The sequence below is a fragment of the Glycine max genome, chromosome 20, assembly GCF_000004515.6.
Source record: "Glycine max cultivar Williams 82 chromosome 20, Glycine_max_v4.0, whole genome shotgun sequence".
NCBI classification, from domain to species: Eukaryota; Viridiplantae; Streptophyta; class Magnoliopsida; order Fabales; family Fabaceae; genus Glycine; species Glycine max.
The window spans coordinates 9,214,302-9,276,671 of NC_038256.2; the positions used below are offsets into that span (position 1 = coordinate 9,214,302).

The 62,370-nt window shown below is 32.7% G+C and overlaps 1 pseudogene; it reads left to right on the forward strand.

Moving 5' to 3' along the window:
- The first annotated feature begins 21,659 nt into the window (after positions 1–21,659).
- LOC106797608 (CBL-interacting serine/threonine-protein kinase 3-like) lies at positions 21,660–41,196 on the forward strand (annotated as a pseudogene).
- The last annotated feature ends 21,174 nt before the right edge of the window (positions 41,197–62,370 follow it).

Genomic DNA, 62,370 nt, shown 5'->3' on the forward strand with positions numbered 1-62,370 from the left:
GTACATGTGCACACCAAGAGAGTCCGATGGAGGAACAATTGCAACAACATTTGGTGTTGTGGGCTTGAAATTTTGTTAAACTAACTAACTGATTTGGAGGTTTCCATTGAGGAGGTTGTGACTTGTTCAACAACTTTGGAAATTAAGTTTTCCAAGGCAAATTTCTTTGTATATTTTATTGTATATATTATATATAGTAATCTTTATACTAATTTCCTTTTGCTTACAAAAGATACATTCATCATAACTAACCCTTCCACGATTTTGCCTTTGTTAGAAGATACTGCAAAAACAGATTGATTAGGAGTGGACAAAATTCTTTTTTCAACATTTCATTTTTCAGTTTGAGACTTAAGTCAAAGTAGCTAACAACATATTAACCACAAAATCAACACTTGGAAGGGAATTACGGTGCAATGTCGATCCATGAAGCCCTACAAAGTCATCTCGAAAGAGCCATCAAGAATTGGACCAAACATTGTTCTTTTCTTCGATCAATATATGGTTTGGATGATTGTAGCTCAACAAATTCAGTAAGACTGGTTCCAAAGGTTAGATATAGCATAATAAAAAAATTTAATGCTCCTATTTTTTTGTTGAAGATCCCAAATATCAATCTCCAATGGATATTGTTTCCCAAAGTTGGATTGCACATACAACTTGTTCAAGTGATTCCAAACCTCCTTTTTTGTTTCATATCTTGCAAGTTGAACCCCTATTGAGTGTGAAACAAATTTGTTGATCCAAGTGATTGTCTTTGAATTGTTTTCTTCCCAGGATTCCAACTTAGTTTCATATTTCCCAACTTGTTTATCTATTGGTTTAACAGAGGTTCCAGATACATACTCTCACATCCTCTTGCATTTTAGAAAATTTTGCAACATATAACCTCAATAAGGATGATTTTGCCCATTCAACTGGACACTAATAGATTGAAGAGAATCATCCCTTTCACTAGTCATTGCTAACAATCAATAATAAAGAACAAAAAAGAACTTAATTTGTGCAGAACCCTAAGTGCAAAGCTTCAAATAGGGTTAATAAAAGACTGCAAATGGATCACCCAAACAACTGCTACTACAACTATTGCGAATGCTCACAAATTGCAACAAGAAGGTGAAAAATCTCCAAAAATGTGAGAAACCCCAAAGAAACAAACCTAATGTTGTGAACCACATTTCTTCCTCTACATACCTCATCTCGACTATCCAACCAAAAAGAATGAAGAATCACATATTCCAAATCTTGTGTCCCAAAATTAGATTGATCCAACAATTACGGAATCTACAATTACAAATAGAAAATTTGTTGTTTGATGATTGATTGTGAGCATTGTGAAAGCTATGGGTTGAAATGAACTTGCTCTAGATACCATGTAAAGAATGCAAATGAAAAAGAACATGCATTAGATTGCAAAGGGAGAAGAAAAGGAAAAAGTACAAAGGAAGATGAAGAGGTTCAACTCTATTGAACAAAGATACAAAGTCTAAGTTACAAAAGAGACAAAGGTAACAAGTAATAAGATTAAACTATCCTTACAGATAAGTGAAATAACAATCATACATATTATTTAACACAATTAACACGACAAAATGGGCACAAAGAAAATACAGTATTTTAGAACAGTCACCTTATAAAAGAAGGGTTCGATTTTGCAACCATAATTGTAACCACGCATCTTAGTCTTTTTTTTTTCTTTTTAATAATTTTCTGCAATGTATCTTATCACTGCAATCATGAATACTACCTTAAAAGATGAATAGATAAAACCTTACATTCAATATCGAAGCAATTATCTAAACACTGAAGAGTGTGAGAAAGAAGAAAAACATTGAGAGAGGAAGGAAGCATCAAAGAGCATGGCAATGCAATGTTGAACCATCAACCATGAAACGATGCTCTATGCCATGCATGTCTAAAGAAAAAATTATTCTTCACTTTAATTCTTCTACCCTCTCCAGATCTTCTCTTCCTTCTTGAGTAGAAATCTTGAACCATAAACAAATGCAGAAGCATGTTTTGATGAAAGTACAAATAGCTTTATTTAATGTGAAAGTTGTTACATAATGATAAACCTAGCTAGAAATAATAAGATAAAATATAGAACAAAGGTTTTTTTTTTACAGAAAAGATATAACAAAGATAAGAATAACAAATCATAACAACCAGATATAAATTTAAAATCAAATCAATTCAAAATAATTCCTAAGATTAATGTGTAGCTGTATTTAGATCTCAACTATAACTAAAGTTTGAATTTAAATGAAACGAGAGATAAAGATAGATGCAAATAAACAATAGATAAAGATAAAAGATGATTGAAAGCATGAAGAAACTTACACTCATGTCCTAGGAGACTATCATAAGGCTTCTATGATTTGGCAAATGTTGTATGATGATCTTCCAATGGATTTCTTCAACCTCAATATGAATGATTGGATTTTCCACATTATCTCTGCTCCTAATGCTCAAAATCTTCTCATTGCTTACTGGTTCATTTGGCTTTCCAAAAATGCAGAGATCTTTTGTGATGAAGTGTGGCCTGCTTGGTTAGTGTCACAACCTATCTCACGACGGGACGACGAAAGCAAAATAAATAAGTAAAAGTGTGTTCTTCTCCTTGGGAGAAAATGAGTGGAGTCGACACCAACGTTTATTCAAGGAAAATGTTAGAAAAAACCAAAAAGAGGTCTACGAATTTTGAAAACAAGGGTTCAGGAGTTGTTTGCGCATGGGGAAGGTATTAGCACCACACGCGCCCGTCACAAGGGACAGCAACCATTAATCGAGTGTGCACAACGTGACTTCAAAATTATTTATTTTCCCAAGAGCGGTGAATTGCTTTTATTACATTATTTTATTTTATTTTATTTTTTTAGTCGACAAGGGTGTTGCCTTTGCTCTTACGTATCCCTAGGTGTGATGAGGAAATCAGACATACGTAGTTCTTTAAGTCTAAATGTTTGTGTGTTAAATTGATTTTATATTTTTTAAAAGATTTATTTTAATTGCGAACAGAGAGTCGTTAAGACATTGGACCTTGAAACGACGTTAAATTTTGAAAAGCAGAGAGAATCGTTAAGATGTTCGACCTTCAAACGATCTCAAGTGATATTTGATAAAAAGAAGTTTGGTTGTGGATTGATTTCCTTTATTTGTTTTTTTTTTTTTTGTTTATTAGTCTCTAGTCTTATAAAAGAAAAGAAAATGATTCCACGACACTGGTGGTCGACTAGAATTAAACCTTACAAATGAAATGAAATTACCAATGATAAAAGGGAGAAGATGAATACATGTATAATATTAGAGAGGACCCATAAGGGTACATGGATTACATTCAACTCTTAACAAAAGAAAAGAAAAGAAAAGAAGAACTAACCGGTTGTTGCACAGGGTACAAGGCTAGCAAGAGAAGCGACGTAGGGAATGATCCTTGGTTGCAATTCGACAGCGCCTCGACTTCGCTTTTCTTCTTTTTCCTTCCTCTCCCTTTATTTTTCTTCCTCTCTAAACTTTCTAAACCCCCCAAAACCCTTCCCCTGCATGGCTATTTATAGAAAAAGCCATTTGGGGCAGGGGCAACTCGTCTAGGCGAGCTGGTTACTTCATCCTGAAGGTATTAACTCGCCCAGGCGAGCTAGTTGCTTAAGGCTGAAGGTATTTCATGGTCCAGGCAAGCCAGATGCTAGCCTGGGCGAGCTAGTTGCTTAAGGCTGAAGGTATTTCATGGTCCAGGCAAGCCAGATGCTAGCCTGGGCGAGCTAGGGTCCAGAAAATTCTAGAAAATGACCATTTTGCCCCCTCCTGATGGCTTTTGTTTCCAGAACTGACAAACAACCATCAAAACCATGCGTGACCCTTTGGCCTTGAGTTGTAACCGGTGCCAAACACCATAATTCGACTATCAATGATCAAAACATCATATCTGAATGATAAAACATTATACCCGAATGAAATTAGGGTCTGACAGTTAGTTATTAACAAGTACAAGTCACTGATGATGCTAGTTCAGGATACTCAAGTCTCAGACACATCTTCTTCCTCTCCTCGATTGGTGCCTCCAGATCAATGGTTTAAACTCAATATTGATGGTAGCAGTCTTGGTAATCTTGGTGCATCAGGCTTTGGTGGCATCATTCGTGATTCCTTGGGTTCTTTTATCATTGGTTTCTCTGGCTACTGCGGGCATACGACGAGTGTTCATGCTGAGTTGTTTGCAAGTGGCTTGAGATCATGGTATCCGGTACCTTAAGTGTGAATCATATTCAAAATTAGCAATGGAGATGATTTCTAGAGGAACCAACCCCCTTCATATCAATGCTCCTTTGGTGAATCGTATCAAGAGTGTGATTTCTTGGGATTGACAGTTCAGTCTCAAACATGTCTTCAAGAAGCAAATATGTGTGCGGACATTCTAGCTAGAAGAGGATCGTCTTCTACTAATAGATTTGTTCCTTTTTATTCTTGTCCCCCTCCTTTATCATGAGCTATTTTAGCTTATATGAGTGAGACGCCATTTGTTTGTGCTTAGTTTGTTAATTTTCTGACCGATAAAAAAAGATAAAAGATAACTTCAAGAGTATTTTCTTAATTAAAAGTTTGAAAATTCTAAATAAGTTTGATTCAACAATGTAAAATAAAAAGTTGAAAACTATTTGTTAATATTCATACTTTTTATTATACATCGTGTTAAAATTGTAATTTTATTTTATTTTTTAATACTATTCTTTCATAAGTTTCATTATCTAATCCTCATAAGAGAAAGATAACTCATAACATCTATTATTTATGAACTAAATTAATGAAAAATATTTTGGTAAAAAATAATAATTAATGTAATGAACAAGTAAAAGAGAGTTTTATTAAAAAAAAAAGACATTAATTAATGCAATGGCTTACAAAAAAGACGGATGCAATATTTATTAAATGCTATATCTTAAATGCTAGAATTATGTTATATGATAATATATTATTTAACAAGTTATCTATATTTATATTTATATGTTAAATTAACTTAAACATTAAATATATTAATTAAATATACTATACAATTGACATGATATCCCCATTAAATAATATATTATATTTATTAAATGACCTTACGTGTTATAAATATCATGACAAAAAATTTAAATTGGCCATTCAAAGTTATGTGTCACCAAATCAGTCTTTTAAAAATCAAGGTAGTGTAATTTAACTGATTGAATATAATTTAATTGATTGAATATAATATGTGAGTTGTTATAAATATTTTGATATTAATTTTTAATTTTTAAGGATAAAAAAATAGTCTTTAAAAATTGAGAAAAAATCTATCTTTTGAAAAAATAAGTCATCCAACTAACATCTTAAAAATTTAACTCATCATTAAATTAAGTTAACTTATTTTGATATTAATTTTTTTAGTTAAATTTTATTAAAATATAAGTAAAATTATAATTGGTAAAAATAATTATTTTAATATTTAACTTTAAAAGGAAACATTTTATTCAAAAAATCCAAAACGGAGGGAGTATTAAACAATATTTATTGATGGATAATTGTTAAAGACGACTACTACTACTTGACTTGAATTGACAACTAATTAAAAAAAAAAAAAAAGCACTATTGCAGAAACCAGACAGTACTAATGCCAACCAGACAAGCATTCCTTGTGAATCTCACTTCTCGCCGGTGGAAACGACCCACACCATAAACAATAATTTTCCTACATATTACTGCATAATTTAGGAAAATTGCAGAAAATTAGGTCCCGTGATTTCGTGCCAACTAAAATGGACCAATCCCAGATACAAAATCACGAAAAATAATAAGAAGATAAATAGTTAAATTTATTTCTAAAAATATGATATATAATAAATTGATTCTTAAATGATGAAAAATACAAATTTAATTTCTAAATATACAAAAATTATAACAAACTAATCCTACTGTTAATTTTGTGAAATTATTTTATCATTAATTTGTAATGTTCAAGTATTAATTTAACAATAAATTACATTTTTTATGATCAATTTGATATTAAGTTGTAAAATTTAGAGAAACACTTTATTATTAAATTAGTAGCAAGATTAATTTGTGGTATTTTTTTACACATTTAGAGGATCAATTTTTCAAAGCCTCACACCTCATGAACAAATTTAGTTATTTACCCATAATAATACCGTTTAGCATAATATTGGCCAACTGGTCCACATCATTGGGCGTTTTTTCTTTTCATTTTTTTCTTTCCTTAACCAAAAAATGAATTTGTTGAACTAAGAGATTGGACACATTAAAAATTGGCTTAAATATATTTTTTATTCTTATAATTTAATATTTTTTTTCATTTTTGTCCCTATAATTGTTATTTCATTTTAGTCCTTCTAAAATATATTTATTTTATTTTTCGTCTTTAAAGTATTTTATATAATACTTTAATTAGTAAAAAAATAATTTAAATAGTGAAGATAAGTGTTATTTAAAGTACTTTAAAGACAAAATAAAAAAAATATTTTATAAGAATTAAAATGATTTTTTTATAGGAACACAATTTAAAAAATACTAAATTTGACCATACATATATTTAAATCCTAAATATTAATTTTTTTCTTTAACAAACCATTTTCTGTTATTTAAGAGTAACACAAATATGTGTAAGACTCAAACTTAATACTATTCATTAAGAAATAATTTCCACTATTTGATTCATATATATATATATATATATATATATAAACGCTCCATAGTAAAAAATTGAATTATAAAATCTTTATTCAACCATTATTCTGATTATTTTATTTATAGGAATCGGATTGGTACTAAGAAATTTACATATTTCATTCTGAAAATTAATCTTACAACTTTGTCCAAAATAATTTTATAGTCAAAAAGGGAAAAAAAACATATTAGGTAAGTACACATGCATGTATTAGGAAAATTGTCATGTTGGATATATGGTAATAATTTAATAAGTGATTATGATACTTTCTATCCCGACATGCATATAAATAAAAAAAACATAAAAATACGGAATTTAATTAAACCAATTTTATTTAAATCATGTACACAAATTCACGTGGATAAAAGGATCACATTCACTTCACTATTACTAAATAAAATTTATTGAAAACATATCCGACTTAGAACAAGGTCGTCAAAGTTAACAAAAGAACTCAGGTTAAGCAATGAAATAAAATAAAGTAAAATAACATCATTAATTGAAATAAAAACTCATGCACTAATGTCACATCCTATCAGAGCATTGTATCTCAGTATCCTATCAGAACACATGATTTGAGATCATCACAGGTTACAAACACAAGCAACAAACAGAGAGTGAGTTATCACATTCCTAAACATGTAGATATAAATGAAAACACACACACATACACACACATATAAGTATAACATGTTAAACTTAACACAATTCACATTATTTTACCATTCATTGCATAACATCACTTGTCCTAAGGATTTAATCACAAAATCATATTCCACACCTTCACATTAATCATGTGTTTAAAACAACACATTTCAAGCACAACACAATATCTCATACTCACACAATTCATTACACATCATCACATAACAAATCACAAATATCATTACACATGTGTTATGCAACAAATATACTAAGACTCAATCCTATATGCAATGTGGTACCATGTCAGTGAAAAACTTTGTTAGACGCTTAGGAGTACATGACAAGACAGACCACACACTGGTAAGTCAGGTCACTCTCATTAGGTAAAATTACAAGGAGGTCATTCAGGGTCACGTTGTTTTGTGAGAATGCTCTAACCATGTGAGATCAACACAAACTTTTAGAAACACTCAAACCGGGTGTATTTACCCCCAAGGCTTAGACTTCAAAGAGCCTGTCAGGACCTCTCCCTCCTGATTCAAGTCCAACCCAGAAAACATTTTAGCACGCAGACTCTATCTATGAATTGTACAAAACACACGACTCCTCAATTGTTTTCAAAATAATTTAATCTCGTCGTGCCTGTGATTAAATTCGTTGGGTCCCCACAATGGTTCCCATCATAATACTTGTCGTGCATTAACTCATCACCTGATGTGAACCTGACTAGGAGCGGATCGTTTGATACAGGTTACAGAGATTTGGATGACGCCACTTCCAAAGAGGGAAGATAAGTCAGGGTAGACGCCACTTCCAGTGAAGGAAGATAAGTCTACCCAGACTTATCTTCCGGTAAGGTTCACATCATCTGGTATCAGAGCTTCGGCTCTTGATACAGGTTCTATCCTATCCTATTGTTTTCTTTGTAATTTGTCCAGGTTCGTGTTTTGTCCTTGTTCTGTTATTTGGGTTTTTGTTTATGTCTTGTTTCGTTCTTGTTTGCGTCTTGTGTTCTGTTATTTGCGTTCTTGTTTACATCTTGTTTCGTTCTTGTTCTTGTCACGTTCTTGTTCTTGTTTCTTGTGTCTTTCACACTTTGTGTCAAAAAAAAAAGTTGCAAAAATTTTGAAAAAAAAAAAGTGGGTGTTTGATCTTTGAACACGAAATTGAGGCATTTAGAGGTGTTTTTATGAAAGAAAATCGTGGAACAAATCCCCTTATATAGATTCTCCTCTGAATTCTGAGCGTTTTGATATATAGTGGGCCTCAAACAGACAACCGTAGCAAAAGTTATGAGCATTTGAAGTTTACTTGTCATATCTGTTATCTTATCTGTTATCCTATCTGTTATCTTATTTGTTATCATATCTGTTATCCAAATTAAATCTAATTTGTTATCCGAATCTGATCTATTATCCGAATCAAATCAAATCAAAAAATTTTATCCAAATCTAATCTGTTATCCAAATCAAATCCAATCTGCTATCCAAATCAAGTCCAAGTTGTTATCCCAAATCAAATCTGTTACTCTGATAATTAGATTGTCTTTCCTTTTATTTTATATTACCTTGTGTGTCTAATTCGGTCCATCCAGGAACTTAAGAGGGAGTGAGTGGTAAAAGGCAAGAGTGAAAACATCACACAAAAGCCTATATTGAGAGCATAAAACACGAGTGAACTACCATTAAAGAGAGAAACACGTGAGTAGTGTGGTGAGGTCCTGAATTTTTTTTTAATTTACTGCAAAATTCTTTGTTCCTTAATCATGGCAAGAGCTGGTGACAATGGTGGTGTATATCATCAACTGGACGAATCTCAACGCTTATTTCTGGACGCGTGAACTACACAAATGCAACGTTTGTTGAACCGTAACAAAGAAAAGCCCTACAGACGAATAGCCAAATCTTCCTCATTTACTCTTAAACCTCTATCCCCTAGAGAAGTGTGTGATGACCAAATCAGAATGGGAGAAAAGAGAGAAGAAGAGAAAGAAAATAGTGAGGCACCACAAAGGAATATGAAAAAGAAGAGTGATACACCCGAGGAAAAGAGTGATACACATGAGAGAAAATTTAATTATTTTGCAGAGGCGAGTGAAGTGAGGAAAGTGTTACCTGCTCATGAACCACTCAATCTACAGTATTTCAAAGATAGTAAAATTTCTACTGATAATTCTAATGAGTTTACTATTTCTATTTCTCCTAGTGTTCAACCCTTATTGCAGAAATTTAAAAATGTCTTTCCTATGGAGATTCCTCATGGACTGCCACCTTCAAGAGGCATAGAACATCAAGTTGATCTCCTTCCAGAAGCTTCATTGCCTAATAGGCCAACTTCCAACAGCAAGCCCCAAGAGACTCAGCATAAGGATGCACAGACCAAAGTTACGTATGTGAAAAGATTGTATGACCAAGTGAAGGTGCAAATTGCAAAGAAGAATGAAAGCTATGTCAAGCAAGCCCACAAGAAAAGGAAGGAAGTGGTACTTGAACACGGTGATGATCCTGAACATTTGAGGACAAATGTTTTCCAAGAAGGAGGGAATGATGAGAATCATGAAACTGGCCAAATACAGGCTAAAGGCCCAAGTGGAGAAGAACGAAGGCCCAAGTGGAGAAGGACAAAGCCCCCGAGTGGAGAAGGATGAAGGCCCAAGTGGAGAAGGATGAAGGCCCAGAGGCAGAGACACTATCAAGACTATTAATTGTTGCTGAAGGCCCAAGTTAAATATATTTTTTAGTTATAATTTTTATTTATTGTAATTTTGGCCCAAACTATTTAGAAGGCCCATGTCTATTTTTATCTTTTAGTTCAGATACACTATAAGTATTGGTTTTTGTTTTGAATAAAAAAAACTTTTGGCATTTGATAAATTTGGTGAGAGTTTCTCTCTGGGTTCCTTGTTGAACCAATTATCAGACTTATCAAGGTAATCCTTGTGGCGTCTACCCGGACTTATCTTCCTTCACTGGAAGTGGCGTCTACCCAGACTTATCTTCCTTCATTGGAAGTGGCGTCTACCCAGACTTATCTTCTTTAACCGGAAGTGGCGTCTACCCAGACTTATCTTCCTTCACTGGAAGTGGCGTCTACCCTGACTTATCTTCCTTCACCGGAAGTGGCGTCATCCAAATCTCCGTAGCCTGTATCAAACGATCCACTCCTACTCAGGTTCACATCATCACCCTTAAAGGTTCTTACAGTCATGTGATTGTATGGTTCATAGCTAACAACTTAATGTACACAACATCTCAATACACATGCATATTACAATTCAATATATACTCAATTCATCACATACACTCAATCTTAATCACAATGGTATAATTCCAAAGCAACATGTTATCACATATCATGAATCATATACACATCACACAATATTAATATATGCATGACACACATAGACTTTACCTATGAACTATGCAATACACACAATTATTCAATTATTTTCAAAATCATTTTAACTTGTCACGCCTCAAAGTGATTCAACTCGTTAGATTTCCACAGTGGATCCCATCACAATACTCGTTGCACAAAAACTCTTCGCCTTTAAAGAGTCTTACAATTGTGTGATTGTACAGTTCATAACCTACAACTCAATACATACAATATCTCAACACGTGTATCTCATAATTTATCACTTACTCACAATTTAAATTACAATTTCATGATCCCAATATAACAATTTATCATGATAATCCAGTAAATCTAGTCCAAAATACAAAAAAATTATACATAAATGTTTCTTACAACATGGAGAGTAAAACCCCTCAAACGATTTCACATAATCATATCAAAATCAGCTGAATCAAAATCATAGGTTCAAAAACACAACAAAACACCAAGAACACTCAATTTTACTAACCAATTTGCATTAGGACATCAATTGGCCAGTCAAACATATATAATTCACAATTATAATTGTAATGATAGAATCAAAATTATAAAAATATCCCAAAACCCATCCCAATTGATCTCTACTCCCAAATTGAGAATAACTCATCCCTTACCTCTAAGCGGGCTCACATGTGTAGTCCAATAGTGATAGTGGCGTCTATAGTGATTCCCTAAGATTCCTCAAACTTTTTGTTTTGGTTGCTCTGCCAGGGTTTCCAAGCATTAGAGAGAAGTAGAAGAGATTGAAGCCTTCATTTCACTGTCTCTGTGCGAGGGATGTTTCTCTTTCCATAGACATTATTTTGCAAATCCCAATGGTGGAGAAATGAGAAAATGAATTCCTAACTTGATGTTCAAATTTTGCGATGATCTAATAGTTAACAAGTCTAGGATCGTAGTTTTACTGGGATAAGTTTGAGTGTACGTGGGAAAAAGAGAGTTTTGGGAGACAGAAAGGAAAAACGAAATTAAGAGGATGAGAGAACATAGAGACGTATCGTAAATGTAAAACTGACCTAATATGTCTTTATTTATAGCTAGAGTACTCTTAGCCTATTATTTACTCTATTTTTTATTTTATTTTATTATTTTATAAAAAAGAACTATATTGTACTCCCTATCAAATGAATAAATATAATATCTTTTTTATTTTATGAGAACATATATTTATTTTATTTATCTTAAAATAATTATTTTAATTAATAAAATTATTTCTTCTTATTTATTTAATTACAAAAGCCTCATTATTTTCTTAAAATTCTATTTATTTTTAAATAAAATTCTTTTTAATTTGTTTTAAAAAAATGAATTCTACACTCACAAAATCCATATATATTTTTCACCTGTTCCCTTTGCATACACATGATATTACATATCAAATTCAAGTATATCTTCCCCTCTTCTTTGTCATTGCACTTTTTCATTTTTTTTCTTTCTTTTCCATAACCACTTATATCCATGTATGATATGAGTCTCAAGCTTTTTATTTTGTAATTTTGGAAAATTGCCTTTTGAAGAGCTTGTTTGTTAGTTGCTTGAAATTTGAAAACTTGATCTGGGTTTGTTTTGTTGTTTCATCATCAACATCCGTTTTTGGGTTCATAATAAAGTGGTCCGTTTCAGTTTCTTTTCTTCCATCCTTTTTTTAAGGTAACTTTTTTATGAATTTTTGTTTTTTTTCTTCCATTTTTCTATTCCACATTTGTGCATCCAAATCAAGGACTAGTTTGGTTTTATCTTCTTCGGTGTTGTGTGTTGTTTGTTGTTGATAGATTAACAAGTGTACCAATGCGCCCAGAGTAGTAAAGTTAAAACGGAAATCGGGGTATCGAATCCACATAAATTTTATTTGTACTTAAGTCAATGAATATTTTATTAATAAAAGAAGATAAAGAAAATTGACTTGAAAAGGTTATGAGAAAAACGTAATAATTTAAATTGACAGAAAATTTAATCAAAAAAGTGGAGAAATTAAACAAGAATTTAAATTAATTAATTAAAGACGAAAAAAATGAGAAAATTCAATATTATTGTAGAAGAAAATTTAGAAGATCAAAATATTGAGAACTTAACCTACCAAAACTACTATTTGATGTAATGTTAATAATTTTTCTCTATTTATAATTATTCTAATTTACACACCTGCATATACTAGTGTACCCTAACTTTGGTCTCCCACATGAAAGAGTCTAATTTATTCATTTTTCTCCCAAATTCCTTTGCAGAGCTAAAATAGTAAATTGCATTAAAAATAAAAATATATATCAGGCTAAACAAATATCAACTTATCCCTAGTGATGACTTTATTTAAATACTCTTTCCCAAATCTATTAGAAAATAGTGTTTTCCAACGCTATCCCTAAAATTTACCATGCAAATGAGTGATCAAACCACAAATAATAATATTAAGTACAAGAAAAGATAATGCAAATGTAATATTATTAAATAGATAGGAAGAGAAATTACCTCAAGAGTAGTTGGCTGACAAGTTCCCAACAAAAGGAGTTTTAGCCTCTCATTGTCATGGAAACTTTACACTTGCAAGAGGAGAATATTTAGTAAAGGGAGAAAAGATAAGAAAGGAAATTGAGGGAAATAATGACTCTCAATGCTTGTTTCTCTTTCTTCTAGTCTTTGTCTTCTATAAGGAATTATATTTTCTTGGAATTTGAATTTTTATGTGTCTTTTCTTCTTTTTTTATAGGTGCAGATTAACGGATTTCTTGTACTAAATTTATCTTTATTTTCATGAATTAACCTGTTTCCTTAATTAGTCTTGCTTTCCTTAACTATTATGTTTTCCTTAATTAACATGTTTTCCTTAATTAGTTTTGTTTTCCTTAATTAGTCTGTTTTTCTTAATTAACTCTGCTTTTTTTAAATTATTCCTAACTTCCTGAATTATCCTGTTTTTTGGGTTTTATTTTACTCACTAAGAATTATAAATTCATCACTTTTAATATTCTCTATACAAATGATGTTAATTTAATAATTATTTGTTCAAAAAGATAAATGATGTTAATTTAATAATTATTTGCTAAAAAAGGTAAAATTACTCATTCTTATATAATTTAACCACAAAAATATATATATAATTAGCTGTTATCGCTTGTATTTGCAATTTGATGTTGATGCTGTGTGAGGGAAAGGGGTAGGGTGTTTCTCTCTCTCTCTCTCACTTACATATGCCCTTTCCAAAGGTTGTTCTATTGTTGAATGATTTAAGTCATGCATCAGCATGAGGTGTTTCAACAATTATTTGATTCTGAATTGCTGGATATTTTATTTGTGTGCGTGGCACTTTTTTGTTTATTTTTAAGATTGATTAAATTATTACAAATGTAGTAACCTAAGTTGATAGTTTGTTACGTTGTTAGAGTGCTGTTTGCTGTTGTGTTGATTTGCCTTTTTATATTCTAACTGAATTCTTGTTTTGGAATTAGTTTTAATGGTTCGTTTCCGTAAGATCTTATGGCTTCTCTACATTTGGAAACATGGTTCTCTTTGATCTCTTTATGGTGTATTTATGCATTAATTACTTGTTTAAATTGGTATTCTGGGGTTTGGTTTTGCAATTGAGCCTGCACCATAGGGAAAGATAAAGTCTTGATAGTGTGTTTTGAAAATAAATTGAGGATTTAGTGGCTAAGTTGCATTGCATCTAAGACTTCAGTATTAGTGTTTTTCAAACCAGAGACTAATGACATTTTCTAACCTCTCGTAACAGTTAAAAACATGAAATTTTATTTTCCATTTGATAAAAACTGAATCTGTTGATCAAATTTTGGTTAGGAACTGATTGTGATGTGCATTTCATGTAAATACTTCCTAACTGGGCAGCAATTTGTAATAAAGTTCAACTGGCATAGAGGATGAATGGGCAAAAAATTAAGCACCGAGTGGGTAAATATGATGTAGGGAGGACGATTGGTGAGGGAACATTTGCAAAGGTGAAGTTTGCAAGGAACTCTCAGACTGGGGAGGCTGTGGCTCTCAAGATTCTTGACAAAGTGAAGGTTCTCAGGTAAATGATGGCCGAACAGGTAGTTCAAAAAATTATTCTTTGTTGGACAATGTATCTTGAGTTACTCTCTTACTCTGCTTTTCCATTTACTATTGTTAAGGCATAGAGTTTCATGCTGTAATTAATTGCTCATATTTTCCAAAAGGCTTTCAAGATATTGATGAAATATGGTTTTTCTTTAACTTAGTTTTAGGTAGTCACTTTCAGATTTCCAATACATCTTTTGTAATGAAGTTGCTACAGAACCACACATTGGGTTACATTTTTTTGTTCTCCCACTCTATTAGCTTATGATTCTATAGTAGTGTTCTACCATAATAAGGTGCCTGTTGATCCCTTCTACCCCCATTGGTATCACTGCTGAAAGGGTTGTATCGTGTCTTAGTCCATAAATTACAACTTTGTTGAAGCGGAATAGGTATTGTTAAGTGTTTTAATTGATTTTTTTTCCTTGTGAAGGTAAACAACCCACGGAGGAGTGAAAAGGAGGCGCATAGGTATTTCCAGCAGCTTATTAATGCTGTTGATTATTGCCATAGCAGGGGTGTCTTCCAGAGACCTGAAAGTAAAGCCCTTTAAGCCTATTAACAATATGCAGATGCCTCAACATTTTATTTGCTCTAGATTATGTTGTTACAATAGTTTTTGGCAAACCGAAAAAATTACTCGCTGAGTCACGGACAATGTCGCTTTCTTTAACACGTTTCGTGGCACTGCCAAAAATTGTGCAAGCAGACTATCAACCACGACGTCCCCAGGATAAAACAGCCCAGATCACTGTGTAAGATTCCCACTGCACTGAGGGAACCTTTTCTAGAATTACACCCTCTTGTATGACTTGAAAAGTCACTCTAATAGTCAACCGAAAATATGACTTGAAAAGTCACTCTTATAGCCAACCGAAAAATATGACTTAAAAAGTCACTCTAATAGCCAACCGAAAAAGATGACTTAAAAAGTCACTCTTATAGCCAACCGAAAAATATGACTTAAAAAGTCACTCTTAAAGCCAACCGAAATTTTAGAGCGACAGAAAGAAAGAGGGAGAAGTTTGCCGGAAATGCATCGGCTGAAATATGGGAGGGAGAAAGAAAAGTTGAGGAAATGCTTCTCAACTGGGGCAAAGAAAAATGAAGAAATGAGCTCTCTATATATAGGGAGTGAAACACTATTCAAGTGTTTATCCTGAGCGATGTGGGACTTGAAACCTTTTTTTTTTCTTTCTTTTTTTCAAACTTTCATCCTTTGTTCTAACAATCCCCCACTTGAAATTTGAAAAGAAGATTTTCGAGGATTTCATAAAATTGTGCATAAACAAAGGTGTCATACAACTTGAACCTTTGCATAGTGAGTAAGATTCAGATTTTACTAGAGTGACTCGAAGTCTTGAACTCTATCTCCGACATCAAACCACACACAACCTTTTCATAGGTGTATTCTATAAAGCCCATGCGTTAAAGGCCATGCACGTCTATCCCGGTATAGTGAACGCTCTAGAAATTTTTGCCCAAAATTTCATATGAAGCGGCCCCCACTTCAACATTCACATAGGTGAGTCTATCAAGAGTACTCCTGTAGCCTAGGTACTTCACTCAACATAGAGTATAGATCTCATTAAGAATTATGATTTTTTCATTACATAACTCATCCTCTTGTTACTTCAGGAATCATGCTACTTTCACTTATAACAGCATGTTCATCTCATATCACTTCATAACTTGTTATTACCCATTGAACCTAGTTCTTGGGATCTCCAGTCATTTAGGTCGGGTTACCATCATGAATGATCATCGCAGTAAGGGCAATAATCCCATTCTTTTAGAAGTGTTATGGACTGTCTCTCTAGCTAATCCTTTCGTCAAAGGATCTGCTAAATTATCATCAGTGCGTACGTGATCCACTCTAACAGCTCCTATTGAGAGTAATTCTCTAACAGTGTTGTGCTTACGACGTATCTGTCGTTTCTTACCATTGTAATAATGGTTCTCAATTTTTGCAATAGCCGCGGTACTATCACAATGGATCAACACAACTAGTATCGGTCTTTCCCATAAAGGAATCTCTGCAAGTAAGCTTCTCAGCCAACATGCTTCCTCACTAGCAGTTGCTAGTGCTATCATCTCAGATTCCATAGTGGACTGAGCTAAGATAGTCTGTTTCTTTGACTTCCAAGAAACAGCCCCACCAGCTATGCTAAATATATAGCCGTTGGTTGCTTTGGAATCATCTGAAAGAGTGTTCCAATCTGCATCGTTGTATCCTTCAAGTACAGCCGGAAACCTTTTATAATGTAATCCAAGGTTTATGGTTCTTTTAAGGTACCTCATTACCCTTTCAATAGCGTGCCAGTGCTCCATACTAGGTCTACTGGTAAACCTGCACAATAATCCCACAACATAGGCTATGTCGGGTCTAGTACAATCAGTGGCATACCTAAGGCTGCCAATGATACTTGTGTACTCAGTTTGTCGTATACCTTCACCAGTGTTCAAAAACAGTTTTACACTTGGATCATATGGTGTACTAGCAGGTTTACAGTCAAACTAGTCATATTTCTTTAAGATCTTCTCAATGCAGTGAGATTGATCCAGAGAAATTCCCTCTTTTGACCTAGTAATCTTAATACCAAGGATTACACTTGCTTCTCCGAGGTCTTTCATATCAAAGTTGTTACACAACAATGATTTCACATCGTTCACTACATGAATATTTGAACCAAATATGAGAAGATCATCGACATATACACATATGATAGTGCAAATATTATTTACAGATTTGTAGTAAATGCATTTGTCACTTTCATTCACCTTAAACCCATTCGAGACTATTAAGTTATCAAACTTTTCATGCCACTGCTTAGGTGCTTGTTTTAGGCCATACAAAGATTTATCTAACTTGCAGACTTTATCTTATTGTCCATGAATCACAAACCCTTCAGGTTGTTCCATATAGATTTCCTCTTCCAATTCACCATTTAAAAAAGCAGTTTTAACATCCATTTGGTGTACCACTAAACTGTGAATAGCAGCAAGAGATATTAGCACCCGAATAGATGTTATTTTAGTGACTGGTGAAAAGGTGTCGAAGAAATCCACATTCTCTCTTTGCCTAAAACCCTTGGCTACAAGGCGAGCCTTGTATTTATCCACAGTACCATCAGGTTTTAGTTTCTTTTTCAAGATCCATTTACAACCAATTGGTTTGCAACCAGGAGGCAAGTCTACTAAATGTCATGTCTTGTTAGATTCTAAAGAATCCATCTCATCATTAATGGCTTCTTGCCACAAGTCAGCATCCAAAGAAGGCAAAGCTTCTTGGAGGTTTGATGGATCCTCCTCTACTGTATAAGCCATATAATCGGACCCATAATCTTTAGCAATTCTTGCTTTCTTACCTCTTCGAGGCTCTATATCTGGTTCTGGTTGTGCGAGATTTTCACTACTAATAGTAGGAAGATAACTGGATGAAGTACCCCCGCTATCCCTTAATTTAAAAGGAAATTTATTTTCATAAAAATCAGCATCATTTGACTCTATGATCACTTTTGCGTTTAGGTCATAAAACCTATACGCTTTGCTATTAATAGCATAACCAATGAACACACATTCATAGGCTCTACTTGCAAGTTTAACCCTCTTAGGGTCTGGGATCCTTACATAGGCCAGACATCCCCAAGTTCTCAAATAAGACAAATTTGGTTGTTTTTTCTTTAATATCTCATAGGGAGATGTCTTGCTTTTTGATTTGGGGATTCTATTTAGCACATAACAAATAGTTAACAAAATTTCGCCCCACCAAAAAGATGTTGCACTAGAACTGTACATAGTAGCTACAACTAATTCTGTAAAAGTTCTGTTCTTTCTTTCAGCTTTACCGTTCATTTCAGGTGAATATGGAACAGTCGTCTCATGTATGATTCCATGCAAATTATAAAACTCATTAAATAAACTGGAATCATACTCTGTGCCTCTATCACTTCGAAGTTTCTTAATTTTCTTATTGAATTGATTTTCAATTTCTGTTACAAATAACTTAAACATGTCAAGCGCTTCACTTTTATTTTTCATAAGATATACATATGTATAATCAGAGCAGTCATCAATAAAAGTGATAAAATATCATTTTCCATTTCTGGTCAACGTTCCATCAAATTCACATATATCAGAATGTATTAAATCCAATGGCTCAGATTCTTTAACTACTGATTTATGTGATTTCATAGTTATTTTAGATTGACTGCAAAAAACACATTTTTTCAAAGTGATTTGAAGATAACTTTGGAATAAAACCTAAGTTACTCGTGTTAGATATGCAACGACTATTTATATGACAAAGTCTAGAATGCCAGATATTAAAATCACACAGCATGTAAGCAGAAGGAGAAACTTTATTAATATCAAGATTCAATTTGAACATGCCATCAGTGGCGTACCCTTTCCCTACAAATACCCCATTCTTGGTCAAAGTAAATAAATTTGCACCTATGATCTGAGTAAACCCAGCCTTGTTTAAAAGAAAACTAGAAACCAGATTCTTTCTCATCTCTGGAGTATGCATCACATCTTTGAGAATCAAAGTCTTTCTAGAGGTAAACTTCAATTCAACATCTCCAGTTCCAGCAACAGTAGTGGTGTGGGAATCACCCAACAACACTTTCTTATTTTCAACATTCGTGTATGTTTTAAACATAGCACGGTCATAGTAGACATGGCGGGAGGCGCCAGTGTCTACCCACCATCCATCTAATCCTCCAATCATATTGATTTTTGTTATCACAGCTATGTATGGCTCTTGAGTCATGTTAGCCTGGGGAGCACCTGTCATTGAAGGATTTCTGCATTTACGTGCCATATGTCCCGGTTTGCCACAATTGTAGCAGAGGAATGGCTCACCGGGATTATTCTTGGCAGGTGGATGTTGTCTAGCATGTTGGACCCTTGGGGGGTTCTTGTTGCGGTTGGAGGTATTGCTCACATTGCGGTTCTGATTCTTAAAGTTTTTGCCAATAGGCTTCAGAACTGCACCCGTGTTCTTCCTTTTAGTGTTGTTGTGAGACACAACCAACACTTCATCTTTCTGATCTTGTCTGCGTGCCTCTTCCTCAATGCGCAGACGTGTGATCAGAGACTCCAAAGAGAATTCTTTGGTCTTGTGTCTGAGAAGGTTTTTGAAATCCTTCCAGCCAGGAGGCAATTTGTCTATGATGACAGCAACCTGAAATTGCTCATCCAATGTCATACCCTCTGATATGATATCATGAGCAATTTTCTGTATCTCATGGGATTGAGACTCTACTGATTTATCATCAGTCATTTGATACTTGAGGTAGCGACTAACAGCATACTTTTTAGTCCCAGCTTCCTCAGTATCATACTTCTTTTCCAAAGCCAGCCAAACTAATTTGGCAGACTTATATGGGCTATAATAATCATAGAGATCATCAGCTAACCCATTCAGAATGAAATTCTTGCATAGGTAATCATTTTCATTCCAGAGAGCTAATTCCATAGTCATTTTATCCTTCACTTCCTTCTCAGCATCCTCAAGTACCACCAAAATATCAGTGTTCAAAACATAGACAACTTTTCTCATAGTTAAATAAAACATCATCTTTTGTTGCCAACGTTTGAAATGATACCCTTCAAACCTAGAAGGTTTGTTGAGGTCATTGTTGTTCGAGCCAATAACATCTACGGTAGCCATAGCAGAACCGAAACCGTCTTAAAATTGTTGTTACAATAGTTTATGGCAAACCGAAAAAATTACTGGCTAAGTCACGGACAATGTCGCTTTCTTTAAGACGTTTCGTGGCACTGCCAAAAATTGTGCAAGCAGACTATCAACCACGACGTCCCCAAGATAAAACAGCCCAAATCACTGTGTAAGATTCCCACTGCACTGAGGGAACCTTTTCTAGAATTACACCCTCTTGTATGACTTGAAAAGTCACTCTAATAGCCAACCGAAAATATGACTTGAAAAGTCACTCTTATAGCCAACCGAAAAATATGACTTAAAAAGTCACTCTAATAGCCAACCGAAAAAGATGACTTAAAAAGTCACTCTTATAGCCAACCAAAAAGTATGACTTAAAAAGTCACTCTTAAAGCCAACCGAAATTTTAGAGTGACAGAAAGAAAGAGGGAGAAGTTTGCCGGAAATGCATCGACTGAAATATGGGAGGAAGAAAGAAAAGTTGAGGAAATGCTTCTCAATTGGGGCAAGGAAAAATGAAGAAATGAGCTCTCTATATATAGGGAGTGAAACACTATTCAAGTGTTTATCCTGAGCGATGTGGGACTTGAAGCCTTTTTTTTTCTTTCTTTTTTTCAAACTTTCATCCTTTGTTCTAACAGATTAAAGAAGAAAGAATACCTTACTTTAGTTTCATTGTTATTCGCAAACTTTCTGCTGCTAGAGAACTTGCTATTAGATGCTTCTGGAAACCTTAAAGTTTCTGATTTTGGATTGAGTGCACTTTCCCAAGGGTAAGAATGATTCATTTCCTTCTGAATTTAATTTCAGTAAAACATCATTTAGAATCTAAAATTGGCACTATTGATCAATTTAGGCCTCGATGTTACAAAAAACCAAATTTAGCCCAACTTTGGCAGTTGTAAGTTAATTTGGACCCTGGCATTGGTGCACATTAGTAAAGAAAGGACAAAATTGGCCTTTTCAGAATGTTGGGGAGCAAGACTAAAATATAATTGAGTTATTGACACGTAAAACCAAAACAATTATTCAATTATATTAGATGGGAACTTAGTCTTGAAAATTTGAATTTCAAATGACAAGCACATCAGTTTTCTGCAAACCAAAGTTGTGCCAGATCCTGTCCTTCTAACTATTTTTCCTTCCTAGAATATCCAAATGTTTTGAATTTGAATATGAATGACAAACTGGCTGTTTTTACAGGATGATGGACTGCTTCATACAACATGTGGAACTCCAAATTATATTGCTCCTGATATGGTAGGTTTAGTAGAGAGAAAAAAATAACAGAAATAAAAAAAAATTGTACTAAAAATTTATCTATTATTTTCATTTTCTTTATTTTTACCCTCTAAACAAATCACACGAATAAATGTGGGATGTATCTTCTCTTCGTACCCATATATTTGCGACCTCTACCATAGATATCACACACCCCTCAATCCACTCTCGAAGTAACTCTTCCTCCCACATAAATAACAGTGTTTTCCACCTTCAATACAATCTCACACCTCTATCCCACTAGCTCCCTGTATCAGCCACCTAATGACGAATTTGTCTATTTCTTTGTGAGGTAGGTTACAAGTTAATTAGTCAATTAATAAGTTTTTTTTTCTTCTCTTCTTATAATATTTGATGCATAAGCATAACAAAAAGACATCAACTATTCAAGTACAATCTCGATTGACGTATGTACGAATGATCTTTGTGGGGTGGTTGGGGGCAGGAAACAAGGATAGATGGGTGGGCCATTAAATCATTGCTAAATATCTATGCATAAATAACCAGTTCACTTGGCACCTTTGTGGTCACAAGCTCACAGAGCAAAAACACTCATTCCAATATAGAAAATCTTGAATCATGGGTTCATTAGGTGAGACTCAGATTACGCCTAATTGGGTATTGATTCTCTTCCCTACAATGAGTCTCATACAATGCAATACAGAACAGTCAAAACCAGCCATAGAAAAAGTAGAATCCAATCCAGCAATACAACCATAGTGTAATGTGCTTTTGAAGTACTTAATTATCATAAAAACATATGAAGATTGGTTTTATTATTACGAATTGCATACCATAATTTTACTGTTATGCAGGCGTTCAACAACAATGAGTGCAAAGGGATACCATAATTTTCAGATTCAGAACAAACGCACCTTTGTGCACTTAGTTTGAGGGTGTGACCTTCTTCTACTTAGTTCCAAATAGCACCCTGCAGTTCAAACATGTATACTATAGTAACTTATTTCACACAATTAATTTTTTTCAAACAATACTACCGTAACATGAACAATGAGTGGAAAGGGATACGAATTGGGAAATAGGGTTTTTGTTTTATGTTAAGGTACAACCACAAACAATTCAAATACTAACAACTAAACACAAAAGGGCAAGACTTTCACGAAAAATACCAAGACACAACTCAAAATAGTGGACATGCTTACCTTCACCAACACTGGAAAGGTCTGAAAAACCCACGACTTCGCCTGCATCGCGGTAGCGGTGATGGGAGCAGCGGGTCACGGGGACAAGTTCTTCACGGCGACAACCTAAATCTCAGGTTGGTAGTGGGACGGACTTCACGACGGTGCTAGGTTTTTCGAGGGTTGCAGTCGAGGCGCTAGGTTTTTTGAGTTGTAATTCAGGCAAGCAAGGGCGCTGGTGCTTGTTGCGAGAATATATAAACTCCAAAATCTACGACGGTGATTCGTAACACCGACTTTGTATTTTTATTTCTACGACGGTCTAGCCATCATGACCGTCTTTGATGACTTCAACAACGACGGGCTTAAATACAAACGTCGTTGAACATGAAACGCTCCACATAAAACTTTAATAATTACGGAATTGCCACCGTGTTGACAACAACGACAGGTTCTTCAGGACCGTCTTAAAAACTGTGTCGTAGAAAGGCCTTTTTGTAGTAGTGTGAAGACAAATGTCATGTTCATTTCTTGTGAATTATGCGCAAATACATAGTTTCGTACATTGCTTGCAGGTCACTTGCCTTTTGATGACACTAATCTTTTGAACCTGTATTGAAAAGTAAGCATTTTTTTGTTTTTTTGTTGTGTAACTTTATTATTTCCCTATAGTTTCTGTTTATTAGTCCCATTTCTTGGTTTGCAGATTTCAGCTGCTGAATTTACTTTTCCTCCTTGGCTTTCTTTTAGTGCCAGGAAATTGATAACTAAAATCTTGGATCCCAACCCCATGACTGTAAGATACAAATCAACCCTCTTAGTATAAAGACACAGCTCCGGGTAGTTTGAAGAGTTATACTATGTTACAACTAAAATTGCATGTTTGTTCCAAAAGTAAATAGCCATTTCGCTTGTAACATTTTGTAACTTTTTAAACTGTATTGAGCTGTGTCATTTGATCACAATACACTATGCTTAAATTGTTGGAATCTCCTTAAGTTTTACTTTTTATTGCATAAAGCACTCAAATATTGAGCAGAAGCTGATAACTAATAATCAAACTACTCATTGTTATTTTTATTATTGTTCCATTACTAGTTATATTTTATTCTGCATTTCTGATTTTCCATAACTGTATGGCAGCGTATCACTGTACCAGAGATTTTGCGTGATGAATGGTTTAAGAAAGACTATAAACCTCCAGCTTTCGAGGAGACAAAGGAGACTAATGTTGATGATGTGGAAGCTGTCTTTAAAGATTATAAAGTATGTTGAAGATGGCCAAATATGATTTTGGTATTGGTTTTCTATAAGGATTGTAGTATTGCCCACATAGTAGTTTCATATTAAGGATTTTTCCCAAAAATGCAGCTGCACAATGTAAGAGAGAAGAGCAACCAACACCTATGGACGCATTTGAATTGATATCCTTGTCCAAAGGGCTGAACCTTCAAAACTTGTTTGACATAGACCAGGTTTTTAACTTCATGTGATAGGATTGTTTTTATTATGATGATGAATCTTTAGCATCCATTGTGTTTCTCTCCAATTCTCATCCACCAGGAATCTGGTTGAGATGTGGAAAGGATTTCCAGATATCAAGGAAATGAGTGTAGCCCAACAGGCATGTCTCATTGGATATTTAGGTTTTTATTTATTATAATAGTAAAATCATCTTTTCAACAATAATTATGTTGATTTAATGGTGACCAGGCTACAAGTTAGCTAGTGATTATTTGGATGCAAATTCACTTCTTGTTAACTCAAAATTGCCCCCTTAAGTACTCCGTTGATTAACTGTAATCAATCTATAAAAAAAGAGATCAAATGTGCAGCCATTACGCAGAATTACTCTCGATAATTATCTTTTTCAACAATATTTATTATTCATAAATCCATTTATATAGTGTGAAACATTTAACCTTTTATATAAAATATAGGAAAACATGAAATCCTACTATGTAAATTTCAACATGTTTATAAGAAGATTAGTAGTGTTTGGCCCCTAGTTTTTTTTCCCTTAAAGACGTTTGGAGAAAATTTCTTAAAAATTAAAGAGCTTAATTAGAAAAGGGGGGGGAGTAGCTTTTAAGAAAAAACTAACTGGAGTAACTATTTCAAATAAGTTGCATATCCTAGCCTTGCGCTCCTTCTCATCCTGAACTAATTAGGACAATGAAACAGAGCTTTTAGCTTAAAAGCAGTTTTTAAGCTAAAATTGCCAAACAGATGTCTTTAAAACTCTTATTTTCAGCTTTAACTCTAGAGTAAAAAGAGTTGGTCATGACCGTTAACTTTATGAGGTTTCTTACTTTAAGTTAATGTGTGGATTGTTAATCTAAAGTTATTGGTTACAGGGATTTAAAAGGGAAATAAGGTTCACATCAAAATGCCCTGCCAATGAGATAATCAAGAAGATTGAAGAAGCTGCAAAACCTCTTGGTTTTGATGTGCAGAAGAAAAATTTCAAGGTAAGCCAAGCTTGTGGAACTTATAATGTTCATGCACTCGGTTTTCTTTTTGACAAAACATGCACTCGGAAATAATCACTCACAGATGAAGCTTGAAAATGTGAAAGCTGGAAGAAAGGGAAACCTCAATGTTGCCACAGCGGTACATAATTGCTATTGTTTAGTGATGTTAGCCTCATTTCTCATTATATTGAAGATTGATGTGCTCTTAACATTTTAAACAGATATTTCAAGGGACACCTTCTCTTCACGTGGTTAAGGGGCATAAGGCAAAAGGTGATACATTAGAGTTCCTTAAGGCATCCTTTGTAGGAAAAAGGTTGTTCAACAAACACATTGCGGAATAAAAGAAACTATTTTGTATTTAAATTATATTATAAACAGATGACATATTAAAAAATGTACTTGTTGATGAACTCTTGAAGCATAAAAATTCATAGTATGACTCTACGTGTATCCACACCGAGACGGACCTCGATTCGTCAACAACTTTGACAAGTGAAAAATAAGAATAGAGAAGTGATATTAGGATTGTTTCAATGTGCAATCCAAGACTCTATTTATAGTACGTTAAGGATATCAAATTTCTGATCAAATCAAAATCATTATTGATACTATCCTTTTTTAAGTTATGTTATTTCTTGTTGCCTTTTATTGCTAACCATTTAGCAATTAAAATTGAAATAATAATTGAACAAGTCAAACTTGTATGTAACCACCTTTTCAACCCAAATTCCATATACAAAATCATACATGTTTATTTCTCTTCTTTCACCAAATCTTTCATATTATTTATATTTTCAGTACTAGTAAAAATATAATAATATTCCATCTTTTTGAAATCAATTAATCATTTGATCATATTAAATTCTCTAATTTAATTAATCATCAAATATTAAAATAATTTCTTTAACAGATATTAGAACACTTATTTGTGTGTAATCCGTAGGTTAATACTAAGTCGGTAATATATTATTCAAATTAATATACAAATCAAGGTAGGCATCTAGCAACACTCCTTAATGTCCGGATAGCATGAAGTAGCATTTTACTTTCAAGAACCATTAGAAGGATAGTGTAATAATTTTTTTCATCTTTACAGCTCTAGGTTAACTCTAAAGTATGATATTACTGTCTAACCCTTTTGAGTTAACTCATAATGACTTAAGAAACTCATTTCTTCTTTCATTTAATTTTCCTGGCCAGGATATAATTTTATTCATAGAGCTCAAACTCATTACCAAGAGTTGATGGATTCCTTCTTGATTAATCATTAATTCTACAGGTATTTAATCATATTCAATATCCATTCAACAAGTGCTCTAAAGCATTAGGTGTCCGGAATCAAAATACAACAAATAACCTGTTAATTACTATGACAATCTCAGATCAAAGAAAGTTATTATACCTCTTTTTGAGAATTTTCTATTGGTAGTTTATGGTATATTTTAACCATTAGAAAATTTCAATTGAGTCAGTTCAATGATCACATCAATATCTGACTCATTTATATATGCAAATTAATAAATGAGATATATTAATATTTATCCAATAAATACTATCACATATATATTAATCTATCCGGATTATTGATATCTTATTTACAATAATCCTATGATCAAGAACAGTTTAGATTAAAATTAGAACAAACTTGTTTTTCATTATCATAATCTCTATTATAATAACAAGTCTTTAATTTTAATCAAGGACATTATCAAATAGACCATTTAATCAAATAGTAAATATGACAATGAAAATAAATTAATACTTTATTATTAAAATTAGAATTGATTACATGATGACTTTGATCGTGGGCATACAAATTTATTCCCAACATCCTTGCCTCTCACTTCTCATTGAATTGATTTCTGTACGCTCTGATTGTCACATTTTAAATAGAATTCTTCTGTTGCAAATTTCTATAAGTTTCTTATGTTTTCTGATGTACAAGAAAATAGTATCAGCTTCACAATCATGCATTGAAATGTGTCAGTGGTTGGATGGGAGAAGGGTATTCCTGTATCAACATTAGACATTATACAAATAAGCATTCATTATTTTAGTAATGATAGTAGAAATAATGCATGACTATCTAGTCTAGTGCATGATACCTATTTGTGTGACATGGATTTTAACTAAATCTTGCTGGAAAAAAAGTAATTCAGATATATGATTTTTGTAAGTGAAATACTATTTACAAATTTTGTAATCTCCTACATGATGTAACCTGAGTGTTGTTCAAACCATAAAGCTTTGTATAATAACATCAGATTGATATGGTTTTTAACACCCTTGTTTTACTTCTAGTTCTAATTGAAATGAATTTTGTCTGTTTGACACTATACAGTTCTACAACAAGCTTTCAACAGGCTTGGAGGATGTTGTTTGGAAAACTGAAGATGACATGGAAGATACAAATCGAAAAATTGATGCAGCCACCAAATGTTATTTCCTAGCGTATAACAAATGTAATAATGATTAAATTCTAAAAAAATAAAATTTTGATAAATTAGTAATATATGAGGAGGAATCAAATTACATCGGTATAACTTTGATAACTATTATATTATTTTATAACTTTCAACTGAATAATATTTTCATAAAACTTATTATTAGATTGAAAGTTCATTTTACATAGATCACATATGCAAAATTTTATATTAATACAAAATCATTTGATGTTTCTTTCATATAGATTAAAATCGACATAATATAAGCAGATCAAAATATACTAAAATATGAATCATTTGATTACCTTGTTGCTCAATTTGATAAAATTTGACATATGTAGATATAAATTAACGGTTGGATCAATAAAAGTTACATTCTATTTTAAGTTATTAAAATAATATAATAATTGTGAAAGTTATAATGATATAATTTGATTTCTCTTATTTTATATATATATATATATATATATATATATATATATATATATATATATATATATATATATATATATATATATATATATATATATATTTGTTTCAAGAAAATTTTCTTAACAATTACTACCACCCGTCTTTCTTATAAGTTTCAATCAACTAATTTATTAGTATTAAGGAATTTGGTTAGTTTAGTTGAAAATATTAAAAAAAAATTCAAAACTATCCTTGTAAACCGTGCATGAAACATTTTATATTAAATCTTATAAAAAGGATCAAGTCAAACTTTTAATTTAGATCTTATAATAATAAGAATGTGGTAGTAACATTAATTTTAACCATCATATTAATGTAGTTGGTCTAAAAAAACATTTAGTCAAACATAACAATCTATTTTTGTTACGATATTAGAAGTGTTAAGTATCTATTAATTTTGTAGATAATCAATCTTTATAAAAAAAAAATCTTGTTGATCATTTTTAGTGAGTCTCTCTTTCCAATTAATTTTTAAACTAAAACACTCGAGCTAAAAAACTTAAAGAACATGAATGTAGTACCACTGAAAACAACATAATTTTGGTTAACTATACTTGACAATTTTTAGTAATTTAGTTTTTTTCAAAATATGTTATACTGTTTGATTAATTAATAATATCTTTGAATGTGATTAAAAAGACTCTTAAATTAATAGTAGTATTTAATGATTTTTAATGTTATATTATTTTTCCGCGAGGGTTATTCATTTTATTAATAATATTATTTAGTTGTCACATTATATTGTCTTGTAATTGATGACAATCTCGACAAACAATTCTCTATTTAAGGTTTGTTGTTTTTAGTTTTGAAATTTTTGAAAATCAAAGTTAGTTTTATTTTGAGTTTCGGTTTATTCTTTGTTTTTAGTTTTAAAAAAGATGTTATAAATTGAAGATAAATAAAATAAGTTAACCATTTTATCTTATCTTACTCTACCATGAAATAATTGCGATGACAAAGGTAGTGGGGTGGGAGTGGTGGCAGTGATGATGGTGACAATAATGGTGGTGGTGGTGGTGGCATTGACAATGGTGGTGGGACTAGAATAGTGGTGGCGACAATGGTAATTGTGACACTCTCAACCCTTACAAATATAAATAAATAATAAAAGGGAATAAAATCATGCAGAATTAATTAATTTTTTTAAACACAATTAATTTAAAACAATTCAAATGAGTAAAAGGTTCTATACTTAGTGAAATCATAGTAGAACTTGTTCGAATAAAATATAAAGTTATCCTGGCTCAAAACAAGACCGTCCATTCTGAATAAATAAAAAAAATTAAAACAGAAAACATAACACAATTATATCATTCACATAATTATAACATATGAAGTAAAATCCTATGCCTCGTCACATCTATCAGAGCATATCCTTATGATAGGCTAAGTTTCTCCATCTCCTACATGGAACTCATCATATCTTAGCTCTCCTAAAATAAAATGGCAATCAGTCCAAACACAAACACATACCGGGAATGATTTATCACATTTCTAAATAAAATATGGATAAATAAAAGCATAAGCAAAAATACATTATACAACTATTTATAACATAACTCAACTTAATTCAATTCATGTTATTTCACCACTTTATCATTTAAATTTCATATTTCAATCACCCATCACATTACCCATGAATCACACACTCAATCAAGGCATAACAACACTCACCGATTTCATAATAAATAATTCACAGGCGTTATCCAACAATTATATGAAGACTCAAGCCTATATGCAATGTGATACCATGTTAGTGAAAAACCACACTAGGGCGCTTAGGAGTACATAACAACACACACCACACAATGGGTATGTCAAGTCACTCTCACTAAGAAAAATCATAAGGTGACCAGTTATGGTCACTCTGTTTTACGAGAATGCTCCAACCACATGAGATCAACATAGGCTTAAAGGAAAACTCAAATCAAGTGTCTTTACCCCCAACGCCTAGACTCCGAAAAATCTGTTTGGGTCTCACCTTCCTGATTCATGTCCAACCCCTAAAACAATTTTTGCACGCAGACAGTTTAACCCTTCAGGATCCTAACTAGGAATCCTACACTTTCCCTTTAACACTGGGCATAAAAACTTTTCTCAAGGTAAACACCAGTCAGTTTATTGTATAATTTGTAATAATTTCTGGTCCGACCACTAATGAATTGTAATAGCCAATAATGAGTGGTAATGGCTACTAAATGCATTCTTCATGGTAGAATGCCTATATATAGCACATGTATTTGGTCCCTCCCTACGTTTTGCGCTAGTTGGGTGTAGAACTCATCACTCATAGGTCACTATAGCACGTGCAAACCACTCAATCAGTAAAGTTTTTCTGATATGCAATCATTTTTCATATCTTATATATTTATTCTGCTTTACAATTTTTGGAATTTTGATTTATTTTATGCATGAATATATTCTGGAAAATTTTATTCTATGCATATATATATGAAATCAATTGCATTATATTATGTTTCAATTATAAAATTATAAGAGAATCTTATTCATAATTTTATTGTATCTTAATTTTAAAATGCATAATATGATTTATTCTCATATAATAAAGTTTTATGTCTAAGTGATCTTTATAATTTTGATTAATTATGGATTAGTCACAACATCTATATTTGATTAAAATTATATATTAAGTTGGTTAAAGATCATATAAGGAATTAGACATAATATTGTAATTAATTATACTTATATAATGAATTTTATCCCATGGAAATTTTTATTATATCTGTATAATTAATTGGGATAAAATGACATATTATTTTTCATGATTTACCCACAGGCATCATGAGGTATGTATAATTTGTCAATTTTATCATAAAGTAAATATTTGCGATAGAAATTAAATTATTTTCATGTTATACCCGTAAAGCATGAATTTGAGCAAGTAATTTGATTATTCTATCATAAGGTTTAATTGTTTCTTATTGAATTAAATATTTAGCCCACGGGCAATTTTTATGTCACAAGATTCAATTTTATGGTATGTTTACATTGGTAAAAGATACAATTAAGATTAGTATGCCTCAAATTTTGACATAAGCCTTTGAATTTTGTAGCTTCTCAAACTATTAGTTTTTCTGATATTCAATGTGATGTTCCCAAACTCAAAGGAGATAAATATAAGATATGGAAGGAGAGAATTCTTCTACAATTGGGGTGGATGGACATAGACTATGCTATAAGGAAAGACGAATCACCTGTAATCACTGATGAAAGTAGCTCGGCTGATGTTGCGCTATATGAGCGGTGGGAGCGATCCAACCAGCTCAGCGTGATGTTCATTAAGACCAAAATCTCAGTTGGGATACGTGGTTCTATTGACTAGCATGAAAAGGTCCGAGACTTGCTTAAGGTCATTGATGACCAGTTCATCACTTCAGATAAGACTTTAGCAAGCACCTTGATCATGAAGTTCTCTTCTCTTCGACTCACCAGTGTGAAAGGTGTGCGTGAGTACATCATGAAAATGCAAGATATTTCAGCTTAACTTAAGAAACTAGAGGTTGATATGTCTGAGTCCTTCCTAGTGCATTTCATTTTGAACACCCTTCCACATGAATATGGGTCGTTTAAGATTTCCTACAACACACATAAAGATAAATGGCCTATCAATGAATTAATGATCATGTGTGTTCAGGAAGAAGAAAGACTTGTAATGGAGATGGGTGAGAGTGCATTGTTGACTACTGCTTATGGGAAGAACAAAGCAATTAAGTCTCAAGCTAATCAGAAGGGGAATGGTAAAATACCACCTCAAGCTGATATTAAGAAGGTGGCAAAGTGTTTCTTTTGCAAGAAGAAGGGACACATGAAGAAGAATTGCCCCGGGTTCCAGAAATGGCTTGAGAAGAAAGGTAAATCAATCTCATTAGTATGCTATGAATCTAATATGATTAGTGTTAATATTAACACCTGGTGGATTGATTTTGGATCTACTATTCATATTGCAAATTCTTTACAGGGTATGCAAAACCTAAGGAAACCAATGGGAATGAGCAAAGCATTTTATCAAGCAATAAGCTAGGCTCACATGTGGAGGCCATTGGAACTTGCATTTTGACTTTAAGTAGTGGCTTTATTTTAAAATTAGAAAGGACCTTTTATGTACCAAGTTTTTCCCGAAACTTGATTTCTATTTCAAGACTTGTACCGTTTGAATATTCCTTTAATTTCAAAGACACATCATTTGAGTTATTTTATAATTCTGAATGTGTTGAGAATAATATCTTGTCTGATGGTCTTTATCTTCTTGGTTTACAAAATAGTGCCACTTATACTTCAATGCATGTTCAAACTGGTATTAAAAGGTGTAATATTAATGAGAATTCCTCTATGTTATGGCACCGAAGATTAGGACATATCTCCATTGAGAGGATTAAAAGGTTAGTGAAAGATGGGGTACTCAATACTCTAGATTTTGCTGACTTTAAGACTTGTGTAGACTGCATTAAGGGTAAGCAGACCAACATGTCTAAGAAAGGTGCTAACAGGAGTTCAAGCATATTAGAAATAATTCATACTGATATTTATAGTCCAGATATGGATGCACGTGGTCAGAAATATTTTATCACCTTTATAGATGATTATTCGCGATATATAAATGTTTATTTGCTTCATAACAAATACGAAGCATTGGATGCCTTCAAAGTCTTTAAGGCTGAAGTTGAGAACCAATGTGGCAAGCAAATAAAAATAGTGAGATCAGATAGAGGTGGAGAATACTATTGCAGATATACTGAGAATGGACAAGCACCTGGTCCCTTTGCAAAGTTTCTTCAAGAACATGGGATTATTGCCCAATACACTATGCCTGGTTCTCCAAATCAGAATGGTGTGGTAGAAAGAAGGAACTGGACATTATTGGACATGGTGCGGAGTATGCTTAGCAATTCCAATCTTCCTAAATCCTTGTGGGCTGAAGCACTAAAGACGGTAGTGTATATATTAAATTGTGTTCCAACCAAGGTTGTCCCAAAGACACCTTTTGAGTTGTTTAAAGGTTGGAAACCGAGTTTGAAACATATGCGCGTTTGGGGTTGTCCATCTGAGGTGAGAATATATAACCCACAAGAGAAGAAACTTGACCCGAGGACCATTAGTGGGTATTTCATTGGATATGTCGAAAGCTCTAAAGGTTATAGGTTTTATTGTCCACATCATATTACTAGGATTTTGGAATCAAGAAATGCCAAATTTATTGAAAATGATTTGATCAGTGAAAGTGATCAATTGAGGGACTTAGGTTCTGAAATTGATTATATAGAGTCTCAACCTTCCACATCAAATGAAAGATTGGTTGTAATTCATACCCCTCAAGTTCAAAGGGATGATGAACAACACATGATTGGCATTCCACAAACTGTTGTTGATAATCCAGTAGATCAAGTTGATCATCAAATTCATGAAAATGATGAACAACCAGTTGAACAACATGATCCCCAAGAAAATGCTGATGCAACATTAAGGAGGTCTACTAGAGTAAGAAAATCAACTATTCCTAGTGATTATATAGTATATTTGCAAGAATATGACTATAATATTGGAGCTGAAAATGATCTTGAAACTTTTGATCAAGCCATGAGTTGTAAAGAGTCAAATTTATGGTATGATGCCATGAAGGATGAGATGAATTCCATGTAGAGTAACAAAGTTTGGAACCTTGTAGAGATGCCTAATGGGGCAAAGGCCATTAGATGTAAATGGGCGTTTAAGACCAAAAGGGATTCATTAGGCAACATTGAGAGATACAAGGCAAGACTTGTTACTAAGGGATTTACTCAAAAGGAAGGAATAGATTACAAAGAGACTTTTTCTCGAGTATCTAAGAAAGATTCTCTTCATATAATCTTGGCATTAGTTGCTCATTATGACCTTGAGTTGCAACAAATGGATGTGAAAACAGCTTTTCTTAATGGTGATTTAGAGGAGGAGGTTTATATGAAACAACCTGAAGGTTTCTCCTCTAATAGTGGTGAGCATTTGGTTTGCAAGCTTAATAAATCTATATATGGTTTAAAACAAGCTTCCCGTCAGTGGTACCTTAAGTTTCATGGGATAATTTCTTCATTTGGTTTTGATGAAAACCCCATGGATCAATGCATAAACCACAAGGTCAGTGGGAGTAAAATATGTTTTCTTGTTTTATATGTAGATGATATTTTACTTGCAGCCAATGATCGGGGTTTGCTACATGAGGTGAAACAATTTCTCTCTAAGAATTTTGACATGAAGGATATGGGTGATGCATCTTATGTCATCGGAATTAAGATTCATAGAGATAGATCTCGAGGTATTTTGGCTCTATCACAGGAAACCTATATTAACAAAATTCTAGAGAGATTTCGGATGAAAGATTGTTCACCAAGTGTTCCTCCCATTGTGAAGGGTGATAGGTTTAATTTGAACCAATGTCCAAAGAATGACTTTGAGAGGGAACAAATGAAAAACATTCCTTATGCTTCAGTTGTTGGAAGCCTTATGTATGCTCAAGTATGCACAAGGCCTGACATTGCATTTGCAGTTGGAATGTTAGGAAGATATCAGAGTAATCCAGGTATTGACCACTGAAGAGCTGCTAAGAAAGTGTTGAGGTACCTTCAAGGGACCAAAGACTACATGTTTATGTATAGACAGACAGACAATCTAGATGTGATTGATTATTCAGACTCAGACTTTGCTGGTTGTGTTGACTCTCGTAGATCAACATCTGGGTACATTTTCATGATGGCTAGTGGAGCTATTTCATGGAGGAGTGTTAAGCAGTCTTTGACTGCTACTTCTACCATGGAAGCTGAGTTTGTCTCTTGTTTTGAGGCTACATCACATGGTGTATGGCTTAAAAGTTTTATTTATGGGCTGAAGATAGTTGATACTATTTCAAGGCCTTTGAGAATTTTTTGCGATAACTCAGTTGCTGTTTTTATGGCTAAGAATAACAAAAGTGAAAGTCGAAGTAAGCACATCGACATTAAGTACTTAGCCATTAGAGAAAGAGTAAAAGACAAGAAAGTGGTCATTAAGCATATAAGCACTGAGTTGATGATCGCTGATCCTTTAACTAAGGACATGCCACCATTTAAATTTAAGGATCATGTAGAAAGAATGAGACTTGATTCCACTTTATGATTGTATACTTATATGTTAAAATTAAAACTTTTATATTATGATATTTTCTCATATTTGGGTTCACATTGATTTATTTGAGAAAAATTATGTTTTGGACCAAGAATAAACATTGAGTTTATTCATTAAGTTTTATTACTACTTTGAGTATACTGCTTGGGAAATTGAACATATTGTAATACATGGATGATATTACTCGTTATAAGAGGAACTATCATTATGATTAGTATATTCATTTCTTAAGAAGATTAAGCATTAAGTCAAAATGTTTGGACCAAGTGGGAGAATGTAATAATTTCTGGTCCTAACATTTTGAAAACGCTTGTTAGTTTTGGAAGCCAAATTGAATGGTTGTTAATGGGTGGTAATGGCCACTAATGAATTGTAACAGTCAATAATGAGTGGTAATGGTTACTAAATGCATTCTTGATGGTAGAATGTCTATATATAGCACATGCATTTGGTCCCTGAGCTCATCCATTTCGAATTCATTCTGATACACCATCTAGAGAGAGAAAGAGACAGAGCTTGGAAGAACCAAAAACAAGAGAACTCTTCATGACAATGACTGGAGGTATGATTTGATTTTTATTTTCTGCATTTTGATTTTTACTAAAATGCATTATTAATTATATATATATATAAATTAATAATAACAATAATGATATACATATCATTAGATAAATATTATATGTATATCGGTGCATAAAAAAACACATTAAATAAATTTATAAGAAATGAAATGTATTATAAATATTAATTTATATATATATATATATAAGTAATTAACGTACTAAAAACATTAATATAAATACATTAAAAGCTTATTAAGTGTATGTATATAAATATATTAACATAATTATATTAATTATATATATAAATTATATTAACGCAAACATAATTAATATATACATATTAACATAAACATACATTAACATAATTTATTAAAATATTAACATAAATGTACATTAATATAAATATATTAAAATATTAACGTAAAGTGTTTCCTTCCCAGCTCAACTCAACTTGATGGACACGCGTGGTAGTCTCACTATAAATCCGGCAAGATAAATGCTTCCCATGTCCATGTGACTGCCTATTAAGCGTACCATTCATGAAACTTACCGATACTTTTACTATAATATAACTATATTAAAATATTAATGTACATTAATATATATTAAATATATTAATGTAACATTGAAAATACTAACATAATTATATTAAATATACACATAAAAAAACATAATTAATATATATATATATATATATATATATATATATATATATTAATGTCAATGTACATTAACATGATATATTAAAATATTAACATAAATATACATTAATATAAATATATTAAAATATTAACACAAACATACATATATATATATATATATATATATATATATATATATATATATATATATATAACAAATCAAAATGTATATACTTATATTGATTTACATGAAAAATAGGTATACCTATATCCTAAACATATTTCAACGAAGTCATGAATATCAAGCAAATGCCTAATTACAATGTGAATAAAGTTTTAGTCAATTTCTTCAAATGGCTTTAGTCAATTCCACTATCCAATAATCACTGCACATATGAATTTCATGATGAGAAGTCATGTACGCGGAAGAAAATATAAAGTTTGTGAAATAAAAGTGTCAATATGTGTATGTGTATACACTGGGGCGTCGCAAATTTTAAAAAAAGAAATCAACAAGATTGAAAGACCAATATATCTGGTATAAATAAAATCACTACCACATAATTTTTATGCTAACTATAAAGAATCTCAATTCCTAATGGACACACTCAACACAGGAACACATCAATTTTACAATAAATTCGCATCGAAACACCAATTGGTCCATCAGACACAATCAATCCGCATTTAAAACATAAAAACATAATTGAATTTCATAAAACAACCCAAAATAATCCAAAAATTGATCCTCTAGGAATCCCTACACATGTTCATTCTAATCCCCAAGTGTGAGTAACTCATCCCTTACCTCGAGGTAGTCGCTCAAGCGTTCTCCATTAGCAATGATGACGTTTCTGGTGCTCTCTAGAGCTTCTCCTCTGGTTGCTCTATTAGGGTTCTTGAGAGTCAGGGAAAAAAGAACAAAAATATTTTTACAAAGCTGCTCATGGTTAAAGTTCCTTTATATAGTGAGTTCCAATGACCTAGTCTTATTTTATTTATTTAAAAGAAGCAAAGGGACGACTGTTATAGTAATAATGGTGGTAGAATGGTGATGGTGACTTTAGTAGCGGTGGAATAGTGATGAAAGTGTTTTATAACCCAGATCGACCCAATCGATTGGACTATTTCAATCACGACCCAAAGGTCTAATTGGGCCGAGTTGCCTATTGGATTGACCATGCATTTAACATGGTGTAACCCGGTACGACCTGATTGAATTTGCAGTTAAACCAATGATTGACTGACCTGGATTGGGTTACACCCAAGGGGGGAAACGTGCTGGGTCATACGGGTCAATTAAGATTGGGTATGATTTTTTTAATAAAGATTGGGTCATGCGGGTCAATTAGTGATCCATCAATTTGACCATTGACCTAGTGACCCAATGACTTGACTAGGTCAATCACCGGTTCGGTTTTTAAAATTATGGATGGTGGCAGGTGGAATAGTTGCAACGATGGAAACAACGATGATGGAGGCGACTGAATGGTGGTGGTAGTGGTGATAATAGCAGTGGAACAGTGGTGGTGATAGCGGCAGCGCTGGCAATGGTAGTGACGATAACAATGGTGGAATGGTGGTGGTGGCGACAACAATGGTGGAGAGGTGGAATAGTAGGTAGATGCGATGACAACAACGATGGAGGTGGTGATAGTTACATAGAAGTGTTCCTAACACTTGCAGCGAAAAAATTAGGATCTATTTTGCCTTCAAAATATACAATAATAATAAATAGAGAAAAATAGATTTGTGTACTCGAATGTGTGTTCTTGAAGTAACAAAATTTTTTCTTTAATAGTGTCAAAACTCTACGTGTATTCCACACCGAGAGACTAATATTTGCTGTCAACTCTTTGATGAGTGAAACTCTAAAGAGCCCATCCTTTTTCTACTTTTTAGGTCTAAAACTAGACTTTTTTATAGCTCGTGACTTGTGCACTTTGCTTTGGTTAGATGTTTCTATTTATAATGTTAAAGAGACATGGGTTTGGGCATTATTTCAAAGAAAAAAAAGGAAAGATTTTATTCAAAATAATTTCATATCTCTTTATCTTTATAAAAATAAAAATGATCTCATATATATTTCATTTTAAGAAGCTTCATGATACAAGACAAAGATAATTCACAATTAATCGCATGCATGACTAATTACAATAATTAATCACATGATCTGATCCTGATATGTAGCAATAGAATATTGTTCTTATTTTATGGACAACTTCCACATTTATAAAATAATACTCCCTTTTTATATTAATTATATTCTTGGTGCTAGCAAAAAATATAATAATATTCCACTAAAATATTTATTCGATTAAATTAAATTCTCTAACTTAATTGTCAAATAAATTATTTTCTTTTACAAAAATTGAAACACTCATTTGTGTGTGACCCCATAGGTTCATACTAAATTGATAGCAAATTAATCATAATTGATTAACTAATTAAGGTAGACATCTAACAACACTCCTTAACGTCCCGATAACATGAAGTAACATCTTTTACCTTCAAGAACCAATAGAAGAATAATGTAATATTTTCTTTCATCATTTATAGCTCAAGGTTAAATCTAGAGTATAATATTATTATCAAACTCTAATAAGCTAACACATTTAATCAATGAATGACTTAAGAATTTTTTTTCTTCTTTCATTCAATTTCCTTAGCCAAGGTCTTAATTTTATCTTAGAGCTCAAACTCATTACCTAGAGTTGATGATTTCTTTCTTGATTAATCATTAATTCTACAAATATCTAATCATATCCAATATTCATTCAACTAGTGCCCAAGGCATTAGGTGTCCAAAATTAAAATATAATAAATAACTTGTTAATTACTATGATAATTTCATGTCAAAGGAAACTATCATATTTCTTCTTAAGAACTTCCTATTGACATATCAAGGTAATATTAACTATTAGAAATTCTCAATTGATTTAGTTCAATGATGACGTCCACATATACATTGTCTATATATACAATTTAATAAATGAAATCTATTAATATTTATCCAATAAATACCATTACATATATATTGATCTATTTGGATTATTGATGTCCTATTTTACGATCAAGAATAACTTAGATTAAAATTATAAAGGACTAATTTCTCATTATCATAATCTCTACCATGATAATAAGTCTATAATTTTAATTAAGAACTTGTCAAATTAACAATTTAATAAAACAATAAATATGACAATAAAATAAAGAATAACTCTTTACTAAACTTGGTAACATGATGGATTGGATCTTGGACATAAATATTTATTCCTAACAGGTGACAAAATGCTGGTGGCGACAATGGTTGTGATGGAGTTGGCAAAGGCGAGGTGCAATGGTGGTGGTGGTGGTGGAATAGTGGAGGTGCTAGCGGTGGTGGAATGGTGGTGGCGGTGGCGGTGGCGGTGGTGCGGTGGTAAGGTGGAAATGATGAGGTGTAGTGGTGACAATGGTAGGGTTAGGGTGATGATTGTGAGTTTCTCGTTTTCAGTTTTCAAGTGCAATTTCAAGAATTTTTTTTTTCAGTTTTGATGAGATATTAGTCATGAAGCATGCAGTTTGGCCTAGCAAGTGGTAATGATCTTCTGCAAATTAAGGAATAGAGTAAAGTAGCTTAGAAGTCTACATTTTATTTCCTATTCAAAATTCATTAGGTAGTAACACATTGTTGTTATGGATAGGGCACAAAACTTAGAATGCAAGTCTAACTGCACACACAAAAAAAAAACTAATGTTTGAGACTTGAGTTTCATTCTATTAGTATAAGATATGGCCTCCAAGTTTTGGAAACACCTAGCAGAGAAAATTAATGTTGCAACAACCCTTTAAGGAAAAAGTATTAATCAAAACCATCTAATTTACAAGTGAGCAAATTTGAATGTGTTTATATTTCAGAGTGGTCTTAGACAACGTAACTCAAACAAAAGTAGGAGTTGAAACTTGTCTGAATTTCAGCACACAAATTACAATCTATCGAAATTCCTGAATCTAATGTAGACCAAAATTAAGCGATTCAATTATCAAAGAGCTTAATGATTAACTCTAAAGGAATCTCTCAGTGTTAAGATTCTGAAGATCGAAGGAAGAGGGTTAACTTGGAAGTGTTCTCAAACAGTAGATATGGCCCTGTCAAATATTTCCCAAGGAGAGTCCATATAGAAGACTATATGTAACAACAATGTCCTGAATTGGCCCTCTCGAAACAACTTATGGCATTGTATGAATTTAGAAGAAGAGGAGTATAATAAGCATGGTTGCTCTATACTAACTGTGTTGATTGAGTGATACAAACTTTAATGTTGAATTTGAAAATATCACCCGCCATTAGGGTGTTGTGTTCATCATTCAACCTTGACACACGATAGGAGTAGCGTTGTCGTTCCATTCTTTCTCAATATGCTATGGAAAACAAATTTTTTGAGAAGGAACTAGTTTATATATATAGAGAGAGAGAAACATGTTTGTTTACCTATTTGATATTGATACATGTTGTTGTTGAAGTCAAATATTACGAACGCGGTTGAACTTCCTGAGACGTGACATTCGCGGTGTCCCACGCAAATCTCCAAGGATACAATAGGAACCATCTTAACAGAATTAAGGTTACATAACTCACAAAGAAAAAAACAACCTAGGGGTAAAGAGGGTAAGAGATTAATAGAAGCAAAGAGGAAACAAAAAAAAGTTGTATTTCAATCACCTTTGAAATCACGTTCAAACACCATCGACCAACATTTTTTTATCACTAATTATAAGCCTATAATTGTCATTGTCCCCCTCTTGATTCTCACTTTTATTGGCATTAATAGGAAATGTAACTGATAACTTAATTGTAGGAGATTTGAATTTCAAATTCTTGAAATTAAATGTCATAACTTTCCTTGTCTGCCTTATGATTTTCATTTAATTAACTCTTTTAAAAAAATTCTTTTGAAATAAATATTAAAATTACAACAATCCCTCTTATATTTCAAAAGAATAAATTACATTTAATAAATAAAAGAAAATTTATGGGTTAACATGAGGTGTAATGCATCGGATCTGATATAGCAAGCTATATGAACCAGACCTAAATAAAAGAAATTTTTTGGGTCAACATGATCATCATTCACATACTTTCTATACACACATTTGTTAGCATCACTACTAGAAAAAATATCAACATGTAAAGTCTCATTAAACTTTTCATGTCATTGTTTAGGCGCTTGTTTTAAACCATATAGGGATTTCAAAAGTTTGCACACTTTGTTCTCTTGGCCATCCTCCACACATCCCTCAGGTTGAGTCATATATATCTCTTCCTCTAAATCACTATTCAAGAAAGTTGTCTTAACATCCATCTAATTAATCACTAACTTATGGATTGCAGTTAAGGCTATCAAAATCTTAATGGAGGAAATCCTTGTAATAGGTGCAAAGGTATCAAAAAAATATATGTTAGGTTTCTGAGTAAACCCTTTAGCAACCAACCTTGCCTTGTACTTATCTATAGATCCATCAAGGTTATACTTCATCTTAAAGATCCATTTACATCCAATAGGATTTTCACCCTCAGGTAGATCTTTTTAATAGAGTCAATTTCAATCCTAATGGCTTGCTCCCAAAGGTTTGCATCTGAAGAACTAATAGCTTCTGAAAAGCTTAAGGGATCATCCTTAATAAGATATGTATAAAAGTCATCTCCAAAAGATTTCTCTGTCCTATGTCTTTTAGTTCTCCTTAAATCCTTGCTTATAGGTTCACTATAGGTTTCAATTAGTTGTTCAAGACTAGAAATGATACTGGAACTAGCCCTAGACCTCAAAGGAAAAACATCCTCAAAGAATTTGGCATTCTTAGTCTCCATGATGGTGTCCCACTCAATCATATCACTCTTAAGAACTAGAAATCTATAGGCAGCACTATGTTGAACATAACCAATAAACAGGCAATCAAAATTCTTAGATCCTATTTTCCTTTTCTTTGGATCAGGTAACATCACTTTAGCTAGGCACCCCCACGCTCTCATATATTTGAGGTTTGGTTTATATCCTTTCTATAACTCATAAAGACTGAAACTTGTTTTCTTATATGGAATTCTATTTTGTGAAAAACAAGAAGTCAAGAGGGCTTTTCCCCAAAGGTTGTTAGGAGCAAAGGAACTAACAAGTAAAGCATTTCATCATTTCCTTAAGGATTCTATTTTTCCTTTCAATTACTCTATTTAACTCGGGTGAATATGGTGGGGTTACTTCATGAATTATAGCTTCCTTTTCACAAAAGTCATTGAACAAAGTGTACTCACCACCCCTATTAGAACTTAGCCTTTTGATTTTTCTATTCAATTGATTTTCAACTTCGGCCTTATAAGATACAAACATATCAAATGCTTCATCTTTGAGTCTAATTAGATAAACTTTAGTATATCTAGAGTAATCATCTATAAAGGTTACAAAATAACTTTTACCTCCTCTTGTCATAGTTTGTTTTAAATCAGCAAGATCATAATGAATTAAGCCTAGCAATTCAATTTCATGTTGTGCGGAAGGACATGATTTCTTAGTTAATTTTGATTCAACCATATTTCACATTTCTTACTTTGTTTATCATGCATATTAATTAAACCTAGTTGTTGCAATTTCATAACATATGTTGGATTAACATGTCCTAATCTAGCATGCCATATATCATAAGAATCAATCTAGTAAGCAGAAGAAGATGCATTCTCATTAATCATTTTAGAAACATTGAGTACAAAGAGACCCTGATCACAATAACCCTTCCCCCACAAATACATTATTCTTAGTCAAAAGTATCTTATCAGACTCAAAAGATATCTTTACCCTAACCTTTCCTAACAATACTACAGAAATAAGGTTAACTCTGATAGAGGGAGCACGTAGCACATCATTCAAAGCTAGTGTTCTCCCAGATTTGAGCTTAAGAAGAACTTTTCCCTTTCCTTGAACTGGAGTAGTTCTCGAATCACCAAGATAAACTTGCTCTTCTCCATCTCCCATAGTAGTGTAGGAGGTAAACATACTCTTATTAGCACACATGTGCTTGGTAGCCCTAGAGCCTACCACCCATTTGTTCACATTGGTGACAACATTCCCTTGACAAATGACCACAACAATAACGTCATCTCCTTCAACCAGGTTAGCCCTAGACTTAGGAGGATTGCCATTTCTCACAACTTTATACCTACACTGAGGAGCAAAATGTCCTAGCTTCCCACAAATAAAACATGCTCTTTTTTTTCTTGAAAGAAAGATTAGAAGTAGGAGCACGTGGGATGAGATTGGAAGGAGTAGCACGTGGGTTATTATATATGTACTTATTTTTGTTATTATGATCAATTTTGTTCTCATATCTCTTATGAAATGATTTGTCTTGTACCATGTTTTCCTTGACAGACATTGCTTTGGTCCTTGCTGCAGCACTTTCCTTCCTATTTGTATCTTCAATGATAATGTGGGTGATAAGGTCTTGCAGTGACTTCTGTTTGTGCTTGTGATTTAACTGTTGTTTATAGTCTGTCTAGAACTCTGGTAGCTTCTCAATCAGGAGTTCAGAAATGAAATCATCAAGCAGAGAGATGTTTTCAGTCTTTAGGTCTTCTAGCAGCTTGTGGTATTCATTGATTTGTACCTTGATATCTTTTTCTTCGTTTATGGTCCAACAGTAACAGTTGGTGATGATGAATCTCTATCTGACCACATCCTCAGTAGTGTATTTGAGTATAAGAGAGTCTCATATCTCTTTGGATTCCTTGTAGGAGCAATAGACATCAAAAATATCATTAGACAAGACACTTAACAAAGTGTGATGGCATACCTTATGGGCTTGAACCCATTGTTGAAGTTGATTGACATCAACAAAGACATCAGGTTTAGGAGTGAAAAGACTGAAGACAACTCTATGCATATCCTGCAAGGTATGAACGCGTTCCTACCAGTGACGAAAGTTTAGGCCAGTGAAGACCTCAATTTTTGAGACGTCAGGCAGTGGCTTAACAAAGGTTGTTGTCTGTGGCATGGGGTTGGAAGTGTTGACATCATTGAAAGGTTTTGCAGCTTCAGCCATAAAATAAACATTTTAGATTGTTATTGCTGAAGTAAAAAATCACGAACACGGTTGAACTTCCTGAGGTGTGGCAATCACTGACATAAAAGGTTTATTCGCGATGTCCCATGCAAACCTTCTAGGATACAATAAGAATGTCTTAGCAGAGCTAAAGCTACATAACTCACAAAACACCCAGGAGTAAAGAGGAATAGAAGCAAAGAGGAAGAATAAAAAAAAATTGTATTTCAAATTTTCAATCACCTTTGAAATTGTAACACCCTGAAATATTACTAGTTATAAATCGATGTTTAATTGTATTTATTGTGTTATTTGACTATATGGTTGACTTGAATGAGTGGAGGTATGACTTGAATTAGTCATATGTGAATTTCTTGATGTGGATGTTATGTGGGGTTTTGTTGAGATAAGTTGAAATTATGAGATTTTAAATTTTACCTAAACCTATTCCAGTAAAATCACGATCGTGGATTTGTTAACCGTTAGATCATCTTCAAATTTTGTCTGGAGCTTCCTAAGACATTTTCCCAAAGTCTGACCGTTGGAATTTTGAAAATAAAAACTTTTTCTGTCTCTCTAAGCACAAAGGGCGCACTAAGCGCAATTCCAACCCGAGAGGGAATTGCGTTAAAAGCGAGAATTGGCCTGCTGAGCGAGCCATAGTGGAGAAGAAGTTGCACTGAGTGAGAATTTGTGCATTGAGCAAGAAAAGTGGACTCCTGCTTAGCGAGATGAGCTCGCTAAGAGAGATTTGCATATTATAAATACGTTCCTCAGCGTGAAAAACATGATTTTTCACTCTCCTCTTCTCCAAAACACCACCCAAACCCTAACACCTCCTTCTCCACCACCCACTACCACTGGTGGCCGCCACGAGCCGTCGTTGCTTGCTACTGAACCCCCACACCAAGAGGAACATCTTAACCGGAGCGGAATCCTCAGAATCCTCCTCAAGGATTCTGTGGAGAAAATTCCCCCAATCCTTCATTTCAAAGCTTCTCTGAGGTAATCTTGATTTCTGAGCCCTTCTCCTAGTTAGTTTGAGTTCCTCTTAGTGTCTCTTGTGTGTTGGGTACTGTAATAGGGTGTTTTTACACTTCTTTTGAAAAACCCTTGAAAATGAGACATTGTAAAAGTTATCTTTTTATAGAAATGATGTTATTTTCGTGACCTTCACTAAACCCCGGTCACATTGGCGAGAGCGGAATTTCAAAATGATGTCTCCTTTTAGTAGAATCTGAAACACCCCTCAGCCCTTTATGTTTTGACAGGGGTATTTGACTCCGAATGTTGTCATTAACCTTGTTTCTAAAATCTATATTAAATTTCCTTCAATTTGGCATATAAAACCTTGCGTTTGGACTAACGAGCGTGAACGAGGGAGACCTTTGAGCGACGCAAAGAGGAACTGAAGGAGAGCTCGCGATAGGTGAAAGGAGTTTATTATAGTTTACAGTTTTTAATACCGTAGTTGGGGTCAGGGAACCTAACTATGGGGATGTATGCATGTCCCTGTTGCATGCTGGTTTTTAAGAAAACAATGTTTTTTACTAAGGGGATGCGATATATCTATTATTGATTAATAACATTATTGTTTATTAGACTTGTATGGTCTGAAGACCTGGGGAGTGTGAATCTCAGGCATAAACAATAGATCTATGTATATGCGAAATGTGACTTACTGTTGATGTTGCTATTGATGACATTAATTGATATGAGATGAGGTTGATGTTTATGATGATATTGATATGAGATGATGTTGTTATTGATGATTATGTCAATATGAGTTGATGTTGTTATTGACGGTTATGTTAATATGAGATGATGTTGTTGTTGTTGGTAATATCATTGAGATGAGATGATGTTGATGTTGAGAGTGATATTGAGATGAAATGTTGAAAATACATTGTAATGATGTATGTTGTGTAAGTACATGGAGGGTGCATTGACCTTGTTGGATGTCCCTGGTGGGGGAAATAGAGTGTTTAAAGAGTTTTAAGCATCTCTGGAGGGGGGTGACTTAGAATCTTTAATTATCCACGGTCAACGCATTGATGGTGCCCATGTTTCATACGAGGGGCGAGTGCAGTGGCCTTGTTGGATGTCCCTGGTGGGAGAAATAGAGTGGCTAAAGAGTTCTAAGCATCTCTGGAGGGGGATGACTTAGAATTTTTAATTATCCACGGTCATTGCATTGATGGTACCCATGTTTCATACATTGTATGTTGTGTATGTACATGGGGGTGCAATGACCTTGTTGGATGTTCCTGGTAGGGGAAATAGAGTGGTTAAAGTGTTTTAAGCATCTTTAGAGGGGGATGGCTTAGAGTCTTTAATTATCCATGGCCAGTGCATTTGATGGTGCCCATGTTTCATACTTCATACGACATGGAAATAGTATAAACTTTGTCAATAAGTACTTGTAGTTTCTCATGAGGAGGAATACTTGTACTTGGGGACATGTCACTCGGTTTCGAACTCCCTTGAGACTCAGGTTGATCATCGTGGGGGGGGGGGGGGGGGGAGTTGCCTGTGCACGACAGGGTGACCTCGACATTTACTACCTAGTTTTCCTAAGTGAGAGTGTCGTGTGGACACACTTAGGCTGTTTCCTTGGGATGATACCACATTGCACATGAGAGTTGAGGTCAGGTGCATGCATCATATTGAGCATGAATGATTGGAATTGTGGATGGATGATGACTATTTGTTGAGTGTGTATTGGACTAATGAATGTTGGTGCAAGCTTATGATACTTGTTAATGTTTTCTTACTAATTGTGGTTATTTGATTTTTGTATTAATTTCTTTTATAATAAACTCACCCCTCGCAATTTTTGTACCGTGTGGTTGGTACTTATGATGATCGCAAACTTTTATTCGTGGGAGCAGAATGACAGTAGTAGAGTACGAGAAGTGAGATTCTTTTGTGGAGCCGCCGAGCCGACGTGATGATGTTGGGATTATTTTGGGAGAGAGTTGTGTTTTGTTAATCAACTCCTACATAGCTAGTTCCATAATTATTTTGTTGAATCGAGGAAGTAAATCACAATTTTAATTATAAGTATGAACAAATTTACTTTCCATTATGTGAATGATGTGTACGGAGTTACTATACCAATATATATATATATATATATATATATATATATATATATATATATATATATATATATATATAGTGAATGTATATAAAAAAAATTACTTGCATTTTTTTGTTCATAAACAAATTAACATAGTTTTCATTTAAAAACTGAAATTCTCGCGGTTTAGAATGGTGATATCGTAGTAACGAGGCAAGTCGTTACAGAAATCACCTTCAAATACCATCCGCCAACATATTTTTATCACCAATTATGAGCCTATAATTGTCATTGTCCCCTATTTATTCTCACTTTTATTGACATTAATAGGAAATGTAACTAATAGCATAATTGTAGGAGATTTGAATTTCAAATTCTTGAAATTAAATGTCATAACTTTCCTTGTCTGCCTTATAATTTCCATTTAATTACATCTTTTTTTAAAAAAATTAAAATAAATATTAAAATTACAACAATGCATAGAAAGATAAGATAATTAATTCTATCTATATCTTTCGTCTTTAAAGGATGAATCAATTTAATCTTTCATAATAATTTCAACTATCCTTCAATTATTACTTTATGCAATGAAAGATAAGGGTTTTTTTTGTACCATGGCAACACACTTCTTTAGGAAAACAAGAATTGATCATTCAAAATACGTTAATGCATGATTTTATAATTTTAAACATTCTATTGTTATAATCTGACTTTCACAACAAAAAAATAGCATTTTTTCGACGGTAAAAATCTGTCAGTAATACTATAAATCCGTCGCTAATTGGACCTTTCTGACGGACAAAAATCCATCGAAAAAATGGTCATAGGAAAACCGTCGGTAACACTATAAATCACTTAGGATGTTTCCGTCGGATAAAAACCGACGGAAAAATTCTATAAAAAATTTCAGACTAATTTTTTCCGTCGGAAATTTCCCATGGATGTTTTCCGACGAAAGTTCTGTCAGAAATTTCCCATGGCTCATTTCAGACGAATATTTTTGGTCGCAAATTTCCCATGGATTTTTTGTGTTCCTATGTGATTGAACAACCAGATGTTCTTTTAGTCATTGTCCTACCAAAAAAACATCATCGTTCTTGAATTATTATATATGGTACGTACCATGTGCTCTTTTTTTTTTTTCCAATATTGAAAACTACTTTGTGTCACAATTTCGTGTACCACAAAATTAGTGGAAGAAAACGTTGTGTCGTGTGATGACCCTTTAATTTGAGGTTAAATAGTACAAAATCATATTAAAAAGTGCAATGCAATGGCGCATGCACTTCTTCGTGCAGTAAGCTGGGTGGTGATCTACTTATATAGTCTATGTGATTAATCGAAGAATACTTAGTAAACAGAAAACTCAGACAAGAATGAGATAAGACAAATTTAGAAAAAGTCAAGAGTCTATAACTTTGTGCCTTGATTATCTAGCTACCATTTAACAATAAGATAATATTTTTAATAGTATATGGATATCATGTATGTGAAGTGTGAACATGTCTAATTTCCATCTTTTTTTATATAATACTAATAAATAATTATTTTTTATTAAAAATATAAAATAACTAATTAATAATTTTATACTTATTCTATAACTTTGTGTCTTAACTATCTACCAGTACCTAATAACATAGGTACGGATCAAATTAGCACACAAGGTTCTTTGGATCAGATTAGTTATTTCTCTTGGTACTTTGTTTCAGAAAATATAATTCATAAATTCAAGAAGTAGGTCAAGTTACGTTAAATAGGATTTCACTTTAACAGTTTTTTAGTTTCAAAATAAGTGTTATATTAATTTACATAAACTCAAAAAAATTAATAAATAGATAAAAATAATAATAATTTTAAAAAATTAACCTTAATAAATCATAAAAAAATAATATTAATATTAATATTACATTAAAAAAATTTAAATTTATACTAATAAGTTAATATTACACTTATTTTAAAATAATTTTTGTTTTCAAATACGATACTTATTTTGGAATCCATGAAATAAGTTGTAAGTTCACATCTTCACCTAGATTTTTAGAGTTAAATAGATGTTAATTCATTAAATGAGGTAAATATAATCTCTTTTGTAAGTATTTTTTTGAATTATGAGACTTTTCCTAAGTTGGATTAGAATTTTATTCTCTCCTCCAAAATTTTATTGTTCCAAAAATAAAAGAATATAAAACTAAGATTCAGTTATGGCCTAGGAGGACAAAGAAGGAAGTTGTAAATTTTAAAATTCTTATTCTATTATTCTACCATTTTACAGCTCAAACATGCTTGATGCTTTTTCTCAAGGCTTCTTGAAGGCAAATTGTCAATAAGGAAGCCACGTGTGCGCAATTTGAGGAAGATACTAACTTCCCTAAGTTATTAAATTTGAGATTGACACCGACACCTCATAAAATATCCAACTAGGAAAAGGAAAAGTGTAGCATTTCCAATTCCTCTAATCCTATCCTCATCAACACAAAAATACATGAAACACTATACATTATAAAATCAAATTTCAATAATACTATAAAGGGCGCATGTGTATTGTTTTATTTTTTTATACATCTAAATCAATTTTTATTTTGTTATTTTTTTAGCATCTTATAAATAGGAAAAAAAAAACCATTCATCTTCCATAACTCCCCTTGAGGCCCGCCAAAACTTTGCCTGCCAACCATTCATCTTCCAGAATTAGAGTAATAATGCCTGCCAACCATTCATCTTCCCTAAGTTATTTTTTTTACAAGTTTCTTCTTTCTCTTTTCTATCCCAAAACCTTGTCTGTCAACCTTGCACCAGCACCACAACCAACCAAAGCACCAACACCATCACCAACCAAAGCACCAGCAACCACCCGCTGTAAGAATTAATGTCTCATGTGAGAGACATGTGACTTATGTAGGGACTAATAAGTAAATAATTAACGATTAATGACTAAATTGTAATTGGGCTTAATAGGAGAAGTTTCTAGAACTAACTGCTACTTGATGGGAGTAGTGGTTATAAAAGGTCCTCTTCCTGACCAGAAAGTGGTCTTTCTCACCCATAGCCATCACGAACGGAGAGAGGCAAAAAAGAAAGGCCTAAGGAAGTGAAACTTATTTCTCTCCTCTTTCAAGGAAATCAAAGTGCACGGGAGAGAAGTTCCTGAAGAGAAAGGTACAAATCTTCCTATGGAGAAAGGTGCACATCATTATCTATTGTTGTTTATTGATTGTTTGTGAGAACCATAGGTTTCAAGATCCTGTTGTTTCCTATCATTGATAGTCTAGGAAACCCCTTAAGACTTTTTACTTGTGGTATCAGAGCATGTGTTATAAAATTTATGATTCTCCAAGAATGATTTAATTTCTCTCAATTATACATGAACCCTAATTATGAAATTTAGGGATAATTTAATTTTTTTTCAATTATGTATGAACCCTAATTATGAAATTTAGGGATAATTTAATTTCTCTCAATTATGCATAAATCCTAATTATGAAATTTAGGAATTTTATTTTTCGCTGCATGTATTGTTTTATTGGCAATATTTTATTATTGTTGAATACCAATTTTTGGAGAAAGATTATTTGAAAACTTATGATTATTGGGGAGAAAGCTGCACAACATGTATATATTAAATTTGGAGAAAGTTTTTACTTCTAATGGTGAAAGAAAGGAAGTCTGCCTATACTTAAAGATTCAATTTCAATTTTGAAAAGCTGGACAGTTATGAAATTTTGGAAATTGCTATTTGCAACCTTACGTTTGCTATTTCCAATCCCACTTGATCTTTTTTTACCGAAAAATTATTGTTGAACGTGATTAAAGGATTGAAAGTTTATATTCTATAATTATATTAATGTGAATGTTTTGCAATTATTGGTAGCAGTAAATATATGTATATGCTACATATTTGCTTGAACGTGTTTGAATGCAAAAACACAAATAAATGCAAATATTATTTTATGGCCTGGAATGAAATTAATAGAATGGCTATGAATTGTTAATAGCAATAAGTATGTGCAGGCCATACATATTTGGTTGGAATTAAATGTATGTTGAATTTGTTAGTCACCAAAGTGGCCAAATTTGTAAGGTTATTTAATTCCAAATTAATGATTATTTCAATTATACTTGGTTGGAATTAAATGTATGTTGAATTTGTTAGTCACAAAAGTGGCCAAATTTATAAGGTTATTTAATTCCAAATTAATGATTATTTCAATTATACTTGGTTGGAATTAAATGTATGTTGAATTTGTTAGTCACCAAAGTGGCCAAATTTGTAAGGTTATTTAATTCCAAATTAATGATTATTTCAATAATATTTGGTTGGAATTAAATGTATGTTGAATTTGTTAGTCACCAAAGTGGCCAAATTTGTAAGATTATTTAATTCCAACTTAATGATTATTCCAATTACTCATAGAATAATGGATGCTAAATTATATGATTATTGGTTTATGAGTAATTGAAATTCATTGTTATAAGGCATTTATGGATCGCCCAAAGGTTGATTAATTGTTCTTATAATTAATGAATATAATTGTAGGCAATTTGTGTGTATCATTAATTTTATTTATATGCCCAAAGAAAATAGATACTACTAATTGGTGCATATTTAATTGCCAAATAATGTTAAAATTTTATTAGCATCATTATGTTTGTATGTTGTATGTTGGTGTATCACCCAAAGGAGAACATCAATATACATTGTTCGTTATCTGAATGAATCATATGTATGACATGTATTTTATGTCTCAAAACGCTTATGGGAAATTTAATAAGGGAGACATGGTTTGAAATCAATAGAGTCGTAAGGATCAACTGAGCCAATTTTAATGGGCTTAACTTCTCTAACTGAAATGAGCAAGTCCAATTTCACCTCGGTGTTTTGGATCATGATCTTGCTATATTGGAAGAGAAGTTTGTTACTATTATTGATGTTAGTAGCAATGAAGAGAAAATTTATTATAAAACTTGGGAAAGATCTAACAGAATCAGCCTAATGTTGATGAGAATGACTGTTGCAGACAGTATTAAGACAATGCTCCCTAAAGTCGAAAGTGCTAAAAAGTTTATGGGATTAGTGGAAGAGTATTCTCAAACAGCTGATAAGTCTGTTGTTGGGACATTAATGAGGTACATTGGACCACCATAAAGTTTGATGGTTCACATACTATGTATGAACATGTCATGAGATGACCAACATTGCAGCAAGACTTAAGACCTTGGGAATATAATGGCTGTGAATGAGAACTTTCTTGTTCAGTTTATTCTAAACTCATTACCGTCTGAGTTTGGCCTGTTCTAAATGAACTATAATACCATGAAAGATAAATGGAAAGAATCAATGACAATGCTTATGTTAGTTCAGGAAGAAACGAGGCTTAAGAATCAAGGAAGTCAATGTCTCTGATTTATCTCTTTTTGATGCAGAAGGAGAATCCGATTTGAGGACAAATCCTTCTCAAGAGGGAGAGAATGATGAGGACATGACCAAGAGCAAGGGCAAGGATCCACTTGAAGGACTTGGAGGACCTATGACAAGGGCTAGAGCAAGGAAATCCAAGGAAGCTCTTCAACAAGTGCTGTCCATACTGTTTGAATACAAGCCCAAGTTTCAAGGAGAAAAGTCCAAGGTTGTGAGTTGTATCATGGCCCAAATGGAGGAGGACTAAATGACACCACTTTGTTTCAATTTTAGAGTGTTTAGTTTGTCTAAATAATGGCCCAATCCTTGTAAAGTTGGCTGACCAAAAATATGTTTTGGGTTAATCAACTAAAAGGGCTTTAGTTAGGTTTAGTTCAAGTTGTAATAAGGGCCCAATTGGCAACCTAGGCATCAGCCTTTTGGGAGACCAAATGGTGGCTGACTTGTTGGCTGTTGGGGGTGACTTTTGGTTGCCACAATTTCAGTTACACTCAGCCATTAAGTTTTTTTAATTCCCTAGGTTAATGACATTAAGTTATTTTAATTCTAGGTTAGTGGGTCATTACTAAAATCTGCTGTAAAGCTTCTATATAAGCTGAACCATTTTATCAATAAACACAAGTTGAGTTTTATTCAGAAAATTAGAGTTTATCTCTTTTGTCTTAGTGAGAGTGATTCTCCTAAATTCTTGAGTGATTCAAGAACACCCTGGCTGTATCAAAGGACTTTCACAACCTTTGTGTGTTGCCCTCGCTGGAAAGAGTGATTCTTTCCTTCCTATCATCTCCACCCTTGTTCTTTCAAACCACAATTCCAGAAAATCCACCTCTGCCCAAAATTATCTCGTGACCATAACTCCCATTTCACACACTCAAATTAAGTGATTCTTGAGCCTAAATTGAATTTCAAAACGAGACCTTTCACCTCGTTTTGGAATCACCTCATTTGGAGCCCTGTAGCTTCCGTTATTGCCATTTCTATATTTCTGTCCAGCCACCACTTAACCTACGTTTTACCATCCCATTCATCCATTTTATGCCAGAAACCACCTTATTAAGACCCACGAGATTAACCACCTTATTTTCCATCCTTTCCTTAATCAATTTCCGCATTTTCCATCAAGGTTTAATCCTAGACGATCCTAAGTCAGCCCTTGTGCCATGAGGGTTCATATCACAAAGGGTCATTAAAGAACAATGACGACTCTTTGCAAATCCAAAAGAAAGGTATCAAAGGGCAATAATTGTCAATTTTGTGAAATTAAGACATTTCCAAAAGGATTGCCTAAAGTGTAAGTCTTGGTTCGAAAAGAAAAGTGAGCTTAATGCTCATGTATGTTTTGAATCAAACTTAACTGAAGTTTCCCATGATACATGATGGATTAATTTTGGATGTATGACTCATGTTTCTAACATTATGCAGAGATTTCTTACCATCCAAACCATAAGCTCAAATGAGAAGTTCGTTTTTCATGGGGAAATGAGTGAAAGCTCCAGTGGAAACAGTTGAGACTTATTGTTTAAAACTCGACACTAAACATCGTTTAGATTTATTGGAAACTCCTTATGTATCTAGTTTATCTAGGAATTTAGTTTCATTATCTAAACTTGATGTTACTCCATACTCTTTTAATTTTGGTAATGGATGTTTGAATTTATTTAAGAATAATCATCTCATTGGTACTGGTATTCTTGTGATGGTTTATATAAATTGGAAATAGACAGTTTGTATGTTGAAATTGTTTTAACTCTGCATCATAATGTTGGCACTAAACGTAGTTTAGTGAATGAACGATCTGCTTTCTTGTGGCATAAACGTTTAGGTCACATTTCTAGAGAAAGGATGGAAAGATTAATAAAGAATGAAATTCTTCCTTATCTAGATTTTACAGATCTAAATATTTGTGTGGGTTGTATTAAAGGAAAACAAGCAAAACATACAAAGAAAGGAGCTACAAAAAGCACTCAGCTTCTTGAAATTATGGATACTGATATTTATGGACCTTTTGATGTTAGTTCTTTCGGAAAGGAATGATATTTTATCACCATTATTGATGATTATTCACGTTACGGTTACGTCTACTTACTGCCCAAGATTTCTTAGGCAATGGATGCCTTAGAAATTTACTACAATGAAGTAAAATGGAAATTAGACATAAATGTGAAAATTATTAGATATGATAAAGGTGATAAGTATTACGGAAGATATGATGAAACTGGGCAACACCCAGGTCCATTTGCTAAGCTTGTTCAGAAATGTGCATTTGTGTGCAATACACAGTTCCCGGTACACCACAACAAAATGGTGTATCAGAAAGGCGTAATAGAACTTTAATGGATATGGTTAGGAGTATGTTAATCAATTAGACTTTACCCGTATCTTTGTGGATGTATGCCTTAAAAACTGCCATGTATTTGTTGAATAGGGTTCCTAGTAAGGCAGTTCCAAAGACATCTTTTGAAATGTGGACAAATAGGACACCTAGTATAAGGCACCTGCATGTTTGGGGTTGTCAGGCAGAAATAAAAATTTATAATCCGCAAGAAAGAAAATTGGATGCAAGAACAATAAGTGGATATTTCATTGGTTATCCAGAAAAATCAAAGGGGTATATGTTTTATTGTCCTAATCACAGTATGAAAATTGTCGAAACTGGAAATGCAAGGTTCATTGAAAATGGTGAAATCAGTGGGAGTATAGTTCCATGAGAAGTGGAAATTAAAGAAGTTAGAGTGTAAGTCCTTTTAGCTTATGCCTCTAGCAGTAAGGTGATTGCTCTTTTTAGTTATTGTTACAAAATTAATGAAGAGGAGCAACACAATAATGAACCCATGATACATAATGAACCTATTATGGAGGAACCACAACAAGTAGCATTAAGAAGGTTTCAAAGAGAAAAGGAGACCAGCTATTTCGAATGACTATGTGGTATACTTACATGAAATAGGAACAAACTTAAGCATTAATGATAATGATCCAGTTTTGTTTTCACAAGTTGTAAGTTGTGATAGTTCTTAGAAGTGGTTAAATGCCATGAAAGAAGAGATAGATTCCATGGAACATAATGGTGTTTGAGACCTTGTAGAATTACCAAGGGGTTGTAAGAGAGTTGGTTGTAAGTGGGTCTTCAAGACCAAACGTGACTCTCATGGCAACCTTGAACGTTACAAGGCTAGACTTGTTGCTAAGGGATTTACTCAGAAAGATGACACTAATTATAAAGAGACGTTTTCACCCATCTCACGAAAGGATTCTTTCAGGATTATTATGGCATTAGTAGCCCATTATGACTTGGAGCTACATCAGATGGATGTGAAAACTGCCTTTCTTAATGGAGATTTAGAGAAGAATGTTTGTATGCACCAACCAATGGGGTTCTCAGTTGAAGGAAATGAACACATGGTGTGCATACTAAAGAAATCAATATACAGTCTTAAAGCAAGCTTCCCGCCAATGGTATTTAAGGTTTAATGATACCATTATTTCCTTTAGATTTAAGGAAAATAATGTTTATCGGTGTACGTATCTGAAGGTCAGTGGGAGTAAGGTTATTTTCTAATTCTGTATATTGATGATATCTTGCTTGTAGCTAACGATCTTGGTCTTCTTCATGAGACTAAGAAATTTATCTCTAGAAACTTTGAAGTGAAAGATATGGGTGAGGTAAGCTATGTGATAGGGATAGAAATATTCCATAATAGATCACAAGGATTGTTAGGCTTATCTCAGAAAGTATATATATCGATAAAGTGCTAGAGAGATTCAAGATGGAAAGGTGTTTAACATCGCCTATTTAATTTAGAAATGAGACAAATTTAGTCTCACACAATGTCCTAGAAATGATATGAAACGAAAACAAATGAAAGTAATTTTGTATGCATCAGTTGTTGTTGCATCTGAAAGCTGAATTTGTAGTATATTTTAAGGCTATAATTCAGGCTAATTGGCTGCGGAACTTTATTTCAGAGCTTGGAATTGTCGACAGTATTGCTAAGCTGCTGAAAATGTATTGTGATAATTCCGCAGCAATATTTTTGTAAGAACGACAAGTACTCTAAGGGTGCTAAGCATATGAAATTGAGGTACTTTGTCGTGAAGGAAGAAGTTCAGAAATAAAGAGTGTCAATAGAACATATTAGCACAAACCTTATGATAGTTGACCCTTTGAATAAGGGATTATCGCCCAAGACATTATAGAACATGTTGAAAGTATGGGCATTATTGTTATTGATGATCATTAAGTGTAATTTATCTTATGTATTTTTAGTGACACTCTGAGCTCAATTATGATATGTTTCTGATTACCTGTTATCTATGTTTGTATGCATGTTTGTGTTAGAGTAATGTTAACAGGTTTTGTCTTGAATGAAGACATTATGTTGGACCAATTATGTACTCCTAACTAATGGTCATATTAAGGAGAAGACTAATTTGTAGTATATGGAAGGGACTATATCGATTAGATGATGTACAACCGCCATGACTCGAATTGGTTCCTATTCTTAATCATGAAATTATGATGTACCCAATGTATAGAACAATTTAGTCAATTTTAATGCGCATTATGTTAGTTAATCTATTTATTTATTTAGTCCATAATGTTTATTAATGTCACATGAGCCAAGTGGGAGAATGTAAGAATTAATGTCTCATGTGAGAGACATGTGACTTATGTAGGGACTAATAAGTAAATAATTAACGATTAATGGCTAAATTGTAATTGGGTTTAATAGGAGAAGTTTCTAGAACTAACTGCTACTTGATGGGAGTGGTGGTTATAAAAGGTCCCCTTCCTGACCAGAAAGTGTTCTTTCTCACCCATAGTCATCACGAACGGAGAGAGGCAGAAAAGAAAGGCCTAAGGAAGTGAAATCTTATTTCTCTCCTCTTTCAAGGAAATCAAAGTGCACGGGAGAGAAGTTCCTGAAGAGAAAGGTATAAATCTTCCTATGGAGAAAGGTACACATCATTATCTATTGTTGTTTATTGATTGTTTGTGAGAACCATAGGTTTAAAGATCATGTTGTTTCCTATCATTGATAGTCTAGGAAACCCCTTAAGAATTTTTACACCCGCGACCCAAACCACCCAAGACAGACCAAAGCACTAGCACCATCACCAACCAAACCGCCATCAACCACCCACAACCCAAACCACCACCACCAACAAAACTGCCACCAACCACCTGCGAGCCAAACCACCATCACCAACCAAACCACCACCAACCACTGTGACCTAAACCACCAACGTACCATTTTTTTTACATAACAAATTCAAAACAAAAATAAGCAAAATGTTTTCAGCTTTATGCACAAAAAAATCATCCAAGCAATCAACACCAAGCATGAGCTCTCATGTTCAACTTCAACCAACAAATCACACACTATTGACTAAACGACATAAAATCATCCAAGCGCGCAACATTTTGAAAGCAACAATGTCAACAATAGAGAGAGGGTGAGAGTGTTATGGGCTTACCTGCTGATGGCGTAGGCAGACAGTGAAGGCGCAATGGAGGCACGATGGTCACAGCCACAAGATTGAGGCACGGAGAGGAATATCGCAAAGTGAAAAAATAGAGGGCTAGGGTTGGGGTCTTTTAATTAGGGATAATGGAAAGTAAAATCCGTCAGAATTCAAAACTTTATGACGGAATTTAATCCTTCGAAAAAATCCGTCTGAAAGTCCAATATTTCCGACGGAATTTTATCCATGGGAATTAATCCATCGGAAACTTTTTTTTTTGTAGTGTTTGTAGATTCGATATAAACTAGTAATTGATTTACGCTATCTCATTTAAAGTATGAACAAGATTTGTCAATAAGATGTGGTTTTTTATTAGATTTTTCGATAAAAGTTACATAGCTTGAATGTAATAATAAAATAAAAATTAAAGATATTCCATGATTAATAGATATATCATTGATTCAATTAAATTTATATTTTCATTGATACATCACTCAAATAATTAGGTGAAATTACTTTTATAATATGCTCTTTTAGATTCTATTTAAATTTGATTGGTGTTATCTCATTTATAATTTGAGCAAAATTTCTCAATAATAATTCGAAGTTGAATTTGGAGTTCACTACTATATATGTGACTTTTAGTAACATTTTTTGTCTAACACTTAATAAAAATATTGTTAAAATCCTTTGGTCACATTCAAAAAATGTTGTCAAATTATGAATAAATGTTACTAAGATGTTTTTGCGATATTTTATCAAATGTTATATATAGTTAATGTGGGTAAAGCCTAAAAATGTCACAAAAAGGCTTTAACAATATAAACTATACGCAACATTTGATAAATTTTGCAAAAACATAATAATAATAATAATAATAATAATAATAATAATAATAATAATAATAATAATAATAATAATTATTATTATTATTATTATTATTATTATTATTATTATTATTATTATTATTCATAATATTGTAACATTTTTCAAATGTTTTCAAAAGTTTTTAATCACATTTTTATTAAGTGCTAAATAAAAAGATGTTACTAACCATCACATTTATAATAGTGGTTGTATATTGACTTTGTCAAAGGGAAAAAAAGGTTAAAATAAAATTTGGGTCTATCATTTGAAATTTTTGTTTTAGTTTAAACATCTAAATTTTAAAAAAATATATTTTCATCCCTTAAAGTATATGTGTGAGATCAAAATGATTCTTCTAGATAGAGGTGTTCAAGGTTCATGTTTGACTAAACACGTCAGGTTACCCAACACGATCAAAACTCCACATGTTGAATTGGGTTAGATTTGTGCAATTTTATTGATAAATCCTAACCAAACTAATATAATCATAAATAGACGAGGTTGGTTGGATCAATTTAGTCTAAATTTTTTTAATTACTTTATACTTTTTAAAAAACAATTTTTTAAACAATAACTTGTTTTCACCTAAAGTTATGTAAATATATAATGACCAAATGTCTTACAAAGAAACCAAATTGCAATAATATTTTATAAAAAAAATAAATGATTTCAATGCTAATACAATATTTTTATTTTAGACTGAAATAAAATATTATATTATTAACATAAGAAAATATAAATAGAATAAAAATAGAAATAATAGCTAATAAAAGAAAAAATGGGTAATTTAATTTAGTAATTTAAAAAACTATAATAATTAGCAAAAAATTATAATATTTTGTATTTAATAATTTAATTTATATATAATATACCAAATTAGTGTGGTAAACCGATGAAAAGATCAACTTAGTTTAACAAAAATATTTTAAAGGGCTAAAATAAAAAAAATAACAAACTAAAATAAAAAAATTAAATGAATAACCAAAATCTCCCAGAGTGTCAATCAACTAGTGTGAAGTTATTCTAACTTAACTAGAGATTTCGAGTTTGAGTTCTAAATATGTCGTTATATTAAATACTCAAAGGGAAAGCTATTTTTTTCATACTGATTTTATCTTACTCAAACAAGATTGTTCTAGTAGAGAACATGTGTAATATATACACACGAAAAAAAAACCAAAATTATATTTTAGATAGAAAAAGAAAACATGGAAAACTACCACTATTAGAAAATACACTTTCAACATCGGTTATTTAGAACATTCTACATCGGTTCTAAAACCGATGTTGAAAGTGTCAATGTTGAATGTATCAATGTTAAAACCGATGTTAACATATATATGACAACATCGGTTCTCTAAATACCCGATGTTAATGTACAAGAGTTGACATCGGTTATCTACAGATAACCGATGTTAAAATACAAACGCTGACATCGGTTATACACAAATAACCGATGTTAATATACAAACGTTAACATCGGTTTTCTATTACAACCGATGTTAAGGTTCATATCGACATCGGTTTTTGTAAATAACCGATGTTGTTTATGATATTAACATCGGTTTTTGTTAATAACCGATGTTGTTTTCAAGTATTTTTTTTATATATACTTTCTGTTTTTACAGTAAACCCAAAATTGTATCTGTCAAATGCAATTTCAGACTCAATTCACAGCAAATAAACATTTTATTTTGCTTTCAAGCAGTTTTAATGATAATAAACATCAAATAATTGATTTATCATAAAGAATAATCATCAAATGAATTCAATGTTCATGTTACATAGAAAATGTAAAAAATGTTAAACCAAAGTAAACTAAAGCTAAAGATAATGTCCCTAAATCCTAGGCCTGATCTCTATCTCGGAGATAAAACTGTGCCCACTGAATCCGCAATGCTTTTAATCTCTCTGGCTCCAATGGTCTAGGATCGTTAAAATACTGCATGATGAAATAAATCATAATAAGTTAATAATGTAATACAAATTATAAATAAATCGATTTTGTTTGAAATAAACTTACCGCTTCCCAATTATTCCTAAAAGTTCCTAAAATGATGGTGGACATCCAGTGCATCACATAGTAGTCGCACTCTCCAAAATAATCCTGAGACTGGGACTGGGACTCTCCAACACACAATGCAACAACTCAAAGTCAAAACTCAAAACAAATCACTTGGGGAAAATTTGAGAATTCAAATGACCTAAGCCTTCGAGTTTGAGTACTTAATGAATATTAGGTATCAAACTAAAAGAGTATTTAAAAAAGTCAGAAACTAAAACAATTATTAATACTTACTATCTCAAGGACTAATATGAGGATCTACTGATAGGTGTTATCTTCAAGCATAAATAAGAGTATAAGTGACAATAGGTTAACCAGTGAACATGGTCAACCCAACGTAAACCAAAATTTCTATTCTGCCAAATGCTCCAAACCGCTGCAAACCAAACAATATACTAGATGTATGCTTTTTTCCTAGAGCAATTAATCAAGCCCTTGAATTGGAGAAAATGACTTGTGGTATTCACATGCTTACGTGCCTCCATACCCCATGTTCTCCATAAATATGCAAAGTTTTCACATTCTAAGAATAAAATGACTTGTTTAGATGTTATTCCTTCTGGTTCGAGTAATAATAGCCATGACAATTCTCTCCATGTTTTCTTTGATATTGATTTTATTTTTTGCAGAAAACAAAGAGGGGAACGAGCAACAATTTGAAGTTGTACATTCAGGAACTAAAGAATTCAAAATAGCTAGTAATAAGAGGGATTTGTTTTTGGGATTTTCTGAGCACCAAGAGCGGCTACGCAA